The 72,089-nt window shown below is 37.1% G+C and overlaps 1 protein-coding gene across 1 annotated transcript; it reads right to left on the reverse strand.

Annotated features, from left to right (window-relative positions):
- Positions 1 to 10,234: 10,234 nt before the first annotated feature.
- PI15 (peptidase inhibitor 15) lies at positions 10,235 to 37,138 on the reverse strand. The gene is made up of 6 exons (XM_007433064.3): positions 36,971 to 37,138; positions 36,195 to 36,518; positions 17,757 to 17,875; positions 17,414 to 17,546; positions 17,187 to 17,302; positions 10,235 to 16,256 (listed from the first exon to the last, which is right to left on the reverse strand). The coding sequence occupies exons 2-6, from the start codon at positions 36,465 to 36,467 to the stop codon at positions 16,121 to 16,123; spliced, it is 777 nt and encodes a 258-aa protein (XP_007433126.1). The 5' UTR covers positions 36,468 to 36,518; positions 36,971 to 37,138; the 3' UTR covers positions 10,235 to 16,120.
- Positions 37,139 to 72,089: the final 34,951 nt, after the last annotated feature.

The raw sequence follows: 72,089 nt of genomic DNA on the forward strand, positions 1-72,089 counted from the left end.
GAGCAGTAATAGTGAGGTTGACTGATCCAGTCAACTGAGCTGGGAGCTGTACCGAATGCTACAGATCTGAATCAGGCACTATGCACTAAAAGAATACATTGGATTTGTCTGAAAGCCTTTAGGATTAGATTGACAGAAAGCTGATTTGGATCATTGAACCTGATGATGGGTTGGATGTTGAACAGCCTTCCTTTAGCCTTGTTTGCATCTTTCTAATATTATGCATTGATAAACAGATCATTAGAAAATCCACTGTAAGGTTCAGACCTATCTACTGCAAAAGAAACACAATATTTAATTAGGCTGTCATTGGTTCATTTTCAAGGAAGAAAGTATGCAAAGGTATCCATGAGAAGGGCCAAAGCATGAAAACAATGTTGTGTTGAAGTGACACAAGCTCTGCCCCTTTTGTGCCTGCATCGTGATGTTGCATGCACATGCGAAAGGGGCTGCGTGTGCATCATGAGGGTGTAACACTGCTTTCAACAGAAAAATTATACTGTTTATGTAAATAAAACAGCAAAAATAAAATACACACACACACACAAGGTGGGCATGAAGGAGCTTTGGAGAATATCAAGGTTCACAGAAACTAAAAAGCCAAATGAAGCTATAAAAAGAAAACCCCTAAGTGAAGAACATAGACCAGAACATGCCACTGAGAACTAAGAATGTTCAGGGATCATGGAATTCTTACTGTTGGGAAGAAGACTGGAATCAAAGTGGAAAACCAAGGATTAACCACCATCACCACCACACTCCCCCACACCTTTGACACAAAGGATCTAAACCTGATTGGTTTCCTTTTATATACCTCTACAGCTTTCAGAAGACTGGTGATATCAACCCCATTTTACCTTCACTGAGCAATGGATAAATTTCAGTTGGATAAGCAAATAAATAAACTTCAATTAAGTTTTAGTGGCTATGTTCCAACTACTTTTGTATAGCTGATTTATGGGATGGATTGTTAATGTGTCAAGACTGGGATAGATGATTCAGATGTACGTATTTATATCTCAAATTATTTTCACTTTATTTATTTATTTATATTTGAAAGACTTACATAGCCGCCCATCTTAAAAAACACAATTCTGGGCAGCTAACAATGGCAATAAAAACAAGCAAACAAACAAAAAGCAATAAAAGCAAAAATCTAGCGCCCCAGGCATTCTCCTCCAATGCAGCCAACACCACCATCTTATGGCCTTCCAGAAGCTAAGAGGGTGGGGGCGTGCTATGGCAAAGGCACAGTCCCTAGGTCCCACTAGATGGGGACATTGAAGGGAAGAGACCTGGGGCATGCTTACTGTATCTGATCTGGTAGAACAGGCAGATATCTACTATATGCCATTACCTATTATTCCATTTTATTATTATCAAAGATGGGCTACTGAGAAAGTAGGAAAAAATACTAAAGACATATTAGTTGAGGAGGATAAGTAAAGAGACATGAAGAATGGCTACTAAATATAACCTTCAGAAAAGCAAAGTGTAACTGTTGGACGTAGGGTGGTGACATGTCCTACTATACAGAGGACAATCCTATATGTTTGCTGTTTTTAGAACATCCTGTTTGAAAGGCTAGCCAGGAAAAAAATATAGGGCAGAGTTTAATTATAGATTTCCATCACTGAATAGACCATTTCTTCTTGCCTGTTGTTCTTCTTCTCTCTGCACTATGAAAATATGCTCTAGCATTCCACAACTTTTCCCTCCAGGATTTTGAGAATGCAGGTGGCGAAGGTGAAGAAGGAAATCCCATGAAACAAATGAATTTCCACTCTCAAAACTTTGGATTTCCTTGAAATACCACAAACAAGAACAGAAATATTGCAACATTTCTAGACATTTAGCACCTGGACAGCAGATCATGGAGGCATGCAAAAGATCAGCTGGTAAAATTTTTGTTACCGTGACAAAGTTTATTGTAGGTTTTCTGTGTGTAGATTTTACGGAAATTTTATTAAAATTTGTTTCTTCTTTTCTCATTGTTTTGAGTGATGTGTAAGTAGTACTCATCTCAGTCAAGGAATTGTGCCAGGACAGGGCATTTTTCTCCTTTTTCTCCTCATTTTTGCTTCAGGACTTATCTTTGTGTGTATTTCTTTTCCTTTTAAATCCAACAGAGGGCAGTGAAACACCGTCAGTCCTCTTGCTGTTGTTATTATTTGGTTATTATATTTTGCAACAGAAAAGTTACTATTACCATTTTATAGGGCAAAATAACTTCAAAAGTATCAAAGAACCTTATCTATGTTTTATCACCATTTGCGTTATTTAAATATTATAAAGTTTGTTCCAGAACTAGTTTCTTTGGCCACAAAAACACATTGATAATACAGAATTAAGCAATAGAGACATAGACATATAGACATTAGTGGGCTTAAGGTCACTTTATGCTATGCTAGGCTACAATATGTCTATACTGCATATTCCTTAAAATCAGTTTCTTAAAAGTCAAAGCATGAAGCTGCTCGCATTGCTTCAAGCCCTGTTTGTGTGCACACTTATTTAAGATGACCCATCATGGAACAGAGAGATTCTCATTTTCAAATGACATGCAAAAATTACAGCTGAATTTAAAAGGAACATTTGTTCAGTTTTATTGCAGAATTCCATGCTCATATACGGCAAAAGCGAGGGTGGGGAATCCACTGAAATTCTTAACAGAACATGAGTAAAGAGAAGTTTCACGAGAAAAAGAATTTTTCAGTTCTATCTTTCAGGTAGGAAGGAAAAAAGTAGTTCTACAAACTTTAACTATTATACAGGGAAAATTTAAGCAATTAGAGTGGAGTTTAAAATGCCTTTATTGTCAAAATGCTTCATGCTATCAGAATAGAAAGTGGCAGGATGCTCTTTAAAAAAAAAAAAAATCCTATTCTTCCCCACTGTTGGTTATAATAGCTTTGTTGTGCCAGTCTCACACTAGCCTCAGTGAGAGCTCCATCCTTGTGATATCCTGTTCCAAAGCTTTATACTTCCCACTGGCAATAAAAAATTAAAATAACTGCTGACTCTATTGCCTCCAACAACTTCTAGTAACATCTGATGGGCTACTAGTTCTCCACCTCTGACTTGCTGATTGCATGAAAAAAAAAATGGATTTCTTACATGGCTCTTTTTGCAATTGCTTTGCTTGTATGTTGTTTAAAATGATACATTGTTTTGGAGTATAAGAACATAAGTAGTGGTCTGAAGAGATTGTTAGGGTCAAGTACATTCTGAAATGCAAGCATATATATATATAATTAGCTGTATTAAACAATGTGATTATGGTTGATCATGTCAGCTCTTGCCTTTGAAACATAATTCTGTTTTCAATAATTGCATTATAAAGAACACAATTCAATAAGATGAAATGTAAAAGCCTGCACTTTCCACTGACCCACAGAAAAACTTAAGTTGCCTGGTATAATAATCTTATTTGTAACCACAAATGCCAGGGAATTTAGCATTAAGGCTAAAAATACAACTCTAACTCATTCTGTTGTGTTTAGGTATTCAGCAGATGAGTGCACCTAGGCAGAATGGGGTTAATTAAGGACCCACCATGCAATTTGAATATACCCACAGACACAGCATTATATGTCGCCAGGCCCATTTGTGGATAGTGCTATATTAATGACACAATATTTGCTTTAGTGGCCACCACATCTCTCTGCCAGATTAAACATTTGTAATCTGGATCCAGCCTTAATATATCCTTTCAAATGGGCAAGCCACAAAGAGCCATACAGCTACATCAACAGAGCGTCCCTCAATCTGTTAGCCTGTCAGAATTGCAGCTATGTCAGAACCAGTAATAGCAAGCACCTTCCATGAAGGTATTAATTAAAGTGCAAAAATTAAAGGACCCCTGACTCTGTACAAATCTTTGTCTACTACTTCATAGGGTTTGGGGTTTTTGTTTGTTTATTTATTTGCTTAATCAAAATTATTCACCCCAGAGTTGGCTGCAATGCAGGATCAGAAAATGAATCAGAGCATATTTCTTCTCCAACAGAAATGTTCACTAAAAGGCCTATTCTTTGCCACCATGTCTTCATACAGATGCAGCTAAACAAAATGCTTAAAAAGCCCTTTCCACGCAAAAGAGTTACGTCAACATAGTGTCAGCGATGCATCCCTGGGTCTCCGCAGGGCCCTCAAATTTTGATAGTGTTTCTGTAGTTCAGCTTATTACCTACTACTCAGAGCAAGTTTTATGAAAATAACATTTTGCACCTTTTTTGCTACAGCTGCAGAAAGAGCTCTTTCCTGTTAGTGAGAACCCTTACCTAGTCCCTCCTTCCATCCCTTTGGATCTTCTCTCTCCCTGCAGGAATCAAGGGAGCCTCGCACTTTGCAGTCATTTGTGTGGGAATATTATGTCAAGCAGAAGGTCGGCTCCTGCCCTCCCTCCTGCCCTCCCTCCCCTCCCTGTTCCCCCCCAGAAAATAAAGGCAGAGTGATAAGAAAGATGATGGTAGCAAGCCACTGACTGTGCCAATGTTTGTGTCCAAAGCTGATTGGCTGGAAGATGTGCTGATCAGCTTATAGGCAGGTCTATGCATTGCAACAATGACAGCAGTGACAATATTTGTATGTGGTGTGAGACTACCACAGAAGGTTGCAGGGGGCAGTGGAGTGAAAGTCATATTTCATAAATATGACAGGATTAATATTTTTGGGCAGTAAAAATCTAGACGATTACTAGATGGCAGCCAAGGGTATTCTCTTTGCTCCCATCTAGTGGTCACCTGTGTATTTGCAGTTTTAAGTATGGCAGCCAAAGTTTATAGGAATCAGCTGCTATTTGTTTAACATCACTGCAAACAAAAGTAGGTTGATTTGGTTTGGCTTTAACCCTAAGTTCCTGTTCTCAAATTGGAAACATGGCTTCAGCACTTCACAGTCTATCATGTCTAGCATGATAATTAACCCCTCCTGTCATGAATTGATAATAATTAATAGAAATATATTTAATTCATACTAAAGCTGTGATGCTCCCTGGTGGTGGAAATAACTTCTTATATGTGGTTAAAGTTAATTGTCCTTTCTTGGAGTGGAAAAATATTTCCCATATTGTGTGTGTACTGGCTTGTAACCAAATGTGTGCATGTGTAGACATCCAGCCGTCCAGTAGTGCTTTCCCATCTGTTTCTCCTCACAACAGTCTCCTGCATCTCCCAAGAAAGTTTCTCTAGAGGATGGGAATTCTTGGAGAAAGCCTGGTATGATGTAGTACCCTATAATTGCCTGCTGTGTTAGGAATGTTTAAAATATTGGCTATTTGAACATTCTAATGCAATTGATTTGATTGGAATGGATTGAAATCTATTTGATTTACTACAAATCAAATACTGCAATGCAGTTTTGCGCTATCATTCATTTGATGGTATAGAATTTGAAATAAACATATTCACAAGTGCATGTGTATTTAAAATACACATTGGGGAAATAGATTTTCAAGCTGATTTTCAAAACTTGCAGATGAATATAGAACAGGATGGAATTATGAATGAAGGCTTATAAGAATGACATAGACTAAAATGTCTGATTCAGCACATTTCAGTGCTGGGCAAAAGAATTAGCAAGACTTGTCTGAAGCCACTTTCCTGAACAGAAGCTTCATTCTCACACTTGACTTCTGTTCAGTTTTTACTAACTTTTCCTGTTACATTTTCCCACGCCACATTACTTGGGTCTTTTACAACCTTCACAAAAGTGATTGCTGGCACTTCATTGAAAAGCAAGAACAGGAAAGTTCTGTTGCATAGTCCATTGTCAAAATGATGATCTATCTGGGTTTAGCCTTGGTCATCTTGTAGGCTGTGCTGCATCTTTTCTAACTAACAAAGTTTGTTAATTTAAATCCTACATTTTTGGCTTCATGGATCTTCACTTAATGGTCCCGCAGTGTTAAGTCTTATTCCATAGACTGTAAAAAATGTTTATGATAATACTAGATAGTTATTCAAAAGCGTACTGTATTTTCATATGTACATTATATTTCTCATCTCCCTTGGGGCCAGACATGTCTAGGCTGGTGCTTGATCATAGTTAAGCTTGATGAAGGCTAACGCTCATTTCAGATAAGACTCTACAGGAGGGCAGCAGTGTTAGTCTATGGTGGCAAAAAGTGAGGAATCTAGTAGCACCTTTTCTGACTAACAAAGTTTGTTAATTTAAATCCTACATCTATCTAGCCAATCTATGCATCTGATTAAATGAGTTGTAGCTCATGAAAACCTATGTCTTTTAATAAAATGTGCTTGTCAGAAAAGATGTTACCAGACTCCTGATTTCAAGCTAAGGCAGAATCAGTAGATTTAGAGTCTGGATTAATGGAATTCAACCTGTTTTATATGTCCAAGGCTTCCTCTGAATGATTAGATTCACAGCTTGCTGGTGTTCCAGAATAATTCCATCTGCACCAATGTATTTGGTTGTACATGGGCTCCCTTTGGAGACAATCAAAAATGCAGTTGGCACAAAATATGCTAATAGAAGTTTCAGTTGAGAAATTATGCTAGTTCTCTTTCAGCTGCACCAGCTCCAAGTTAATTTCCAAGTCTATTCGAAGCATTGATCTTGAGTAATTTGTACCAATGGAACACCTTTATCCATAAGTGCCCACAAGTTCCCTAAGACAGGTATGCTAGTCATCTGCTGAGTGTTGCTTCACTCTGAATCTCAAGTGAACACAATCTATTATGTAGAAGCTCTTCTCTTTTGTGCTCTCATGAAACACTTTCCCAAGTGTTATTAATCTGATGCAGAGTTCCGGGTACTCCAACAAATGTATTATTTGGTCCCTTTGATCTTGCCTAATAAATGTATTGCCCTAATGTAGATTCTAAAAATGTTTAAAGTTGCTTAGATGATACAACCTGTGTGTCCTTGCTTGCTTGGATTTTTGCTACAAGTACACACCCTAAGACTCTAGATACTAGCTGTGTTAACTAAGATAGTACTTTTTGTTTGGATATAGTTAGATTTACCTTTTTTCTCAAAGTATCATCTGTCATGAATGTACTACACAGTAAAGAATTGACTTAATTTCAGCTTGTTAATTCATATGAAGACTATTCAAGTACATGGAGTACTTTCCTAATAACAACTGTTTCTATTTAACTAATGAATAGAAGCAACCATTTATAGTTGGATTGTGAAATCTTAAAAGAGGGGACTGGTCTGTATGATCAGAAAACTGTCTTCCCTCAGCTGTTTTTCACAGTGAGAGCATTACCATCAGTAATGAATATTTGATCATTATTGTGTTGGCTTCTTTCAAAATTATGTCATCTATATGAAAACAAATAATAATATACTGGAGTTCTTCAGTATGATTATATGCAGTCAAGCAAATGATAACAATTCTAAAACAAGCAGAATTTTTTTTTCAACTTAGATTTATTACTTTGGGAGGAAAGGTCAAATTCCCAGCAAGTCAGTACTATGCTGGCTTTCGTCAGTGGGTCCTAATGCACTTGTAGCTTGAGCTGCTGAGAAGTATCAAGGAAAAAACTGACGAAAAAACTGAGGATTATTCAGTTTCTTATTAGCATTAGTATTGCTAGAACTTGCCAGAATTACTTACTTATGAAGAAAAATATTACTCTATATATTTATTTCTAAGACTAATTTCTCCTTTTACCAAATAGCTTTTAAGATGTCATACAACAGTGGAATCAAGAAAATCAATAAAAATCAAATAAATATCACACAAAATAGTCAATTAAAAATAATTTAAAGTAGTATTGAAATAAAAGTAGCAGAAGTGAACACAAACTTCAAGAGAAAATCAAAATCATGTCATAGAAATAAAATTACTTTGAAACATAACATAGGAACCATAATTATCAACGGACAAAGAGACATGGAAAAATAAAAAGTCTTTGCCAGGCTCCCAAAAGATAACAAAGTAGACATCAGCCCAATCTTTCTAGAGAAGGGATAATGGGAGATGGAGCTTCTATTAAAAAGATGACTCTCAAGTAAACTCTATTCATGATAAGTGAAGGGACCCAAGACATCAGGCTTATTCAGAAAGATTAGGGAGAAAACTGAGCAGAAGCAAAATATTTCAACATGGACTGAATTTCAGTGTGATCCTCCAAAAACTTTCTTTTACTAATGCACGTGCTACAAGATACAACAGGACCAGGAAAGTTGAAGGGGAGGGAAAGAAGGAATAGAGAATTGTTTTATGATAGAAAGCTTTAGTTTCACGTCACAATAATTTTTATCTCTCAATCACTCCAGGATGAATGTTGGAATAATACATTGCAATACTTTTCTAAAATGCAATGTTTTTTGTTAGCTTTTGGCCCCAAATGTTGAAACATTAAAATAATTTTATGGCACCTGTGGTATTGGGGAGGATGTAAGATTAGGCATTTGCTTGGGAAATGCTGGGTGTTCCTATCCATCTCCTCACCTGGATTTCCCAACACAGTAGCCATGGTTACTTCCCTCACAACTCTTTTGAGAATTAGAAAGCAGTGTGCTAGGCCAACTGTAATATACAACTTCCTCTCAGTGTTCCACCAACTAAAAAAAGTTTGAGATCCCTTCTATAGGGCTTATATATAGGGATATCAAAGTATATCTTATAAGTTTATTGCAATTGAGCAGAAAACAAAACAAAATAAAATCCTAGTCCTTCTCATTCTGCCAAAGAGGGGAAAATATATCACTGGTTGATCACTAATTATAGGTAATTAAAAGTATAAAGAGTTTCTGAATCCAAATCCTATTTAGGCATAGTGTCAAAAGTGAGCCTTTGAATAATGTGAGATGAATTAATTGTTTTTTGAAATAATGCATATCATAAAACTCTAATACATTCTTTTGGCAAAGATTTTGCTGCTTGAAACATGAGAGGACCAGTGCTGTGAGTATACCCTGGGGCATTGTGTAGTCTGTCTTAGGTCACTTATCTCCTATGCTTCTAGCACATATTTCCACTATGTTTCTACATGGCAGGATGACTGTGGACTTTAGTAGTACCATCTAGACAATAGCATCAGTATTCAAAGACCTAGCCCCATTCTCCATGCTTTAACAGTGCAAGCTTCTATTCTCTGGTTGTTGCTCTGCAACTTTATTCCTTTTTTTTTTAACTAGATAACTACTGCTTCTTAATTTTCTTATCCTGTTTACTGTTCTACAGTCTTAGTTACATACATGTCTCTGTATTCTGATTTTTTGCCCCTCCTCTGTATCATAACATCCTTCTCTTGGGAACCACATCCCTTTGACCTTTTTGGTGACAGCAGATCCCTTTTTAGGTCCTAGATATTGATGACCCTAAAGAAGCTGCATAGTATTATTTGGAAAATTCACCTCAGCCTAGGTCACCAATAGACTTCTGTAACTGCAAATTAAATGGAAGATATAGGAAAGGGTTACTGGAAACTATTTTATATTTTACTCTGTAATTTTGTTTAAAAAAATACATAGTTGCAGTCACAAAGTGATATTATGATGCAAAATTTGGGGGCATTGTTTCATGGTCCCATGAAATCAAAGCCATATTGCACTTGAATAAAAATGAAGGCCCTTAACTCCAGAGTCAAACAGCTACCAAACTGAATTATTGCTGGCATGCCATTAGAGAAGTGTGAACATGCAGAAGTATCCCATACAGATAGAATAGCCAAACTTCTTAGGAATCTAATGGCATATGACAAAGTTCATTTTGGGGGTATATTGGTTTTGAAATATTTTGAGAAGAATTATGGCTGGTTCATCCTGCTCCATAGTAGTTTTTTCACAAGACAACATGGGCAACATTTAGTGTCTTTTGGTTTTTTACACATAAAAAGTTGGAATTCTTTTTCCTGATTGTGGCTGCTAAAAAGATGCAGGAATAACCACCAGCCAATAAAATTGCAGACTGGCCTTTTCATAAAATCAGATTTTTTTATCCAGAAACTACTCATACCAAAATTGTCTGTGGAGTGATTAACTGATCACTCCTATTCGTTCATTTATTTACAAATCAGTTTATAAAAGCTGGTATAAAAATATGGTTTCAAAAGGACATTGATTATATCAAACACATCTGATTCACATCATGTACATTCCAAAAAAGTTTTTTTAAAGGAGTCAAGATCATGCACGCATACTAATTTTTGCATATAGAATTATATAATATTGGCCCACTGGGAATCAAACCCAAGTTTTGATAAAGAGAGAGGGGGAAAAAAAAAAACACTTTCAGAAATATGATAATTTTGGGTTTTTTATTTAAATGTATGTTCTCACACAAAATTATCTTTATTTTTGTATTTCCACAGGAATAGTGTAATACTTATCACAATCCATAATATAGCTATAATGATATGAAAAAGTAAATTTACTTGTTATGACATATATGTCAGACAATGAACTGTAATTTCAGGCAAACATACCACAAAGGTGAGTAAAATATAGAAGAAAAAATTGTTGTTTTATTTTACAAATACATTAATTGCTGATTCCAGATAATAACAATATCATGTTACAAGTTAGAAAGTCGACCTTCCAATTTTTTAGATATTAGCTATTTTCAGATGGAATGTGAAGCTATGATTTAACAATGGGTAAATGAGTCTAGGTCTTGCGCAGTCATCAAATTATGTCTCTCATTATTGGGCATAAGATGACTCCTCATTGCTTTCTTACAAATGAACAAGAGTAAGAGATGAAGAAGCATTTACTTCCATTTTAATCATAATACATAAATTATTAATTTTAACGTGGTTTGTAAAAAAAGGCAATTTAAAGTAATAAACATTTCCAGCTTGTTCAGATAAATCAGACTAATTTCAGTTACCAATTCAGAGTGATCAACTGTAGCTAGCTGAAAGTGGAAGAAAATGCATCTCCTGTCCTCCTTGTAGCTATGCTAGATCTGGAGACCACAGGGAGAAGCAGGACCAGGTATGGAATACTAAACTATGATTTAATCAAGCTTTCCCTAAGTGATTCTCTTCAGATTTGCAGACCTATCTCTTCTATAGTCCCCAAGTTGCATGGGTAATGGGAACCACCATGCAACACATATGAAGCCAACCAGATTAGAAAGGATGATTTAGGGTTACCTCTCTAATATTATAAATAGCGGAGTACAATATCTCACTAGTAAATTTCCACTAGCATAACATAGCTTTCCCCTCTTTCCCTTCCTGCACTTCCTGGCATGCTCTCTAAATCTTCTCCAATAGGATAGGAGAGCATGGAGGGAGGGTTTAGAGGAAGGATTAGTCCACCACTTCTTCAACTAAAAACTCATCCTACAAAGGGAACCATAGCATTTCATTCCATCCAGAAAGAAAAAACAGTGAGATCGACCTTTTTGCAGCAGCAACAGCAACAATTATGTAATGTATTTGAATGCTAACATTTACGTTGTATTAGTGTGCTATTCAAGCTTGCTTATACAGCAGCAAACTATTGTTTTTCCAAAGTGTGCACATATGGAACCAAGTCATTCAGAGCTTCCAGATGCCTGGACTTCTGTGATATACGTTATTTACAAATCTGTATCTATTAGATTCACGAGTTACTTTTTAAAGTGAAAATTCATATATTTTGATACACTACTTTAAAAACAGTTCAGACTTCATGAGTAAGATAGTTTAGATTCCTGTGTGTCAAAGAACATGCTGGAAAGCTATTTGCGTAGGTTCCTTGGTGCAGTATTTATACAGCATTTTCTATCTGTGGTGAGATATATGGTGGTTTGATTTCTTGGCAACTTGCTTAATGAATTTTTGTTTCTATTTTTGACTTTTAATCATGTTCTGAATTCAGTGCACATTCATTCTTTTTAAATGATTATTTTAAATTATCATTGTAGAGGGGTATTTAAGGTCATTGCAACCAAGATTCTTATCGTTTTTGTATAATACGTGTTGAAATGACCATCAGTAATGTCCACTGTCCTCAAACCATTGGTTTATAACCATATCAATCAGTGTTTTAAACAACAGACTAATGTCAGAATTTTAGCCCACTATGGTAGATCAGCTCTGCTTTGTTGTTAAACTATCTAAATTTCATTAAACTGATTTGGATTAACTGGAATTTACAAGATAATTGATTGATAAAGTAATGTAGCACCTTAGATATATAGTATAGCACCGGCAATATTTTGGTTAGCTTCATAGTTAAATAGGTTTGACAGTATACATTATTACAAGATAGAAGAAGCTAAACTGAGAGACTACACTATAGTGAATTACATGGGATCCAAATCTTCTGGCAAAGAATAACACTTCAGCTATTAAAACTAACTTGCTTGAACTCTGTATCACCAACTTCAAGAAATCTGAATTAATTGTATAAGATTAATGACTAACTGGTTACTTCTCAGTCTAACTGGCATAAGTCTGAGTATGAATCAGAAGCAAAAGGTATATTTTATTTGCTCATAGGTAATAACTTTATTAATGCAGTCATCTTCAGAAAAGAAAGCAGTATTAAGATAGCTTACTTTCTGTAATATACTGATACTAAAAACAGACTGAATATAAGGGAAATCCACTGAATCTATCGATCTACTTTAAATAAAACTGTCTAGATCCAACCCAATAAGTTATTAAAGTCCACTGACAAGTTGGAAAATAAATGAGTCAATGACAAGATTGATTCATCTAATTAACACAATTAGAAAAAAGAGAATAAGATTAAGAATAAGCTTGAGAATATTGGTAACAATTTTATTCCTTTTTTAATCTAAATCAGTATTTATTTATATTTCATTTAAAATCTCTTTGGCAGCCTTCAGAATTTCCCAGTGTTTATGTGATTGGCTGCAGGTTGTTTTGGGAAAGGATCTGGAGTGTTTTGTTTTAGATATGGTTTCTACCAATTCATGTCCAAACATTTTATATCTAACAATATTTGCTTTAAAATGATAGAATCTTAAGAGATGTTAAGCTTTTCCCTGTCACAAAAATAGACTTTATGGAGCATATCTGTTAATCATGAAAATAAAGCATTTAAAGAAAGAAAATATGTCTATCACTCCCTTATATAGTCAGCACTGAATACCTGAAAAATTAGCACCAAAAATGTGCAAAGTAAATGATTCAGTTAATATTGCATTAAAAATCTGCAGGAGTCTGATAATTTATACTTTAGACATTTCCATAGGTGTTTTTTTTTTGCATTTCTCTATTATTTGAAAAATCAACAGAATGTTACATTGTTTGAAATCTTGTAAATATTTGAAAAAGAAAGTTAAATCCTAAAAAACAGGGTTTTTTTCTTAAATTACAAAAAGTAAGACATGTCTATATTAGTCAAGAAGCTGGGAAAATTGCTGACCTGAATTCAATGAAATAAAAATATTGAGAAAATAGCAGTTCCACTAGAATCAGAGAATGGGCCATGGAGCCAGTCACAAATTTCTCCTCTTTTTTGAAATAACAGTAATTTTCCTGTAAAAATATGGCCAAATTTATGCTTTCCAATTTAGGACTCTGTATATTTGCTGACAAAATAGTGACTGGGTGGTTGGTGGTTCAGATATCTGCTATATGATTGTCCAAGCCCACAGTATTTATTATTTATTTTTTGTTAGCACAGATACATAGACTCATGCTGAGCTAGTCAATCAAGCACCCGTTGATACTACTGGCTATGTAGGAAAATGAGCATTTCTCAGCATACCTTTTATATAAACCAGTGGTTTTCAAACTTTCTACACTCAAGGAATATTTTCCACATCAATTTGTTTAGCAAGGAACTCATATGTGTCTGCCAGGCAACATACACATCTGTCAAAAGGTGATAAACATGGGTCATCATCCAGACATGCTAGATTTTGCCACTGCCACACACTAGATCTGTGTACCTTAGAATATAACTAATGTCTTTTTTACAGCACAGATGAAGACCAGTAATAGTTGACAGTAGTCAAATTCCTTCCTGAAATGCTTGTCTGTCATTACTGATTTTTTTTTCACTGAGAAATCCTAGACTTCCTGGAAATACAGTTTAACCATCATTGGCAGAAATCAATATAGCTGATAAGTATTACATGAGTTATGGTTAACGGAACAATTTAATAACACACGTTATATAATTAAGATAGGAAAGTCAGTTCCTCAACCTGAAAGTCTTCCAGGTCTATGAAGAAAGTTCCTACTGCCTGTTTTAAGAAGCTGCTCTTCTGAAATAGCTTACGTTGCATTTGTTTCAATTAACAGTGTATTTATAACGGATCGGTAGGTCAATCATAGTTTCTCTGAAAACAATGGGAAAAATGGCCATTGTTTTCAACAGAGCCAGGGTTTTGCCCCAGATTAGCACCATTTTTGCATATTGTAAAAAGTCCTGTGCACCAAGTTTGATAGAAAAGTTTCATGCTCTGAGTCATTAAAAGATAATATTCCATGGAATCAGGTTATCTATATAAATGTAGAAGAATAATTAGCAATAATATATATGCATGTATATTCTTTGTAATAGTTTCAGCTGCAATACAGAATCATGTATTTACAATTGCTTGTTCTGTTCAGAAAGCATACTATACTGCTTCTGAAAGTGATTACACTTTTAATGTAACACCTTTTTTAAAAAAAAAATTTAACATATAGCATTTTCATTTGCTCACCACTCCTTCTAGTGCCTATAAAGGGCTATAACATATTCCACAAACTAAAATCATACTGGATTCAGAAGACGTTTTTCTCTGTGGCAGAATGAGTCTCTTGATACATTGACAGTGATGGGAGATCATCGGGTTATAAGGTTTGCTTGTAACTTTACAGAGCTATTTCTTGACTATCTTCTTGCCACTGAGTTATGGAATATAGTCAGTAGAATACCAGGTACCCCACACAAGTTCAATTCTATAATTGCCATCCAGTAACAATTTTAGCCTTGGGGAAGTTCTTGGTGGCTGTAAACCAAACTATTGTAATATTTTTTCTCCATTGAGAAGCAAGGTCTCAGCCTCCAAATGGATTTTAGCTTATATATGGATAGAAGAGTACATTATTACTACAGTCCGGCCTGTTTTGAATATCCAGGTAATGATAAATCTAATGTTGTTTAAAATATGTCTAACTTTATCAAGACTAAACAATTCATTTTCTGATAATATTGCACATCTTGTAATGACCCTGGAATCCACATTAGCATGGCAGCACCCATCTGCTCCACTGCATCTGCAAAGAATATCATTGATAGGAGTCAAGTAGTCCACAATGGAAAACTCCAGAAAAAGCAGTGGCCTCAAGTATTTCAAACAGAAAAAGGAGTGTATGTGACCATCAGATGATAGCCAAATTGCTCTGACTTTCTCGTCATGGTTAGGACCTTTGTTTAGCTACAACTACATAGCTAAGTATATTTGTGAGAGCACAAAACTAAAGTTAGTCACAGAATTTTGCCACAATTGCACATATATTTTTAAGTAAAAGAAAAAGCTTGGACTTTTCTTACTCACTAGATACCAGAAGAAAGCTATACAAATATACACCATTATAATTTCAGTAATTTTTTCTCCTGCTAAATTTTCTGAAGAACTTTGCGTTCTTTTATAAAATTACACTTGGTTGGAAACTTTTTTCTTCTTTTTATCTTTATTTTTATTTCACCTTCTGATTCGAAATAATGTCACAAAGAAATATCCCATATTGATATTGTTCTACTGGGCCAATTTGGGTTAAACTTTTCATTTTGTATCCAGGATATCTTTTGTTTTCCCATTTTTGTAAAACACACACACAAGTAATGCTCAAAGGATTAGATATAATAAGCTAGTGTTCATTTTGTGCCCAGGCTTATAAATATAAAGTATTTGAAAATACATTCCTAGGTCTCTAAGGGACTAAACTGTAATCACTTTAATTCCCAGTATCAACTGGTTTGATTGCTTGTTTATATTTTCCTTTTCTTTATTTTTTAAGGCACATTGTTAATCTCTACCTATCAGTGGTCATAAAAAGTAATTTTGTCACTTAAACAGAAATAATTGGATATACATTATATCCTTAAAAACTAGTTTTCATATTACTACATAACATTCATAACAATATTAATGAAATCAATACATTATGTATACAATATATGCAAACTTCAATATACAAGATTTTGTTACACATGCATTTCACTGGAACAGCTGTACCATTTATTTAAACCAATATAAGTAGTTTGATGTCACTCCAGGAAAGCAAAGATTATTAGTGCATGATCCTCCATAACTGGGTGGGCAAGCAGAACACGGCACCCCAACTTTATATGGTGCTTCTCCTATCCAGTTTCCCCTAAGGGAAAAAAAAAAAGCAAAGATACAATTAATATGTTGAATATTTCATAGTATTTCTTCATGAAAAACATAAAATGTACTTTTTCCATTTGTTATCTGCATAGCAGACTCTATCATACAATTGCCCTTAGTGCAGAATCTTTATCCCAAGATGTTGAATTCATTTAGATTTTTAGCCCCAGTGCCTGTGGGGACATGATTGGATATTTATTTATTTATTTATTTATTTACTTACTTATTTATTTATTTATTAAATTTGTATGCCACCCATCTCCCCCAATGGGTGACTCTGGGCGGCTCACAATTAAAAATCAAAAGCCTATAAACAATTAAAATACTCCATAAATAATTAAATACTCAATCCATTAAAATCCACTATAAAACAAACCCTATACATAAGTCCTAAAGACATTCAAGATGACAGGGTGGGGGGAGGGGATAAAACCAAAAAAAATCTCATGAGAGACCAAGTTACATCATTGATAGACTGGGGTCTTCATATACTTTGGAAATATTGCCCTTTTCTATGATTAGCTGATTTAAGATAAATAAAATGCAGAGGTAGTAGATTGTTTATTACCAAATCACATGTTCTTAAAATTCAGTGTTTTTTGCTACCAGCTCTCAAATACATGCCAAACAATTGCTGCTGACAATTCTTTGCCCCTTTCGCTACTGTCATTTAAAAATAAACAATACGAGATTTACCAATAGGGAATTCTTATATTTCTTTGATAGATGGAATGATAACTGCCCTGATTTACATTTATGGAATACCAACATATCCAATGGATAACCTATACCCTTAGAGAAGATAACCTGAATAAGTTAGAAAACTAGATACCACGATGATCTGGTGGCCCAAACAAATGGTTTATATGCTGATGTAATATGCAACAGTAAATGAAATGAAAACAGAGGAACTTACTTTGGGGCATAGTTGCATACCAAATAAATAGCTCGGCTCCAAACTGCCCCCCAGACATTCATATTAGGGCACGTGTGGATTGCACAGCCTATTCTGTTGGAAGTGGCCCAAACCATCTGAAGAAATAGTATGATTTGTTAAAAGTCCAGCTTGAAAAGTAACATACTTATCACACAGACTTAAGCTTTGAACTGAAGCATGGTACAGGAAAACCGAACTCATATCACCTGGGTATAATGTGTGCACATGGGCCCATAGCATCTCATCGGACACCTTGGATTGCAGTCCTGAGGATATGGAAAGGCATAATTTTTCACTTCATCATACCAGGGCTGCACCAGCTGGAGAATGGATCGATATCTGAGCAAAATTAAAGTAAGAAAAATGGATATTTTTGAATGTTCAGTATTACTAATGTGCCTAAGACTTCCATTCCATTCCATTCCATTATTATATATAGACATACATGTTATTTCTTTTTTGCAAATTCCTTCATTCTCATACACTTACAGGATAAAAGATGCTTGAAAATTAGTGGCTTGAAAACAAATATATATGAAATTTAATTACCTTCCAGTCCGTACAGATAAATTTTGTCCCAGAAATCTCAACAAGTAAGAAGGGCCATGGTCCCAAATGCAGGTAGCAGCCCAAGCTTCTGCAGACTTAGCTAGATTATCATCCCACACCTGGCAAAAGACAGATTTTTTATTTATCCTGAACACGGAAAAGGAGGTCAGAAATATCAACTGTATCAAATAAGATAATTATCCAATTATATTATTGAAGACCTGGTGGCAGACCACCCCAAAATTTGGTTAGTCGTTTCTTCTATGTTTCTTTGTCCAGCCTGATGAATTGATCAAACATTATGGAGATGAGTTGGCTGAGCTTCAATCCTAGGCAATTTACTAGAAAGTTACACTTTTGAAAAGATTGTTTATTCAGTTTTATTCCACCCATCCTTCAGGCACACAAGCTGCATACCCCTCTGTATGAAGGCAACTGACTAGTCCAATTCATACCAGAAACATGGATATTGAGTGTTCTGTGCCTCTTCAAGTTTCTCCACATCAGCAACATTAACATCAAATAAACTTAATTCCCAAGAACTAAGAACTCTTTACACTGAGCACAAACTCACAACTTCTGTCTAGTTAACAAGTAGTCCTTCTTCCAGGCATTAGCATAGTATCCCAATGATCCTTGAGTGACTTAAGAAATCCCTAATCAAACATGGATTTTGAAGATTCCGTATTTCTATCAGCCTTGTGAGGTCAGTAATAGCAAAAGGGGACTGGCTACTTGAAGCAACAAGAAGCTTAGAGAAAAACCTATGAGAGCATGGAGGTATTAAGCAGGACAGCAGTGTATCTGTCCTTACTGTTCACCTGAAGATTCCTCAGAGGAAGCAACAGCATGTCTAGTGTAGTTCTTGAAATGAACACTGTCCCTCCTTATGCTTCCCTCTAAAAAGTAGGTATCAGCAGCTGACTGCTCCAGAAAATAGTTTAGTGGGTCAGGATCAGCTGCCTTTGAATTATCATTCTTCCTGATTCAGAGTCCCACCTATGGCAAGCATGTTATAAGAAAGAATTTGTATGGAAACTATTTGGGTTTAAGTTGGTTGGGAAACCCTGCCCCGTCTTCTTTTACTACTGTTCCTATTTTGCATAGGGATAACCAAAATTCAGAAATGGATGTTCACAGCCACGCAATAAATTTTTGTTCATGATGCCACATGTAATTGGATCTCCATCCCCTTTGTTCTATTTGCCAGATTGTAATGGGTCTCATCTGTTCTACTCAGTTTATTGTTTTCTTCATATACAGTAGGTCACTACATTTAATGAACTGAACTCAGCAAAATGTATATTAAGTACTTCCCCAGTAAACATTTTGTAAAAACGTTTAATTTGATTTTAGCCATTGCATGAATTTGCAAATTGCTAGGAAAAATCTATTTTTGGAAATGATTACTAAAGAAAGCTTTAAAGCAAGGCAAGTCAAACTGCAACACTTTAGATAAAATTTAATTTGAGAGCAACAGCCTGGACTTCAGTTATACTTAAACCTATTAATGTGATGTTTAAGTGCATTTAAACTTAATTTAAATGTGGTCAAAGTGTTTCCTCAGGCAGTTTAGACAGGTTTGCAGGAAGAAAAATGAATTAATAATAAATAATGACGAAGAACCATAGCCTGCCTATTAGTTATTTGTGTACCAGATCCCTGGTTTTACTAGCTGAAGTATCACATTAATCAAATTAAGAAATGCGCAGATTATCATACCACTGAAAGGGTCTGCTTATGTCATTGAGTTTAATCCCCTGCCCAGAGCAAGAATCCTAGTTAAAACATCCCAGATAGACAGCTAGAGTCTGCTTCAACCTATCCAGGGAAGAGAGCCAATCTCTTCTTTGGGTAATTGTTTCCATTGTCAGGATTTTTTTTTTCTAATTTGCAGTCAGATTCTACCTTTATGCAATCTGAATTCATTTTTCTATATTCGGCACTGTGAAACAGGACAGGACAGATTGTGACCTTCTGACCGATATCTCTTTAGGTATTTCAAGAGTGCTGTCATATCCTTCCTTAATCTCTGATTGTCAAGGTGAAACATACCCTACTCCTTTGATATCTCTTCATAAAAAACAGAGTTTCTAATCCCCTGATCATCCCTGTTTCCCAACTCTAAATCTATTCCAGTTTCTCAGAATCCTTCTTAAATTGTGATATATACAAGTGGGCACATTTTCACCAATGCATAATAAAAAGGAAAGATTACTTCTTGTGATAGAATCACTATACAGTGGAACCTCGGGTTACGAACGCCTCTGTTAACAAACTTTTCAGGTTACGACCAGCTCCGGCCACAAAAATTTACCTCGGTTTGCGAACTCTGCCTCGGGGTACGAACAGGATATGCGGCCATTTTCCCTCTCGTGACACGGTCTGCGGCCATTTTTCCGCCCCTGACACATGGTCCGTGGCCATTTTCCGCCCCTGACACATGGTCCGCAGCCATTTTTCCGCCCCTGACACGTGGTCCACGGCCATCTTTCCGCCCCTGACACGTGGTCCGTGGCCATTTTCCGCCCCTGACACATGGTCCGCGGCCATTTTTCCGCCCCTGACACGTGGTCGTAGGGAGGGGGACTCTCCCTCCAATCAATAGCCGCCTCCCAGTCCTCCACGCCAGAACGGATTAACGGTAATTACATTGAACCTTATGGGGAAATTTCCTTCAGGTTGCGACCAATTCAGGGTGCGACCAGAGTCACGGAACGAATTAAGCTCGTAAACCGAGGTTCCACTGTACTTGCATTTCATATTACATGCTGATTTCTGCTTGAGACTACAAAGAACATAGACACAAATTAATATGTCCTATTTTGATATATTTAATTCATGAACATTGGCATTCAGTTTTTTTCCTGCTATACCTGAAGGTCCTCAAGATTAAATCTTTATCTTTGACAGGATGTGACAAAATGAGACATAAATTTTGTGGAATCAAAATTCAGGACTCAAATGCTCAATAATCAAGGCTTCACTGCAGTGTTTATTAGACAGTACATACTGGAGGGGGACCCTACCAAGGGATAGTGAGTGACACCCCCTGCAAACAAAAGTGATGCTCTATACATTTCAGGAAAGGGAAAGAGAAAAGGATGCATACATATATATTCATATGATGATGCAGGCATACATACATACAGTAAGTAATAGATCTCAAGTTTCTTTCTGCCCATCTGTTATCTACTATCTACAAGGAAAACAATAGCCTTACAGAGAAGAAGAAACAAATCAGTTCAAGGTGCCAAATGCCAGGAAGAACACATCCTCCTTCAAGACAGATGCCTTGGTAGTTCACACCAGCTCCAAGGATGCTGCACATTTTTTTATGCTTCAATTTTATTAAGGCTCTCCCATTCATCTGAAGCCTCTAGAAATTTTCTTTCTTCACCCCAAAAATGTATTTCCCCCACAATTTGATTTAGAGTGCTAAGCAGCACCTTACACCATTGCAGAACATCTAAAAGGAATTCTCTGTGTTTGCTAAGATATGTGATTTAGGATATAAAAGGCCCACATGATACCCTGAATGGAGGAATGTTTGAGAATCCTTGGGCAACTGAGGGCAGTTCTGAGAAATGCTGGGTTGGAACTCTCAGAAGGAGCAGAAGAACTGAGTGAGTTGGGAGCGGGTGGCAAAAGGTAGCTTGGGACTTACTAGTAGACCTTTCAGTGATCTGCAGTAGATGAGCAAGAAATTCTGACTCCAATAGCAATAATGAAAGATTTAATAAAAACAGATTAGGCTGATATAATAAGGCAGATTAGGTGAAGGTCAAGAACGAATTTTTGCGCTCAGCTCTAATACAATAAAAAAGTAATCTTGTTGAGCATATCTTCACAGTTAGTTTCTCTATTTTTTTAATGCTAAAGAAGTATCTATCCCATGAACCACTGTTTTGCACTTAGCCTTGTTAATATATTCTGTGGTTGTAAGGAAAAATAAAATAGATTCCACAGGCCTGGAGTCCATTGTTACTGATGAACCCTTTCTGATATATCCAGAATAAAGACAAAAAGAAAGTTAAGGGCATTCTTTCTCAGTAAACCCACAAACGTGGGTTTTAAAAATACAAAAGTTGTTGACATGTATGTTCTTAAAAATCTTCAGTCTGTCTCAGTTTCTACAGACTATATTCTTTAGATAAAATGTTATCATGCAAAGTCACTGAGTGTCAGTTAGTTAGCCTAAAATACCATATTCTTTCGTATCAAATGTGCAGGTAAATTAACAGTGACAGCAGAAATACTGATTACTTTATCCACTTTTATATAAAGTTTGAATTCCTTACTTTAATAAATACATCATCACATAAAGCAGAAATTTTCTCCATTTAACACTTGGAGATTAGTGGAAAACTGGCTGTATTAAAGTAATAACATATGCCTAGTTCTGATGCATGTATTTCACAAGAGACCTAGCAGAATTTGTTTTGGAATTACCAATTTCTTTAAAACAATTTCCACTAACAAATGTGCATGTGGTACATATTCATCAAATCAAACCATTTTTAGAAGAATTGGGGAAAAAGCAGTGATTCCAAGGCCATTCAAAAATAGGCCATTTCTTCTTTTTTTTAATAGTACAGGAAGCGCTTTGTACTAAAAAGATCATTTCCAATGTCTATTTCTCAAACTGGCCTGTGATCTTTCATTATTAACACATTTCTTGGCTTGATTGTCTTTAACGTTTTCAGTAAAATTTTAGCTCTGCCTCAGGTCAGTTTTTGCATAGAAAGCCACTATGTGGATTTTATTATTTGGTTTATGCATGTCAAGGGAGTGGGTGAAGAAATAATTTTTAAAAACTGGAATTGTCTACACATTTACAGATGTTGATAAATTATTAAAACTTCACAGGGACTTGTCTGATTTTCAGAAATATAGCTAAACATCTACATGGATTCTAGCCTTGTATATTAAAGAAGCTACCTGTTCTTGATGCATACTGATACTGCAGATTCCCATGCTTATTTTGGAAACTGTTTTTCTAAAGGTCTGGCTCAAAATAAAGATAGAATAAAGATAAAATTCTCACCATGATCTTATTTTGTTTCTTGGCTGTAATTGTTAACTGAGATCTATTCTGAGATCCTATTTCCAGACCTGCTTGAGCAAATCAAAGTCTGTCTAATCTAGCATTTGGTTCAATTTTTTCTTCTGTGCAGAATGTATGCTCTTTTATTATATTTTTTACTTTCTCTTGGGTGGTTTTTGCTTTTCTGTGGTTTTTTTTAGTAATAGTAAATTTACCTATTACCAAGTGGGATATAAGAAACATAATTTGCACTCCAAACAGAGTGGGTGAAACATGCCTGAAAAACCAGTGGAAGGCTTTTCAAGCTAAGTCCATTAAAGAAAAAACCTGTTCAGCTTTTTTAAAATAATGTTTTGCTTGAAAACTTCCTATAAGTAGCACCTATGCAAAACTTTCAAACAAGTAGGTTGATGGATTTTTGTTCAAAGTAAGGCGTATTTGTAAGAAATAATGACGCCTTTTTCTGAACGCAGTGAAGCTGATTGTCAGAGGTTTGGCTGGAGAATAAGCAATTAACTTGCTAGTCTGTTCCATTTACTCTTATTGAATATGGTGCTATAAAAATGATGGATGAAGTACTCAATGTTTTTGAATTACACTAGGACTCAGAGAATGGAGTAGGCTAGATGTGTGAATAAATCAAATCATCAACAACAGCTGCTGGCAACATTTAGCACTATGGGGACCAAATGGTAAAACTAAGGATCTTTTTACCCACATCATCTATCTACTGTCCAAAATGCTGTAATTGGACTGACCAGTGGTGGCCTAATTTGATTTGAAGGCAGCCCTTTAGCTCACTGAAATGCAGTGCTTCTTCTTGTCTCAACTCCCTTCCCTATCATGCAGTTGAATATATAAGAGAGACCAGAGTAAAAATCAGATTCTCTCTTTTTGGGGCCCTGGTGCTAACTTTGTTCCATTCCAAGCTCATTTAGGCTGAAAATTAGAACAAAGTAGGATCATTCCTTCCCCAGCAAATGAAAGCAAATTAATTTGTTCTGTCTCATCTTGTAATATATATCTAAAACACACAGCCATCATAATTAAAAACCATAATAGCTTTATACTCCATGATTTCAAAACACATTCAGGCTAGTGGCCAACCTTATCCAAATTAATAATTTAATTATGCACTGAAATGCTTCCTTTTAGCTATCCTCAGCTTCCAAATGTGCATATGTCCAAATGCATAAATTATTATACACCTCTATTATGTCCTTTATACTTGCCTTTTCGAAAACTAAAAGTATATGTAGTGCTGTTAATAATGAGGACTGCCCAACAGGAACATCTTCACGGGAAAAAGTCAAGATGGGGACCATGACCGCATAATTAAAGCACATTTAAAAAGGGAGGGGCTTCAGTTGTGCACTCACAGTTGCTGTCTCAACTTTTCTGAACCTTCCAGTGGATGCCCTTGCTATTCATGTAAGAACTGTATCTCATTACCTCACAGATGGACTGTTACAATGTGCTCTATCTGGGGCTGCCCCTGAAATCCATTGGGAAGCTACAGTTGGTCCAGAATGAAGCAGCACAAGCAGTGATGGGAAGTCACACCATTCCCATGAAACACCCATGGTCCAAGTGCTGCCCTGATTACCAGTTGGCTTCCAGGTACAATTCAAGGCACTGGTTGCCACCTTGAAAGCCCTCATGAAATAGGGCTTAGTTATTTGAAGGACTGTCTTTGTCCTATGGTTTCTGCCCAACCTGTAAGATTTGACAGAGTTGGCATCTAGCAGGATCCAGGAACAGCATTCCTCCAGAGATTTCTATGACCTCTCCCACTTTATTGGCCTTTAAAAGGGTACTAAAAACATGGCTCTTCCCTCAGTCTTGGGTTAGTGTGGTTGGACCGGGCTTTTTTTTTTTTTTTTGGTCTCTTCTATTCTGGGAGAGAGTTTGGTTGCTGTATCCTCCCAGTGACACTACACATTGGACTATTGTTGCTTTTATTGTTTTTGTATATGTCAAGCCGTCCCAGAGATGTTTGGAGTCAGGCAGCCTAAAAATATGAGAAACAAATACATTTATTTTTTGGAAGGTTCATTCCAGTTTTGGCTGCTTTCTTGCATGTGTTTTCAAAACAAAGGTAGCAAAATGAACTAATGAACCGATCCTGATTTCATTCAGTACATACTGATATTGAGATACAGAAATAGAAAGTAATTACAGCAGAATTATGTTGTGTCTGCCACTGTATCCTCTGCTGAAGAATAAAGTCACTTTAAAAAAATTAAACTGAACGTGTTTGTTTAATAAAGGCTACTGTTGCAATGAAAACATGCAAGATGCTTTGACAGTACAACTCTCTTTCTACTTCACTCATATATATTTTACTTTGATCTACCTCATGATTTTTATTAGAACAACAGATACTCAACAGACTTCTTCAAATAAGTCAGGATGTCTAATGACATCTTCTTTACTCACCTCTTTATAGAAAAGAGATGGGAAGAGTCCCTGAAGATTAAGCTAAATATACATGGCACTTATAAGGCTAATCTTCACTGAGATTTCATGGCTCAAATAATGCATATCTACAACTCCTTTGAGTCAAACTTGATTCCTGGGGGCTACATGAACACAGCCCTGCAGTTTTCTTTGCAAAAATGCAGATACTGTTTACCAGTGCTGCCTTCTGGGATGTTTTTTCACCTTCCTAATCTAGTCCATAATTATTCCCTCAGTGGTCTCCCATCCAAGTACTAATCAGGCCCCACTTCATAGCTCAGACAAGATTGGTCAGGTGCTGCCATCTGCTGAGGCAATGCATGCTCTTACTTAACAAGATCAGGAAAGACACAATCCAAGCAAACTGCACAGATTTCAACCAGGATATTGTCCCTATAAATTATCTTATTGAGGGACAGCATTCTGATGGTTGTCAGGCCCTAGTTGGAAATAGTTTTGGATGCTGGTAGATTAATAGCTGCCTTCACAGAACAGACACCAGATTTTTCCCAAGTCCTGAAAAGCATAAGAGTATTGCAGTTAACTGTAGTTAGATGTTTACTGAGATTTCTCTAGGTACCCGCTACATAGCCTCTTTGGATATGATATTTCTGTGCAATTATTACCCTTTGTAGTCATCTCTTTAGTTCCAAAGAGAAACCTACACAAGGAAGCTGAATTCGTTTGAACATGTGAAAAGCTTGAAATGATAAGAAAATTGGGGCATGTTCCCTATTGTGGCCCTACCACTGTGTCCAGGTGGAAAATTTGAAGTAGAGATCTAATTTGCATTCCCTTGAATGAGATTAGAGCTACCAACACAACCCAGACTCCTGCTTTACCAAGGGCCCAGATCTGCAGTACTCAAGTGCATATGAATACAACTGGCTCTCAGATCTCCTTCCAGATTCAGTTCAGATCCAACTTGGTGCTTTGGAGAATTGTTTGATTGGACTCTGGCACTATAAGACTGTCAGCTTTGACCCTGATCTGACTCAGAAATAAGATTGGGAAACTGAAGCTTCCTGTCTTTCAGTAATTGTCATGGGAAAACCACAAATGGCTTTTAACTTTTTTATTCTTGTTTACTTTTTAACAGAATAGGGTGAAATCTGCAGACACAATACTCTTCAAAGAAAATGAAGCCAACTCTGTCTCAGAAACATGTAGTGCAGAAAGTCTGGAGGTAGGCTCCATTACAAACATTTTTAAGACTATGTACCTATCCTTTTTCAGTTTTGGACAAAATTAGACATTTTGGGGAATACTTGCCAGATCAATCTTGTCCAGTTTCAGACTGATCATTGCCTAAGGATTACAAAAACTGAATCTTTTTAGATATAGGTATGTTTAAAAACTATTTTCCCTGTGGTTTGTGGGCAATTCTCTGGAAATTGGAGCCATTTACCTGTGTTCCTTTATTAGAAGTCTGACAGATCATACGTAAAGAGGTTAGAGGATTTGTAGTTAGGCTGTAAACTCTGATTTGGAAAAAAAATGGTGAATGTTATTGATTTCAGACAGAATTAACTAACATTTTCAACAAAGAACATGATATCCTCTCTTAAAGCACTGTGACTGGATAGGTGTAATGACCCATTTCTTGTAACAGTAGTGTCAATAGGGAGGTAAGGGGTCAAAACACACAAGATGGTGGATATGGTGATCTAATACAAATGATCTTTCCAATCAGAGTAAAAATATACAATATAGGGCTAGATGGTAAACAGTCCACCCTGATGTAAGGCAACTTCCTATGTTCCTGAAACCAACTCTATATTCCTAAATCTAATCTGACTTCAAATGCAGCTATGGTCCACTGAACAGCTATTTCTTTTCAAGAAAACTTAGGATACATTTTATGGCCTTTGCAGACATCATAACTGTAAGCAAGGCAATTCCTACCTACCATATCCAACATTTGGTATTAAAGAAATAATTTGGTAACACTCTGGTGTCATTTGCAAGGGATAGTTTAAAATGAAACAAAGAACCTTAAGGGGGCTCTTTTCCTACTAAAGTCTGCTGGGTTCAGCTTCTTCTTATTGTTAAGAAAACTTCTTAAAAACTTTTTCATTCTTCCAAAAAACTTGAATTGATCACTTTGGCTGTTTATCTTCTGATCTACATAAAGTTAAGTTATTATTTGATTGATGACCAGCTGAAATCAATCTACTGCAGGACAAAGAACTCTTCTGGAAGGTTATGGACTGCAATCTACCACACTGGTCCAGTGCAGGTTAAATGTTTTTCAACTCCCCAGTCTAGTCCTGAAAGAGAGCAGCTAGTGACCCAGTCAACTTCCATTCTGAGGGTGGACTAGAACCTGTCTTCCCACTCCTAGTCTAGCACCTTAACCACTACACCACAGTGGCTGTCTATGTTATTGCTTATTAATATTGTAATTATCTATTTTAAATGTTTGATTTTTGAGTTTGATCATTTTAGCTTTTCAAAGATGTGAGCTAACATAAATAGTCCAGAAGTGCAAACTCCATTTTTTAAAACTAAAAAGATCTGTCAGTGCTTCAGAAAAAGTATAATTTACATCTTGTTTACATATAAAATGAAAACAGACTTAAGTTGTTGAGAAGTTCATCTTCAGTTCCAGACAGCATCTTGGTTTTTATCCAGCCAATTCAGTTACAAGTTTCAGTGCTAGATTATGTAGCTTTAAAATGATGGGCATTTTGGAACTTAGGCTTCTGATGTCAGTGAATATTACTGCAAACTAAGTCTAATATTTTTATTGATTTAAGTCTTAAAAGTGGACAGTTGATTCAGCTGTGATCTCAAGAGTAAGATCATTCAAGACTGAATGCCATCTCTTAGAATTACATTAGAAACATGTGAACTGCATATTGTGCTATTCCCCAGATTGTTATACAGTAACTATACCTGAAGTAGAGAAAGACTTATCCTTTTCCTAACTTCTTTGCAAAAATGCACACATATACATATGCAGAGCCACACATTTTCTTTCTCAGATGGCATGCAGAATTGCTTTCATTTTGGGGAGTTAAATTGGCATATTAGTATCTTGAGATGTATTATCAGATTCAGAGTATGTTGGATCTTAATATGCTGGGTCATAATAAATTTTCCAAATGCACTTTTCCAGATTTTTTTCCATTTCTATGCTAATAGTTTCACTTCCTTTTTAAGAACTTGAAAGTGAATAGTTTCACTGACTATGCAATCCTTTTATAGGGGCTAATACAGGAGTGTGCAATCTCTGGTTCAAGGAATGTATACAGCCCTCTGTTTAATTTCCTGCAACTATTGGTCTAATTTCAAAAGCCTGTGCAATCTCTGGACAGAAGCAGTCTGTCCCTTTTCTGGCAGCTTTCTGGGGGAGATATAGATGAAGGAACAGTCAAGGGAAGCTGATCCTTCCTTCCCATATTTAATTTTGGCCCTCACTACACAGGCTTTGGCCTGACCAGCTGCCTCATGTTCCTGACAGTTTTTTTCCTTGCAATCAGAAGCAGCCTTGCTTGCCTTGCCAGTACAAATAAATTAATTAAAAACTAATTCATTAAACACCAGTCTTTATCCTTGGGCTGAACACATTACAGGCAGTCCTCACATAACCACCATTCATTTAGTGACTGTTTGAGTTTACAACAGTACTGAACAAAGGGACTTACAATTGGTCCTTGCACTTACAACTGTCACAGCACCCCCACAGTCATGTGATCACAATCCGGGTGCTTGGCAACCAGCTTGCACTTACAATGGTTGCAGCATCCCGGGTTCATGTGTTCACCATTTGCGACCTTCCCCGCCAGCTTCCAGCAAGCAAAATCAATGGGGAACTGCATGATTTGCTTAATGGCCACATGATTTGCTTAACGACCACAGTGATTTGCTTAATGACTGCTGCAAAAAAGGTCATAACAACCTTAACAACCGCCCCGCTTAACAATGAATTTTCCAGTCCCTATTGTGGTCATTAAGCGGGGACTACCTGTACAACAGAAAAGGCATCTACAACAGGCAATAGCCAATTAGTTGACATTTTTACTGTATCCAGCCTCTTTTTCTCCCTGCAGGAAGAAATACATGCTGTCAAAAAACGTGTTGGGGTGCCTGCTCTATGGAACAGCCTCCCCCCAAGATCCAGAGGGCCCCAAGGCTTTTCTGGAAAGCTGTGAAGACCTGGCTCTTCCCCCAGATTCTGGGCTGGGATGATAGATGAGTCCAATACAGGTGTAGTTGTGTGGCGAGTTTGTTATGGTGCTTGGCTATTGCATTATGGTTACTTTTCACTTAGTTTGTATTCATATTTTGTATTGTACATGTAGTTTTATTGTGTGTGTGTGTGTATGTGTATGTGTGCATGTGCATGCTTGTTATTGTTATTTAAGGGTTATGCATTTAAGATGGCTGGCTGGCTGGCTGGCTGGCTGGCTGGCTGGCTGGCTGGCTGGCTGGCTGAATGAATGAATGAATGAATGAATGAATGAATGAATGAATGAATGAATGAATGAATGAAAATTCACAATTGCATGTAACATCTCCATATGGAGCTAAGAAAAAGCTCCTGAATAGTTGAAAGATGTTGACTTGGTATGTCAATTTCTCTGAAGGATTGTTGTAGAAGCCTTGTGGAAATTATCCTGATTTTCATCACATCCACTCTAGTTTCTCCCTGTTCTAGAGTTCATGTGCCATATAGAAGGCAGGGTAAGGAAACTGAGCAAGCAGATGGGATGGTAAAAAGAAAAAGAAATGCAATAGTAGATATTCTATCACTTCATAATGTTCAACTGGATTCCTTTATTAATTTGTTCTTGCATCACAGAAACCCAAAATATTAATTATTGGAAGTAGGCACACGCTCACCAAAAGTGTGAGATATATTTTTTACTGTACAGAGAGTGCCATGGTTCTTATCATTTTGTACATGGATTAGCTGAGAGTAAACAATCAGTTTACTGCCTGTAAGGATATTATCAGTTCACAGTGCATATATAAATCCACAGTGAGCATTGCGCTGCCTGTTCTATTTTTCCAGATTTTGATTGAAATGTTTCTAAGGAAAATCCATTTGTATTTTTAACGTCATTCATCCTCATCTGCTCTATTATTTTCCCAAAGTTTTCATTTGTTTACTTCATTTGAAAGGACCAAATTTTCACCAGTGCTTCTTTACTTAGAGGTTTTACTTATGTGATTTATTATTATTATTATTATTATTATTATTATTATTATCATCATCATCATCATCATCATCATCTTATTATTAGAATTTTACTGTTGAAAGAAAAGATGTAGTTTGAAAGAGTGTTAAAAATAGTATGCAGAACCACCTGATCCAATTTAGGGAGCCAGTCTGGAGCTCTGGAAATGGGTCATTCTGGCCAGGCCATTCCAAAAGTAGACCAACCTGATTCACATCTTGCATCTAAAGCAAGATTTAAACAAACCACGTTTTTGGTTTAAACAGAATGCTATGGAATTTGCAGAGAAAATAACTCTCAAAATTGAGAACAAACATGTCAAATTTCAGACACACTAAAGGTAAACCATCACAAAATTTGCAACAAAGACTGATAAATCTTAGTATTCTTTGCACATAAGTTGTTAAGGTAGCTCTTGTTAAGGTAGAACTTTCTACTAGTTCAAAATGTGTAACATCTGATAAAAGAGACCATTTACTCACATCTCATGTTTTTAATCTTGTAGGGTCCTATATTTTTTTAGTTTGAAGTGGTCAAGCAGATTCACATTTATGCATTTATTGCATTTGTATACTACCACTATCAAGGCTGACTTTCACAGTTTACAAGATGAATAAAACACAAACATACAATAAAATCCTAAGTACAAAAACAATGAAACAATTTAACCATATGCAACCATGGCACCAATTCCAACTTAATAATAACAATTCAGCCTTGAATACCAGTGAAAGTTTCTGTTTTTACAGCATACCTGAACAATGCCAAGTAGATGCTGCTCAGCCCTTGGGGAGGGGGCATAAGTGGGGATTATCAAAGAAAAGCCTACTTCTGAGTCCTCACTTCTTTACCTCACATATGTGGGGAACCCTAAGCATCCCCACCTGGGATAAGCATATAGGATGGACTGGTTCCACATAAGGGAGATGCTCTTGAATATACCAGGAAGTCAAACCATGTAAGTGTGAAAGGCTGAAACCAGCACTTTACCTGGAAACCTAATGAAAGATAATGTAGTGCTCATAATAAAGATTTTATGTGACTGAGGGAGCTCTTATCCACTATGTTGGGCAATCAGAGTTGCAGCCTCTGATTAATCTTCAAAGGCAGCTCCGTGTAAAGTGCATTACCACTAGATGAGTTACTATTGCCAGGACCTATCATTCCAGGTAGGGCCACATCTGGTACACCCACTGTGGGAGGCAAAGGGTTCCCTGGTCATGGAATCCACCTGTGAATCCAGCAGTAGCTCTGAGCCTAGAAGAACTTTAAAGTCATGGATCTGCTCTTTCAGGAGGAGTGACATCCCATCCAGAATTAAAACTGGAGCAGACAGAGCAGCAGATAGTTTCTGGACCAGCAACAATGTGCTGATGTTCAGCCTGATTCATTCCATCCAGGCTCCTTCAGAGACCAAACAAGACCCCCATGGCATCTCCAGCCCCGCCCAATATGCATCCAAGTATCATCAGCATACTGATGATATCTCATCCCAAACCATGGATAATCTCTCCTGGCATTTCATGTAAATATTGAAAAAATAGTGGTTAATGGACCAAGCCCTGTGGCACCCCACAAGAGAGTGCCTACCAAGTTGACCTCTCTTTCCCTACCAATACCAGCTGGAACTACTTGCTTCAGAAGAAGCAGAACCACTACTAAACAGTGTCTCTTATCCCTAACCCTTGCAGATAAACAAAAAGAAAAGTGTGACATTTCCCTGAAATCTTCTTGTCCCTTGCAGTTCAGAATAACTGGCTATATTCCATAACAAAGAGGTTTATTGACCCCTGGCAGGGTTGATTTCAATATGGTTCACTTAGTATCAAACATTACAAAGTGAAGGTAATCCAAAACTGGGTAGTGGAAATGATAGCTCTAGCCTCCAAGAAGCAGGCTGCTTTATACAAGATGACAAACTTCACAAACGCAGGGAAAAATCTGGAATTTGTTCTTAAAATGAATTGACTAAAACACACAGACCACTAGTAAGATAAAGTTGCCCATTTCAGTTTCACTTACTTGTTTTCATCTTTAAGTTTGTTTTGCATGGACATCATGGACACATATCTTACTGTGAATGCAGCTTTCTCCCAATCTGAAGTAATATTTTTAACTTTATTTTATTAATACTGTCTATTATTTTTTCATTCTTTGTTGGAGAACTGTACCACAATATTCATAAAGGTATGATTGATTTAAGAAGTATGAATATCCCTAGCCTGTTCTTGTATTTGCTAAGCCAAAGATATAACCTCCAGCTTTTTCTATTTCTCCTTCATTTGTAAGACAAACACTATGTTACACTGTGTGCATCTCTCTCTCTCTCTCTCTCTCTCTCTCTCTCTCTCTCTCTCTCTCTCTCTATATATATATATATATATATATATATATATATGTGCATCACCTCAGGGCTAACTGAAGGATAATAACCTGTAAGTATACTATAATCCTACAGGAAATGGAATGCTTCTTTTTGTAACAGAGCAGGGTCGCAGAACAGTTACCAAAAGAATATCCTTCTTATATGCATCTATAAGCATATAATCTATATAAGCAAGATCACCTATCAATATCAAATTTTAAAATAAGAGATAAACAGATCTAATGAGAGCAGGGTACAGTGAATGGTGGGCCTGTGGGGTAAGATGCATTGAGGATTATGGTCATGTTTTAGCTGGTGAGTAAAAGTGTAGAAAGTTGATGAACAGAAATAAGATTCCAGACTTTTTGTTGCTGGTGTGAATATATGTTTTGATCACTGCTGCTCCATTCAGAACTTTGTGAAGGGGTGGTCTGGAGCCTCAAAGTCTGCATATGTAAGGGAGCATATCTCCACAGGAGTGGGCAATGGGAAACTTGCCATTTCAGAAGAAGAACCTGTAATTTCAAGTTGCTCCCCACTTCTCACCCTTTGGCTTCTCCTCTAGGTTCTGATTCCATCATTTGTTAGTCCGAGGTCTGTGTGGAATGTGTGTTCATGATTTGGTGGTGGACATGTACATGGACCTGGCTTGCTTCATGGAAATATAGTTCAGTAAGACAGGGATATGGCCGGTCCAAGATCTGCCCATCAAGTTTCCATCTTTTGCAAACAGTTGTGACTCTGAGGTCATGGGCAGGGAGACATGGCACTGATTTATCATGAACCCTTGACTGTGCCAAATATACTGTTCTAAAGGTGGCCAGGTGGGACTGTTTATATTGCAATAAAGGCTGAGAGATCAGCTGGAACTTCTGCTTTTTTACCATCTCCCCTGCTGCTTGGCAGCAGCCCTTCCTAAGCTCTTAGACCTCATATCTGGGCTGGTGTTGGAGTAGTCCAGGTTTTTACTGTCAGACAACTTTTACCTCCATGCTTTGTGTATGGATTTTTGGAGAGGCTTGGTTTTCATGGCTTCTGTGGAGACCATGGGCTTGTCCCAGGTCAATTTTAACATGACATACATAAAAGAGTTATATGCTATAGCTAGTATTTATCCCAGACAGTGACAATATGGGTAAAGATCAATAACATTGTTATTGATCCTCTGCCATGGTATGATCAATTCTGATCCACATGTCTTTCCCCCCTCACTTGACCTTTGCATGGGTAATTGCTGGTGAAGATGGTATGCTATTTAATATCTATGTGAAACCACTGGGAGAGGTCATACATCAGTTTTGGGTGAGGTATCATTGGTGCAATGATGATATTCAACTATATTAGGCCAGGGATACTGTGGCACTTTGGAGATGGTGAGAGGCTGGATGGCTCAAAACAAACTCAGATTAAATCACTGAAAGGTGGATTTACTTTTTAGGTGATTGATCAGGCTCTATGAAAACCCCAAAGTTGGCTCTGCACATAGCCATACTCCCCTTGAAGGAGCAGGTTGTAACTTGGGAGTCCTCTTGCACTTGCATGTACTCTTGATCAGCAGATTGGTAAGAAGATAGGTAAATAAATAAATATCTGTTGAACATATTTGTTGGATAGTTTATGTGGGATATTGCCACATCTCCCACAATAGGGACAAAGTGCTGCTGGTTTGGGAAAAAACCATTCCAGTATGAGATCCACTCAGAAGAAAAAGGCGACTTGCCTTGTCCCAACAGAATACACTTATAACACCAAATGCCTTTTGAGAGAAAAAGTCAATAGAAGGAGGCAAGTGAAACCAATATCCATACAAAAGCTCCAAAATTAGCTGAGAGTTGCCCTTTCTTGTGTACTCCTCTCCATGTTTGGTACTGTGCCATAGCCTAACACTGTCAAATGTTTCCGGTGTAAACTGCCCAAATTGATTTTCCTTATGCATACAGTATAAGCAGCTGCACCAACCTTCTACCCTACCTACCATCCTTGGGGTTCAATTGCACCATTAATCTCCTTCCTACGTTATACCCAGACTGTATAATTCAACCTAAAGTCATATTTGCAACTCTTGGGGAAAATGCCTGGTCATGTCATCATCAGTGGGAATATAAATTCAGGAAGAATGACATTTTGTTGCTTTATTCCAGGAGCCCATATCTTGGAATTAGGGCACATACCGAATACTGTAATAGTTTTTATCCTGTCCTGTTGGTTGGGTGGAGAAAGCAGTGATTGGCTCCTGGTCTTCCTTGCCTATTTTTAGTGTTTGGAGCTTGGTGAAACTCAGATGACCACATGGCCGGCTTCAAAATACTTTGGAGGGATTGTGGAGTCAAAATAGTGCCATGTGGAAGTATCAGAGGTTTTTAAAAAATGGATGTGAGAATGTGAAAATGCATCCTCAGAGACAAACTGTGGAATAGAAAATTTAGCCTTAATTTTGTTATACTGTACATTCATTTGAGCAGGTCATTATAATTATATTATGCTGTCAAATTTGATAATGACACTATCATGGTTCAGTAATTCTATCTTTTGATATTATTATTATTATTATTATTATTATTATTATTATTATTGAGAATTTTATTCTTTTGTTTTTGATTATATACCAACATTTGATAAATTTGATAATTAAGTAAAATAAACATCAATGTTTATAATACATATATTAAGTGACATAAATAATATCACAGGTTTATTGTCCAAAAAAGCTAACAATCAAAATTGTAGAAAAGCAAGAGAGACAAAGGATGGCTTTAGCAATGGCAATAAGTGAAAAACATGCACATTTGATTAGACCTTACCTAAACCAGATTTTAGACAGAGTGGTCAAAAGAGGGAATTCCAAGCAACAAAAGTATTTGATGCCTGCTTTCACATTTTAAAAGATTTATCATTCATTCCTGTGCATGTTTACTCAGAGATGTCATTATATGCAATGAGATTATCTGGGAGCTGTGTGTAGGACTGTAGCCTTAAATAAACTTTTTTACATCGTGTTTTTCTGTGTAACCAGAATAGTTATCACAATCAACTCCTGCTTTCAAATAATACAGGATTAATCAAGTACAGAATTAATCCAGCACATTACCCACATTCAGAATATATGATCCAATGAAGCCTGTTATAGTGGTATGTTAGTTCATGCCATGTCTGCAGCATAGACAGAGGAAGGAAAAATTGATGGTCTGAATTACTCAGCACATGCAAACTATTGCAGTAATTTCAAAAGCCCTTGGCCTAGCTGATTATTTTTTTTTTGGTTAAAAAAAAAAAAAGCATCATTTGGCAATGTGAAACTTAAGTAGTTTATGCATTCATTTCTAATGCAAAATCCTTCCAAGTTCAGACATGAGGAAAGGAATAAAGACGTGCCTGCTTACCATATATTCCATGTTGGAAGCAGGTGGGAAGACTTTGCCTCTGACTTGATTGTGATAATCCAAAATGGCAATCATATCATTCTGTGAGATATATCGCTTTTTCCTGGCTTTGGGGAGGCTTGCAGAATCCAGATGAGTTTTCAAAGCTGCTTCAATATCAGTGTAATTATTAGCTGACAAGAATAGGTCAGTGGAATTGGGTAACACGACTGCACTTGTTTCACAGAGAATGAAAATTAAGAGAGCCCCACTAATGGCAGAAATGCCTGTCATTTTAGGGTCTGTGGGTAAAGTCTGCTTTAATGCAGGAGACAAAGAGAGGATCTGTGGAAGAGAAAGGGTTAAAGAATATGATTGGGATCAGACTAAATCTTTTCTTCTAGTTTCCCAGCTGCTCTCCCAAACCGATTAATGTATGCAGCAAAGCACAAAATATGATGTTTGCAAATAGTCAATTGAAATGCTCCAATGTCTCACGTTGCCTAGCAACCATACACACAAATTGTCCTGTAACATATGTGTCCGTCTTAGTACAGCTCGAGAAGCTACAAAAAGCACCAATACAGTATTTTGAAGCTGAAAAAGTTTCTGATAGCTGGAAATAGGTTCTGCACTCATACCAAAGAGGCATAATCAAAGTTAAAATCAAGACAGGAGAAAGAGAGAGAGAACATGGAAACCAATTATCTTCTTTGTGCTATTAAATTGATTCAAGGAGCATCGGATGTGTAATAATAATATAATACATGCAAAGTAAGCTGAGTTCAATGGCTTACCTCTTTGCAGAACCAAAAAGCCTAGTGTATTATTCTTCCAAGTTAAACAGTTCTCTTCTGTGCTCTAGTGTGAACCTTGGAAAAAAGAGTGTATCTTATTACCAACTTTCAAGGAGAGAGAAAGAGGGTGGGGGAAACTGCAAGCTTTCTAGCTGCTGGCTACACGAATCGCTAACAGCTTTTATATGTTATAGTAAACTACAAAGGGCAACTCTTTTTCCAAGTCTTATGCACCAAAGGGGTGGAGTTTTGTACAGAAAACACAGCGATTGGGTTTTTTACTGTGGGATATAAGGATATTGTTTCACACCCCCTTTTCCCTGACTACAAAAAGACAAAATTCAAGTTTTTTTTCTCCTTCAGTTTTATTTCCTTTGGCTTTCTTTTTTCATAGTTTAATTTCCTGATGTTAATACTTATGCACATATGATAAATAATGCACATATTTTATTTTTCAGCAATCTGGATGGAAAAATACAGGAGGCTTAAAGGAACAGAGAAACAATTTGTTTCATGTTGACACTTGGAACACTGCTGTCAATTGTTTGCTTTTATTCAGGCAGCTCTGAAGCAAAAATGAAGAAACTGATACTCTGGGAAAGACGTTTGTCACCTGAATTCATTCCTCTGAATAGCAACAGAAGCAAATTCACTTGAAAGCAAAAAGGGTCAGGGAAACATCTGGTCTGCATTTGCTAGAGGTGGGGTGGAATCATTTAAGCAGGGAATGGTTCGGCCACTGATACACAATGCAAATAGCTGAGGGCATAACTAAGCAGCACCATGACAAATGTGCCAGCAGCTATAAGGGGTGCCAGTGACCCAGAGCCAGCAATTCCATATCATTGGTTTACAGTTTGGAGCTCCTTTGGTATTAGACAGAAGCAGCGCCAGGTCTGGAAGCCTGAGTAAATCTTTAAAATCAGCCCCATCAAACATTCCAAAAGGGAATATTTTGTGAAGTCAGTGGAATGGGACTTCTCAAGGGAAAAAGTAACAGTTGGAGGCAGCAGTTGGAGGGAGGCATGGGTCAAAGGGCACTGGTGGATTACAGAGGACACAGAGAGATGCTCACCCACTTTGCTCGCTCATCCGCCCAACCATGCTTTCCACCAGGGAGTATTTTCAAAATGCTTACTGTGTGTAAGAGTGGTAGCACAGGCAGTTTACAGACTGAAAACATTGGCACTTGGTCTTTGAGATATATAAGCAGCCAACACTAGGTCATGCATCTCCCTCTTCGCTCCGTAATGTTGAAATGCTAATTAAAAGTGAGAACTTCTTTGCGGGGGAGGGGGAATGAAAGAAATATCTGTCTAGTTTCTTCTCTGTGGAAATAGTTTTGTGAATCAGCCCAGTCACTAGACAAGTGGGAGAAGGCTTAATTATTGCTTATGGCAGAAATCTACTTTGCTCACTTCACCAGTGTTACCTCCAAAATTGCTTCCCACCTTTTAGACCATCATTATAGAAAGTTACCATAGCATTTAGTAGAGTGATGGTCTATCCTATCTTCTACTACATTTACTTGCAAGGAAGATAAGCCTGAATTTAAGATGACCCCATACCAGAGGAAAAATAAATAGAAAATGATCATCTTCATAGCCAAAAATCCTGTGGAGTGCAGCTTCCCCCTTTTGTCAGTTTAGGATTGCCAACTCCAACTGAAACCAGCCGTGGAGATTTTCCCACCCCAGCAAATATGAACATGAGATATACTTACATATGCATGTATGTGTGTATACATATCTGTCTGAAAGTCTTACATTCTAAAAGAGAGAAACAGAATATATAGCTATATTGATTTAAATGAACAGATGACTCATGGGCATATTCTAATCATTCTGTCTACATACAAACTCTTTCACAGAAAAAAAAATTACATACACCCATCCCCCTCCATCTTTCCAGGGGAAACACCAATATAAAGGGATGAAAATGGGCTAAGATAGCTGCACTAGAAATAGAAGAAAAGAGAAAAGGGGAACAAAACTGGATGAAGATGAGGCAATGGAAGATATAACTTAACAAGGAAGGAAGGAAGGAAGGAGAGAGAGAGAGAGAGAGAAGCCTTGTTTACTATCACAAAAAGGGTTGATTCCAGTAAGCAAGTAGTCTGTCCCAAGCAACGGCTAATATTTGGGGCTACCAAATCTGGACTGCAAAAATCTGGATGACCACTAAACAATGAGTTATTTCTCTTTCCTGCCATCTACTGATTATCCTCGTGGAGAAAATTTATCTGCGCGGTCACTAAGAGTCAACAACAACTCAATGGCATATAATCAATGCTGATTAGCCAGATTTTGTAGTCCAGTTATGGTAGCCATCTTAATCTTCAAAGACATTGATAGACACTGGGTTTATTTTAAAAAGCAACCCTATCAGATAGTAACACACAGCCATTGAGACATGAGGTTAGCAGCTCTTCGGGTAGAATTGTTCCTCATCATACTATAGGTCCCATTGTATATGACCTAAGCTTTTCAGCTAGTTTATTTGGGATCTACTACAAGAAAGAGAAGTGCTCTGCCACTGAGCTATGGTCTCATCCTTTATATCAATAAATATAGTTCATGAGTGCTCCAAAAATTTTACAAAGCATTATTTGGGAAGGGAGGACTAACGGCAAAGGAATTGAGGAAAGCTTTAATCCTTTCACTCACTTGCTTATTACCATATCCTCATATCTTAGTCCAAGTTGGTTTTACCTCTTATCCATACATCCTCCCCAAAAAGATTGCAGACATTAATTTGTAAAGATAAAAGCACCTCTCATACCTATATTGTGACTCTAGAATTTTCTGCACATACTGTAGCTCACTGAGATAATTTACCCTATTTACACATTGTCCACATATAAAAATTTATATAAGATTGTGTGAAGATGCAACATAAACTGGCAGCCTCACTGCTACTTGAAATAGCCCGTCAGATTAGCACCAAATAGTACAATCCTCTATTCATGTATAAGTCCCAGGAGGATTTCTGACACCTTAGAAAATATAGGATTATAGACTCAGTGGGAGGCTTTGTCCAAATGGCTGTTTTCCATATGAACAGGTGGCAATTTTTGCCACTGACTAAAATATAATGCATGTTATTATAATATGTTATAATATGTGAAGTAATTATGGGGATTGAGCTTCCAGATTCAAAAAAATATTTGTTTTATCGCCAAGGAACACAGTTCTCAAATTCTTTGTATCATAAGAAGTTTCCACAAACTATTCAAGGGAGTAATGAAGTTTCTTGTGTTTTGAAAGAGTACCTGTACCATAGGACCATTGGATCTGATACAGTGTATATTGGCTTTTCTCAGCCCGATACCTCCAAATTGTGTAGCTCTACAGCTACCACAGTCTAACATACCTGATAGATACCAGAAAAACAGCAGTAGAGTATTCACAGAACATTGGCTAGATTAGCTCATCATGCAATGTACGTAACTCTCTAGACTTCCTTCCAAATTTTACATGTGCCAAGTAAGATTCACTTCAGCAGATCATAACTTACCCTGGCAAGTGGACAATCTAAAGTGGCGTGACGCATATAGCAGCCGAGAAAAAAATAACCAGTTTTTTACTTACTTTGACTGGAAATGCTGTTTGTCATGTTACACTGAAATGTTTCTAAACAAGTCATTTAAAATAACAATGGAACTGAGAAAGCTGAGAGATAAATGTCATCGATGTCATGTGAACTCCAGCAGTGGAAATGTTGACTTTAGCTCTTCTACATTTCTCATAATCTATGTATTTGGAGTGGCTGCCTTCTCTACTTCAGAAGAGAAATTCCAGTGACAGCCATAGAATTCTGATTGTTTTACATCTATTTATGTGGAAAAATTCTACAACCAATTCAAAAGTAATGTACACAACTGTCCTAATACAGAAGTGGTGGTTTTTAAGGCATCCTCTCCAAATTTTCTACAGTTATTATGTCTATGAAATCAACTGTTGAGATATCCTGCCAAGGAGAAATGTATTAGAATGTTATTTATTCACCATAAATATGAGAATGAAATCTGAAATCATTTTTCTGCAAATTGTTCAAATATTATACTTTTTTTTTTACTTTTCTACTCTTCTTCTTTTTTTTTTTTTTTTGACAGTGCTATGTCAAATATAAGTTAACCCTACCTAAGGTGGTTGAAAAGATGGTAAAATCAGTTATGCAGGATCTTAGATGAAACAGATTATCTGGATCCTTTCAGTCAGGATTCAGGCCTGGTTATGGGGCAGAAATGGTACTGATCACATGGTTGATTACATTCCTTGGGAGGTAGATGGGGGGACTATGCCCATCTGGATCCTCTTAGACCTCTTAGCAGTGTTTGATACCTTTAATCATGGTATCCTTCTCAACCACCTGTAGGGGTTATTTTTTTACTGTTGTTCTACACCTATTTAAATCAACAGTTCCATGGAGTCATGGGAAGTAATCTCCTTGGGAATCCCAGCATGGAGTTTTTCAGAGTGTGGTGCTTTTCCTGTATTATTTAACATCTACATTAAACTTCATTTGGAAATAGGTATCATCAGTATGCTAATATCCAGATATATATTGCCAACCCGGGCCAAGACATACAGTATGCTGTAGAAATTCTGAAATGATGCCTAGAAGCTGTGAGGATTTGCATGGGGCAAAACAAGCTACTATTAAATCTGACCATGATGGACTTGCTAGTAATCAATAGGCATCAGGGCAATCTAATAAGATCAGCTCTGATCATTACTCAGTACAGACTCACGCTCCCATTGAAGGAGTTGTTTTGTGACTGGGGACCATCCTGAATAAACATCTCCTGCTTAAAGGGCAAGTAGAAGCATCACCAGGGGAGCTTTCACCCAGCTTTGGCTGAGGCACCAACTATGACCTTGCTGGATCTGGAAGACCTGGAGACAGTAATTCATGCCCTAATCACCCCTTGGTTTGATTATTGCAATGCGCTGCCTTTCTAGATGAAACAGAAGCTACAGCTGGTAAAAAATGAAGCAGTCAGATTCCTGACCCAGGCTAGAAAAACACCAGCCAGGCTAGAATAGCACCAATGTTGAAGTTGCTGCATTGGTTGCCAGTAGATTTCCAATCCAACTCAAAGTGCTGGTTATCTTTAAAACTGAAAGGGCTAGGATACATCAGGCCACACCCTAACATAATTGAATCTGCCTGTCCAATATAGTCACTGAGAGAAGGCCTCTTGTAGGTCCTCCTTTTGACAAGGTACATGGAGTGTGGACTAAGTGACAGGTCTCAGTAGTGGCCTCCACTTTATGGAGTACTCTACCCTCAGAGGTACAAATAGATCCAACTCTGTTGGCATTTCATATACAAGCTAAAACAGTTCTGTTCCAGCATGTAGTTGGCTCTTAGTTTATTTTATAGGGGTGGAGCCTATCATCATCCAGTCACTGAGTAAGTGGTTATATTATTTCTAATTGTATTGGGTTTTATATCTTTGTTTTCGGCCTTGTCATATGCCAGCCTGATGGAAAGCACGGTGGGAAGTACTTTTAATTATTCTGATCTCTCCAATCTTATATTTGAACATAGAGTGAGGCTGGACCTGTTTTCAGAACAGTTGACTTTGATTTTAGGATTTGGCCTTAACTCTTCCAGTTAATGAATCATACTGAGGTGACATTGAAATATTGCAAGCTATAATGTGCAACTTAAGAAATGTTAAGAGGCACCACTGTCAGTCTGGCATACATCCAAATGAATTCTTAATTGTCATCATTCTAGATCAGTATCGTTTTTCTACAAAAATATGCTTAAAATAACTTAGTTATGTATGATGCAATAGGGATAACCTGAATTGTTTTAGATTTCCAAGAAGATGGATATGTATGTGATATCTTTCTAATGCAAGAAGCCATTTTAGTACCTTTACTACTTCAGTAGTTTTTATTAGGCAGTCTTTCAGTGCTACATTGCAATGAGAAACACTTTGGACATTCTACTTAATTTCTTACAATTTGGCCATTTGCCAGAGACCAACTTAGGTGTAAATCACAAAGGAACTTGTTCCAACTTAAGTATTATTTTTGAGCTGGATCTTAGACTATTCTATAATATACCAGCTGTTCCCATGCAGAGCATCATAAAAGCTTCTGTTTAAAAACAATGTGTTTATTTTATTGGATGTCTCAAACTGGCACTTAGAAAGTATACAGAAATATTAGGACTAAGATTAACTTTGTCTTTTCTATTCATATACTGTACCTGTACATGGCTTCTTATTTGGATGGGACACTAAGAAGCTAAAGCAGAATGCTTTTCCTAATATTTTATCTCATTAGACCAAATAAAGCACCATATTTGCTTCACAATTCATCAAGAAATAAGCAAATTATAATGTTATTTAGAGCTCTTTTTAATAATTATAACAAGTAATAGGATGTATAATGAATCAAGAAAGGTCTTGAAATAAATATTATTACTTCTATCTTATTCCACATTTGATTATAATGCTACTACTGGTAATTGTTATAGTTATAGTCCATTACAATGCTAGTAATTATATTCTGAGAGCAACAGAATAAGGTAGGTAGGTAAGTGCCCTTTTCCTATTTTCATAAGAGAAAACTAAAACTGAAAAACAGGGGGGGGGGGGAGTTGATATCCAAGGCAGTTGCTTTAAATTTAAAATGCTATACCAAGCACTATGTACTATGAACAGAAGTTCAGAAGTTTTTAAAATTGTTTTAAGTTCTATCCATATATGTTCTAAAAATATATGTTACATGAATATTCATCTAAGCAGAGAGGAAAGATATAAATTGAAATAACAGTACGATGACTGTGATGATGATGACGACGATGATGACTGGGCTAAAATTAAGACTATGCACAAAAGAAAGTGTTTTGTTTCAATCAGAATCAAACCAACAAACCATCACACTCTAGAGTCAAACTGTTTCAGGTCAGCCACAGTTCAGCAGAACCAAAGACTTTGATTGTTCTGGGTTTCGGACAAAGCAAAATCCAGGCACAGCAAGTAGGTCAATAGCGGTGTCCATCATCTCATCGTCCCTTGTCCCCTCAGCAGCACCCAGGGCAGCATATCCCCTGCCTCCTCCATCCCACAGCGCTTCCTCCCCTCTCTTCCCACAGTAGCCACGGTTGTTGATGCCCCAGCATAGCATAGCCCACTGGCCCCCCATTTCAGATCTCGCTAGAGCTCTCCCTCCCTCCAAAGCTAATATCCTTGACTTTTTACCAACTCTCCCCTAAATCACTTCTGCATAGAGCAAACAGCCTAATTTTGTTCCACCCATGAGTCAACATACCCAAAAATTTGTTTCAGTTCAGGTACAGATCACCTGCAAATAGCTGTTCCATACATAGAATAGTTCATGCACAGAATGTTTTGCATATCCCTAGTTAAAAAAGAGAGCCAGTTTGGTGGAGAGGTTAAGGCATAAGTCTAGAAACTGGGAGACTATGAGATCTAGTCCTGTCTTAGGCATGAAATCAGCTGGGTGATCTTGGGCCAGTCACTCTCTCTCAGCCTAGGAAGAAGGCAATGGCAAATCACTTCCAGAATCTTTCCAAGAAAACTGCAGCGACTAGTCCAGGCAGTCGCCAGGATTCACCACTGACTCGAAGGCACAAAAAAAAAGGGAAAAAAATTAAAAATATAATTTATCCAATTATAAAGTATAACATTATTGCAACTGCAGAATTAGATTCCACTGGGTCCAGATATATTTATTTTGCCAAATAGGCAACAGTAAAACATATTAAAGATTATGGTTCTGTACTAGACTGTTTCAGGTCTGGTGGATCCTTGGCAAAGTGCCCATAGATGGACTAATGTTATATCTCTGGTTCTTCATCTGATAAGCATAAATATTGGTAATCAAAACTCTCCATTGTGGGTTGCCATTTAGCCTTCCTGCAATTCCTGGTTTGATATAACATTGAGAGTGTTAATTGGAATTGTTACTTAATAGTTGGAATGATAAGCGGCTGGAGTACAGCATGTACTTTCAAGAGTCTAGGTGGTGATGTGATTGCTGATGGAGCACTATCACCTCTTTTTGTCATATTATAGGTGAGGGCTCCAGGAACTGCCATTATCACCTAAACTCTATTGCCTGCAGAGGTCAGAGGCAACATGTGGCCACATGTTAACCTAAATGTGTCCTGCAAATTCACCCAACCCACATTATTATCTAAATTCATAAATGTTCTTGAAAATCATCTATCTAAAGATTAGCAATTTAAAGTACTGAAAATCTGTATAAATGAATGAGTGAATGATAATTCAAAACTCTAAAGACACAAACTTTCATAAAAGGTAGAAACCCCTACAAAGTTCCTAGTCATGCAGATGGTTGGATCCCTTTCTCCTACTCCTACCCTTATTCTTATGTATTTCAGGTGGTTTTGTGATATATGGGTGCTTCTCACTAGAGGAGAAGACATCACGGGCTGCAACATGAACTAGGACCTATGCATAACGCATCTAAAAAACAATGCCCTGAAACCATACTTCTGAACTAGACTTTTTTCCCATTATTGGTCCTATATAATATTGACAAAAAATTCCCAAATCATGTGGCATAGCTTTTCTGAATAGCACATGACATTTCATGACAGGCCAGTTCAGAAAAAGAAACCTCTACCATTATCATAAAGCCTCAGTTGCTACTTTGAACATGACTGCTTCAACAACATTCATTGTAGTCTGGCTGTCTTAGAGATATTTCCTCTTTGCTTACCATTGGGACTTCTGGGAACTTAGTACAAACTTATAAATCAGAAAAAATCATTTTCCTTGGAAAAGTAGCCATTAACAAAAGTGAAATGATGAATGAGAGGCACACCCAGCCAGATGGGAGAGAAGGTAATTTGTGTATTCTGAAAGAAGCAGTTAGACGCTCTCAAAGCTAATAATATAATGAGTTATGAATGACTGCAAAAAATATAAAGATCTGAAGAGAACTCACATGACTCGTAAGTTACCACCAGTTTTAACACCGTTCATCTGATCATTGTCTTCGACATGTCCTGATCTGAAAGCACTATTCCCTGCTCCAAAGTAAATGGTCACTGGCTGCAGAAGATACTGTGAGAGGGGAAGGTTGGTTGGCATTTTCCTGCACCAGTTTACACTAAAACAAACCTTCTGAAATTATCTATGATTACCTCTTTCCACTGAAGGAATGCACTGGTGAAAATCAAAGATCCAGGCTACCTATTGCTGACCCCTTTACTTGTACCTTCTGAACAATATTTTCCTTGGAGATGCAATATATGTATTTCCTTTCACTCTGTTCTATAGCTTTCCTTCTTTTGTTGTCCTAGTGACTTTGAAAAATGAACATGCTTTTAAGAAATTTTCCTTACCTAAACAATTTTTCTCACACACGATCCATTTTCAAATATCCAAAAATACAAGAGTTGAGAGGGAAGATACAGTGAGGAAGTTCCACTGGCACATGAGATAGAATTCCTAAAGTTTCTATTACAGGTAGTCCTCACTGATGAAAAAGTAACTTTACACCAATCCTTGCATTTATGACTTTTGCAATTCTGTAAAGTAAAGGAAAGCTGAAGTACGATCATGAGCACAATTGCTGTTTCACTTAGCAACCTCTTCACTTAACGACCGAGTTGCCAGTCCCAGTTTTGGTCACTAAATGAGGACTACCTGTATTATAGTAGAAGGTATATTATTGCTGAGTTTGTCAGCTATGAGTATAGAGCATGCTTTCTTACACATTTTTAAATATAATGATCATAGAGTGAATTAATAGTTTAACTAACTCCAAACATGTCTAAAAAGGCAACTCTAAGCAGTTGTGCAAAAGACTAAAGTAGATAAAAAGACTGAGGGAGTGAGCAAGCACCCAAGTGTATTTCTAGGCAGATTTTCCCCCTTTGCATTTTGTATTATTTAATTTACATTGAAGCAATCCATGAACAGAAATGCTCAGTTCAATGTTTCTACTTCTCTGAATTTTGAAATGTATTCTTATTTAAAGAACTGGCATACAAAAATATGTATAAGAGATAAAGTATGTGCAAAAACCACACATATTAATCAAAATATAAAATGCATATAATATACAAAATTGCTTACAAAAAAACAAAACGAAAAACAATAACCAAGCAAATATTCAGCAAGATTGTGTACCAAAATGTGCTTATTAGAAGAAATGGGCATACAACTTCTCCTGAAGATTTTTTTTTGACAAAATGCAGATTCATGCTGAAATAGGATGAAATAAGAACCCTAAAAAAGAAGATGAAATTGACAGGTTTGCCCATTTGTATTTAGCTTTTGCTATAGTGAAAAATGGTAAACACGAACTGAGTGTCTGCAGAAACATGATGATGAGCATATGAATACCTACATGTCACTTTGAAAGTAGGGTCACAATTATTTATCACATGTATAACCCACCAAGTCTCTAAGAAGCATATGACAGCATGCAGTATTCACATGTCTATCAGAGCAATTCTCTCAAAAAGCCAGCTCTACCATTAGGCAGAGGGATGCACTCACTGAGGCAAAGGTGCCTTAAAGCAACAGCAAAGAACTGGAGGAGAGAAGTATGAGATTTGTGCTCTGCTTCCTAAATTAGATTGTGGTCTGCAGATTAGAACCACAAGAAAAGATTCAATAGTACGTCTAATTGGTATCATATGGAATAGAAGCAGGTGCCATTTTGTTCTTTTCCACAAGCAGGTCTGCCTAAGCCAGTGTTGTCCAAACTTGGCCACTTTAAGATGAGTGGACTTCAACTCCCAGAATGCATGGCTGGCTGGGGAATTCTGGGAGTTGAAGTCCACTCATCTTAAAGTGGCCAAGTTTGACAACACTGGCCTAAGCTGACAGTGAATATTCAAAGTTCATCCAACAACCTTCAAAGTTTAGGGGTGATTTGACGTCAGTATTCAATAATCCCAACAGGAAGGAAGGAGGGAAGGCAGGCAGGCAGGCAGGGAGGCACAAAAGTGTAATGCAATTGATATGTAAATTAGGAAGATCAGCAAGTAATTGCATTGAATTAATCGCTCCCTGATTAGTGAGCCCATTTCCCCTCTGCTCTTTTTTAAATATTATATTTACCCAGAAGAAAGACTAGTTTTTTTCCCTCCAGACAATTTACCTTTACAATGGGTAAATTACATCCACAAAGAGTACAGTGAAAGAGGGAGGCATGTTTTTTTCCTGCACAATACTCGATTTTCAACAAGTCCATGTCATCCCCAGGGTCAGATTCCTTTGGAGTAAATGCAATAAAGGGCAAAGATGACAATTTGAAACATGTTTGATTATATTCAAGATGTTTAGCTTGCTTGCCTCCTTGTTTTAACAAATGGCCCCTTGCAGGGATGAAGACTGGCATTCCTAGGCAAGGGTTTACTTTTTCTTCACATGCTGCATGCCTTGTCAGAAAGTTCACTGGGGTCCAGACGGCAGAACCTAAAGAGTGCTTTTTGTTAACAAAATGGTTTGCTTAGGCCAAATCTGCTATATAAATGTGGTGCAAGCATAACCAGCAAGTCTGACCCCAAATATTTAATGTGTATATTCAAAGCAAACAAACAAAAAAAAACCCTCTTCAAATATTCATTTTTTTTGCAAGGTTTTTTTTTTTTGGTCTTAATTTGCTGCATTGTGTTGAGTTTCCACACAATTTATTTCTTTTTGCCGTCCTCAGTATTCAGCAACTATTATTAGGTTGCTCAGGAATTCTTCACATAACTTTCTATTCTAGGCTAGTCTAAATATTTTTTTTTCTCATTTACTATACAAAGCCTCTTGCCAAGATATTTATAGTTATGCATTTATTGCACAGACCTACCATTAACTTCTTTAGTTCAGAAACCAAGGACAGAAAGAAAATAACAATAGCACCGTTTCCACAAGCTTATTCGGGGACATAAGTTAAAAATGAATTCATGAAATGCTGTAACAACTATTCTTTATATCGGGCCTCTTGCTTTTGATTATTCAAGACGTCATATATGGTCTTTTAGAAAGACTGAACATATATTTTCCCAGGTTTCTAATAAAACTAAAAAAGAAATGTGAGAAGTGGTGTGCCAGTGCCTGCTTCCCAGGGCTGAGAGAAAGTGACCGGCCCAAGGTCACCCAGTTGGCGTCATGCCTAAAATGGGACTAGAACTCCCAATCTCCTGGTTTCCACTTTGGTGCCTTAACCAGTACACCAACTGGCTCTACAGAAGAGATAAAGGCTTGTCCTCCCCCCCCGCCATTTTCCTGTATCCTTTTTTCCCACATTTTTTCCTGTTTATTACTTTGTTATAAATCTTAGTACATTGTCTTGTTTCTATACACTGATATTTATCCAATATGTTTAAAATGATTAACATTCTATTATTTAAATAGCTTAGGATATTGAGAATAGAAAAGAGGAAGAAAGAATATTCTATCAATGTCAATTCCAATTTAGGATGGCAAAATTACAAGCATGAGGACGGCAGAGGATGAGATGGTTAGATAGCATCACTGAAGCAATGACCATGAAACTGAGCAAACTCAGGGAGGCAGTGAAGGACAGGAAGGCCTGGCGCAATATGGTTCATGGGGTCACGAAGAGTCGGACACAACTTAACGACTGAACAACAACAACAACAACAACTGCAAAGTTGAGTATAACATTAAAAAAAATTACTGCAACTCACATCAAAATAATCATTATATACTAGAGGTTTTGATCTTAAGCTGACTGCTTATTAAAGTCTCTCTTGTATTATTACTTTGTGTGTATGTGTGTATGTGTATATGTGTGTGTGTGTGTGTGTGTGTATGTATGCATTAATATATACCTATTAATAAAAGGAAAAAATAGATAAACAGCAAATTTAACAAGAATTAATTACCTAAAAAAATAAAAACAGGAGAAAGAAAAGGAAAATAATAATAAAGAAAATAACTACTGGGTCTCTGATTCCCCCTTTTTATACATCTGCTGATGTGCAATATTTGTAGACATTTAGGCCTCCTTAGAAGTCAGCTGTGATTATATTTGCCATGCCAGTATTGTATCTATGAGAACTATTCTTGCTTAAATTTAGTTAAACTTCTATTGTGTGTATATACTGCTAGTTTTGTCATCTCCGCACATTCTCCACATTTAAGTTCCCAGTCAGATATTGTCAGAATTGTATCTTTCCTCCAGTGTTAAGCAAAATTTGTTCTCACTGCTGTAAGCATGTATCTCATTAAAATTATATTTCTTATCTTTTTCTGAAATTTTACCTAGTATGAAAAATCATGGATTCATTTATATTTAAACTGCAAGATTTTCTACATTGTGCTATGTATGTCTTCCCAGTACTTTTGGGTTTTTTCACATGTCCACCGCATGTGATAAAATGTTCCTTCCGTTTCATGATATTTCCAACATTTGTTACTGTATGATTTCTCTATCTTAGATATTATTGATGGAGTTGTGTACCATCTGTAAAATATTTTGTACCAATTTTCCTTTAAGTTATAACTTGGTGTAAATTTTATAGATTTAGTTCATAATTCTTTCCATTGTTGTGTTGTGACTGTTTCTATGAAATGTTACATCCATTTTATCATACGCTTTTTTGTTTGTTCTGTCTCTGAGTTATATCTAAGAAAAATTTATATATGTGCCCTAATAGTTGATGTTGGTTTTGTATTAGCATTTCAAATTCTGTTTTTTTTTTCCCCCTTAATATTCCTCCTTTCTTCTTGAGATCTGATTTTATCCTTCTGACAATTTGTAACTTCATCAGCTGTAGTATATTCCAGCCTTCACTAAGCAATTCTTGCTGTGTTTTTAGTCTATTCGTAGAATGTGAGCAAACCATATCTACATATATAACAACTTCTTCTTCTTCTTCTTCTTCTTCTTCTTCTTCTTCTTCTTCTTCTTCTTCTTCTTCTTCTTCTTCTTCTTCTTCTTCGCTATAATTATCTACAACATGAAAAGCATTTGAAGGAGAAGCTAGAGGTGAAATTGTTGGACTTATTACTCCCTTTGTGAGATAAAGGCTTCTTTGAAGGTGTTCAAGCAACAAAATTCCTTCAGTGCTATCACTTCTGATCTAGGCCCCTGATTTGGTGTCACTTCATTCCAGATTGTCCTCTTTGTTTCTGCTTTGTCCTGATTTCCCTTTGATCCTAGGTTTCCAATTCCCTGCTCTTGGCCATGTTCAGTGCTTAATCCTTATGCTTTTGAAGACTACCAAGTGACCCATTCTGTCAAACATCCTATCACAATGATGGGAAACAATAATCCCATAGTAGCCAGCTTGCCATCTCTTATTAGGTTCCAGACACCCATGAAATATGACAATAGACATGAGATAATCGTGTCTGCACACTGGTCAAGTCTTAGTAAATTCCAGATTTCTTTGAAGTCTCACTTTTATATGTGGCTACCTTTATCTCACACTATATTTCTTCTCTAAGTTACTGAAAGGAAGAATAGTTCTAGATTTTTTAAAAATTAGGATTTTACAGATCGCAGAAAATCCAGCTAACTCATAAAGCTATGAATTATAAATCATAAGCCATGCTTTATGGATTTCTGTTTCACATATTCTCTAAACCAGAACCCAACAAATCACATTATAATTGAGAGTGTTGTGTGAATCTGGTCAATATCTATGAAAAGATAATAGTAAGAGTTCTTTATTTGGGATCATTAATAATCCCATTAATCTTATATACTTCCCAATCATCTGAAAGCATAGCATATCGGAGTACACCAAGATACAATTCTGCTGACATAATTATTAGACTTAAGAGTTTTTCAGAGATATGAACTACAGTACTTCCATTTAAGAAAGAGTATAACTCTGTTGCCATTAACAATAATTCTACTAAATAAAACTACATCTTCGTCTCTTCTTCCTGTTCTGGCCTCATTGTTTTTATTAAGAATCACTCATCTTGGCTGACATAAGAAAGGTTTTGTAATTTCTGTAACCCTTTTTGTTTGTTTGTTTTTCCTTCTTACAGTTCCTGTAAATTTGATAGGGAATTTGGATTCAGATGCAATGCAGACTGTAACAGTGGCATCATGAGTCTGCATTTTGTCAGAAACTTAATTTGTTCATTTTCTGGACTTTTTGCAGGAAACAGAAAAAAATGAAATTATGCTGTATGGATTTTATAATTAGAAATAATATGGGTTAATAGAAATAATGGAAGTTATGTAATTTATGTAATTTAGAGTAAGAGTTTGATGTATATTGTTACTTATATCTGTTGCAAGGAAGGTCAGAAGTCAATTCTTTTTTTCTCTCCCTTTCTTTTCTGCACTTTTGATCTTTACTATTTTCTCTTTTTTCAATTTTCTTTTCCTTGTTATTCTTTCTCTAAATATTAGTTTTGTTCCTTTTTAAAAAAATTAATAAACTTATTATTAAAAAAAGAAACTTAATTTGTTCAGATCTCTGGGTATGGGTGTGGGAAATTATGATGATGATAAATATTTCTTTTCCCATGTTTCTGCCTAATGATAGAATTCCAAGGCAACTGACAATGACTACATATGCAGTAATGTACTTATTCATGGTTTATGGAATTAACACAATATCCTGGGTTGATATGATGCCTCAACTAACTTTCTTTCTTTCTTTCTTTCTTTCTTTCTTTCTTTCTTTCTTTCTTTCTTTCTTTCTTTCTTCCTTATAGCTGCCCACTTTAGGGGTCTCTGGGCAGCTTACAAAAAATAATACTAAATTAGAACAATTAAAAACATAAACAAAATAAAACAAGAAAGCCCAGACTAAAAATAACCATTAAAACAAAGCACGACAGCTCCCCACTCAAAAAAACACATTACCCTTAGGCTTGGGACCAAAGCCAGGTTTTAAGGGCTTTTTGGAGCCCCAGGAGAGAGGGTAACATCTGCATCTCTGGGAGGATGCTGTTCTAGAGGGTGCGGGCTATAACACAGAAGTCATGCTTCCTATATCCTGTAAGATAACAATGTTTAATACAAATAGTCCTTGGTTAATGACAGTACAGAGATTGAAAACTAAGTCAGTTCCGACAGTTCCGGCTGCAGTCGTTAAGCAAATGCCATGAAGTCGTTAAGTGCGACATCACATAATCACCATTTGCAACCTCCTGCCAGCTTCTCCATTTACTTTGCTTGTCAGAAGCCGGCAGTGAAGATTACAAATGGCAATCAATGACCGCAAGATACTGTGACTATCATAATTGTGAGCTGGTTGCCAAGCCTCCAAATTGCAATCCCATGACCGTGGGAATGTTGTGATGGCCACAACTTTGAGGACTGGCCATACATCTCCTTGCTCAGTGTTGTCATAACTTTGAACAGTTGCTGAACAAATGTTCATTAACTGAGGACTACCTATAGAAGGGATCTGGAGTATATCCACTCTGCCTGAAAGTACCAGGTGGGCAGAAACAATGGGAGAAAGGCAGTCCCTCAGATAACCAGGTCCTATGCCATGAAGGGCTGTAAAGGTAACAACCAGTACCTTGAATTGCACCCAGAAGCCAATAGGCAGCCAATGCAGCTCATGTAGCAGTGGTGACACATGGGCACAAGAGAAGTGCCCATTATTGCTTGTGCTTCTGCATTCTGAACTAGCTGTAGCTTTCAGATTGTATTCAAGGGCAACCTAGTTTTGAGCACATTGCAGTAGTCCAATTTTGAGGTGACCAGGGTGTGAGTGAGCACCTGCAGGGCCTCCTGATCAAGAAAGGGCTGTCACCCCAACCAGGTAGACCAAACTAATGGCATATAGGTCAGGACTACTTTTATTGTAACAGCTACAATAGCAGAATCTTACAAGTCTGAATATGCTTCCCCCTCCCTTCTTTTAACTTTGTGTGAACTAGGAAGAGGCTTGCTGAGACTTTTCTCAAGTTATTTTCAATAGGGCTCAAGCCTCACTTATTTGACCATTGTCTTAGTAGTGGCTTGTTAGGGTTTTTCTTAATATGGTACAGAACACAGACACAAAGACTGCATTTGTTTTTCCCACAAAACTGTTTTATTGTGCAAAATTAAACTCCTATTCCTTACTTCTAAACTTAATGCTAATCCTATGTTTCTATTTTCCTACCTATCTTGTTCTACTGTCTTCCTATTACTGTAAGTTTACAACTATTTCTATCTTATTCAATCTATAACTTTCTATCTCTATGTTTTGTAGCATTATGTTTTCTTATCTTAACTATTTCTTAGCTCTTTAAATCTTTCCTTTTCCCCCAGGTCTTCAGCTCTTGTGGCCAATCTCAATATATTTGCATGTGAAAACCCTTTTCACTCCTTTATAGACTCACAAATGAGCTTTTCTCACCCTCCCCAGCACTTTGTTTCTGGAGCTGGTTTGCTGAGCTCTGCACTTGGGCTGCTGCACACAGTGGGCTTGTTTTGGTTTGCAAGCTTGCTTGGGTTTTCAGACTCTGGTTGGGCTCTTTTCTTCCTATCTCTCAGCTCTGTCTCTCAGCTGGTCTTACAGCTCCAGGAATTGCAGTTCTTCTCTCACTATCCAAAGACTGCTTCTGAGAAGCTTGTCTTTGGGTTGGAAGTTTTCCCTTTCCTGCATATCTACTGTCTTCCTAGCTTGACTCCTTTCTTGACACACCCACATGTGTGCTTGCTTTCAGTTCCCTTTTGTGGGACAAATCTCTGAATCCCAGGAGGCAAAAAAATGCCTACTCACTCTGATGGTGAGTCACTCTTCCACATACCTCCCTTCTTTTAAGTGACAAGATATTTTCTTGGCACCTTTGTTACACCATCTTTACTTGCCATTTCCTTATTTGTTTCTATGTCTTGTGCCTGACAGGATAGAAAATCTGCAAAGAAGTTTTGTTTCCCTGCTCTGTGCTAGATAGTGTACTTGTAGGATTGCAGTGACAGATACCACCATATAATTTGTATGTTACTGTCTTTCATCCATTCTATCCATAGCAATGGTTGATGGTCTGTTACAACTGTAAATTCCTGGCCCCATAAATATACTTTGAGAGCATCTATGGCCCATTTCAATGCTAATCCTTCCTTTTCAATGTTACTACAGTTGGTTTCTAATATTCCTGGTCTAGGCTTTCTTAGTTGAGTTCTGTTGAAACCACAAAGGTAGGATTGTGTATGCTATCATACCATTTTAATAAAATGTTTACTACAGGTCCTCTTCTTTTTACTATTCTGTAGGGTCCCTGCCATTTTCTTTACATTCTGTACTTGGCCAAAGTATAAACTGGTCTCTTTCTTTTAGAATTTTTATCCTTGCTCTTTTATTATACCAAATTTTCTGGGTTGTCTGTGCTGAAGCTAGATTATTTTGAGCTAGGTTCTGCAGTTTCTACCTTTGTTCCAGAATATATTCCACTCCAACTTTCCTTAATTATATCCAATATCCCCTCTAGGTCATCTGCCATATACCAGCTCAAATGGGCTAAACCCTGTTGATTCTTGAGGTACCTCCTATAGGCAAATATCAGATAGGATAATCATGTATTCCAATGCCTTGGGTCTTGGCTAGCATACTTTTTCAACATGGTTTTAAGGCTTTTGTTCATTCTCTCTACTAATCCATTAGCTTGAGGATGATATAGGATAGTTCATACCCCCTTTACCCCAATTCTCATAAAGTTGCTTTAAGAGTATTGATTGGAAGTTTGTACCCTGATCTGCTAAAATAATCTGGGGTATTCCTATCTTACTAAAGATTTTAACTAAATCTTTAGCAATCCTTCTGGCTGTGGTACTCCTAAGCAGTATTGCTTCAGGGTTGCATAATCACATAGGACAAGAATATATTGATATCCTTGGCTGTCTTGGGAAGTGGCCCTACAATATCCATTGCCACTTTTGTAAATGGTACTAGTACTAACAGGACTCTTACTAATGGTGCTTTATCCTGTGGCCCTATTTGCCAGACTAGTTGGCACTGTGGGCATGATTTACAGTAATTGCTATCTCTGACTAAGCCTGGCCAACAGAATCTCTCTAGGATCCTATATAATGTCCAAAATGTCTTGACCAGGGGTTCTTATGAGCGAATTAGAGAATCTACTCTCTGTACTTTTGAGGCATCACTATTTGTTCAAGCTTTTCTTTAGTTAAGGGATGTGCTCTAACCTGATATAATATTAACTCCTGATACCTAGGAAAATCAATCCCAATGAAAAGATGAAAGGGGAGTTTTGGTACAATCATTACCAAAGTACCTTAGTATCTTTTTAATTCCTTTTACTTGTATTTGGACTTTCACTATGGGCACTTTTTGAGTTCTCCCATATACACTTGCTAACCTCTCTTTATCCACCATAGGGGTTCCCTGTACCAAATAAGGACACACTAAGGTCTGCCTACTGCTTATATCTATAAGACCAATCATTCTTCTAACATTTACTCTTGCTGAAACCTCTCTTTTCTTTTCTTAGAGGTTCTTTCAAAGCAGCTGAGCTGGAACTTTGTAGAGATCATGTCTTACAGTCCCTGACTAAGTGATTTACTACATTTATAGCACCCTTCTGACTTTCTATCAGCCCCACTTTGTCCTTTATTCTGGGTAGAGCCATGTGATTTCTCTCCTTGGCTACTCCAGTCTTCCCCCCCTCCCCTCCCCTCCACAGTGGAAACTTTTACAGATCCACCTTTCTTAGGGCCTTTTCCATGGTCTCCTTTACCCCTCCTAGTGTATTCTGCTTTTCTGCCTACTAAGTAATGTTCTGCTAATGACACAGCATTTGTTTCTATCTCTGAGTGATGTTCTTGTATCCAAAAACATACAGCAAGGAGTAACACCTGGAGGAATTGCTCAAGGACTCCCTCATTTAATATTTCCTCTTTGATTTTTTTCATCAGGCCTAAGCCACTTTCTTCCTTGATCAGCCAGGTGAGCCCACAGTTCCCTTACTCCTTCCTGAGAATTCATGAAACTTTTGCTGGTATGTATATTGTGTTACTTTATATCGATAAAAAAATAACTTATTTTACTCTTTTGTAGTCTGTTACTTTCTGTGCTGGTAAATTGTTATAAGCCCTGAGTGCTTTTCCAGTTAGGCGAGGTGCTAACCTGGTTACCCACTCTTCCTCTGGTCATTTACAAGCTATAGCAACTCTCTCAAACATAACATAACCCCTGCAATTCTATTTCTATTCCATCCTCCCTTCCCTGCACTTCAGTGAAAGATGAAATTTATGTTCCAGTGATTTTGCTCTGTATTTGTGGACATTTGTTTTCTCATTGGGAAGACCCACACCCTACCTCCCAACTCTTGTTTCACCGTTTTAGCTTAGAGGGAACAGTCTCAAATAGTATTTCTGGCATGAGAGCTTCCAGCCATTTAATACTCTTAGGAGTTGTGGGGAAAATGTACTTTACTTGGAAGGCTGATATGACACAATGGAAAGATGAAAGTTTTAGGCTTTTCTGTGCATTTACTAATACTTCTGACCTTGCAAATACCCCCAGAAACAAATTAGGAGAAATGTTTTGCAAACCAACAGACAGATGCACACAAATCACGTCCAAAAAAGCATAGACTGTGTGTTTTGGGGGTAGGGGCACTTACAAACATACTTGTTCTTTTTGTGAAGGAAGAAGGAAGTTCTTTAGTTTTTAACTCATGGAGTTAGTTAGTTAGTTCTTTAGTTTTTAACTCATGGAGCTCTGGAAACTGATGGCAGGGGACAGGTTCTAAATTCAGTGATTGGCAAGGTTTTATTTTTTTCCCCAAAGAGAATAAGTGCTGATTGTCTGGCATTCTCTGCACTCAGCTTGGCTAACAGGCTGAACAATGTTTGGCTGAAGGTGTCCTTTGCAAGCTCCAAGGTTGCAAGAATATGAACATTATGCTCAACCATTTTTTTTAATCTGCAGATGGTGGGGGGAAAAGGAAGAAAATGCCACATTTATTTATTTATTTACTTACTTACTTACTTATTTATATGTTTGTTAGAAATTATATCCCAACATTTATTCAGGAACTCACAGCTATATACATGATGTTCCTTCTTCCCATTTTTCCTAGTCTGGAATGGGACCACTGTATGTGAAACAACATGATTTAAACCTGTCACTTTTGCCAATTAATTCCTGTTTTTTTTTCCCCAGATACATGCTCCACATATTAAAAAGAAGAGGAGGAGGGGGAGGCCCTTATATGCTGCCTTTTCTCTCTTTTTCATTCTCCTGCAGAGTAGTGGAATTTTTGTGACTGATGGAGCTCAGAAGAGAAAGTTTAAACCTCCCCTCCCTTCCTCAACACAGAGTGATCCCAATCCAGATGGAGAATCTGTTTTCTAATCTAAAACTTAGAAATGGAGATGATCAGTTGAACGCTGCCTAAAAGAATATAACATGTAGATTAATATTAAATCTTTGTGAATAGTTTTACTCTGTGCTAAACATTTTCACAGTACATATAACTTCTGCCTTTTAAGTGCACTTCTGATTTGCATGTGTTTTACTGCTGTATTACATTTCAGTTTTTAAAGAAGGTAGCTATAAAAATGAAGTAAAGAAACAAAAGTTCCCATGGCACCAATCATGTTATTTTCACTTTTTAAAAAATGTTATTTTACATACAGCAAATTAGTTCATTATATGCTTAGTTGGTCCATGTGCCCTACTTTATCAGTGATAGTCCTCTGTTGGAAGGAGTGTCTGGCCAAGTACTGCTTAGAGCTCAAAAATCATAAGAAAAGAGACCAGAAATGTGAACCAACTTCATCCAAGGTTTCAGTGGAGCCAAGGTTAGCTGGCAAGAACTATAGTTTTCTATTTAAATTGTAGGAATTCTTTTTAAATGACATATTACATATAAATCCATAGTGTCTTGATGTTTTTCATGTGTAATTGGCAGTGAATAAGCACCCACTCCATATATGGCTTCTAATAGTTTTTGAAGGAATTATATATTTTGAGGATCCTAATCTAGTTCCTAATTCACCACTAAATTCTCTTCCTGACAAATAAGAAAACCCTTTTTTATTTGTACCAAGCACTCAGAAATGCAAAAATTCATTTTTCTTTAGTCATAAAGATACATTTTTCTGCCAGTAACCCAGGAGAGGCTTCAACTTATTGTGGTTACAGAGGAAATTAAAAACCATAGATCAAATGATGCAATTCTGGAGTAATCTTTGAATACCTGAGAGAGGTCTGGTAGTGTTATGATTTCTTGCTAAGTCAGATGTGCAAGATTTCTAGTCTTCAGTGTTCTTTTTTATTAGGGGGCTGGGAAAGTAGAATTTTCCAGCCCCAGATAGAACATTTCCATTTCAAACCTTTCAAGATAATCTCATGAAGTGAGTACCATGTGATATGTGTTTGTGTGTATTCAGTCTCTGTGATTACAAATGTTGAGTATTTGAAGAGAGCTGCTGGCTATATTTGCATGACATGCTTAGCTATGGTTAACTTAATATAGTTTACGGAATTGACCCAGTTTCTTGGATTTACTCAATATATTCAACCATAAAGTAGCTACCATGGATCAATTAGCTTAATACACTAGGCTAAAAGATGGTTGGCTAGTTTGTGGTTCAGCTGAACCCAGCTTCTTTTGAGAACTTCCTACAAACATCTGGCCACAGTATGACAGAGAATGTTGGACTAGATGGATGTTAGCCTGATCCAGCTGGATTCTTCTAATGCGCCCCATCTGTGAGAACAGAAGTGCCAATGTTTTTGTAGGGCAGGGGGATGAGTTATGTGTGTAGGGGAGACTGACTGCTTCCCTTTCTCTTAGTATGTTTTCACTGCTTGGCAATCATAATACTCCTGAAAAAAATGACTCTTTTTAACCATTCTGACTGCAAGTATAACATGACCATTTAAAAGAGTAATGGGTAACAGGATAAATATTTCTCAAGATCACATTAAGTTTGCCTCTATTTTAAGAATCTTGCTCCATTTTCTATCACAGTAAGTAATTGGTGTTATTTTTCACAATCTCTTAAGCATTAGTATAACTTAAATCCATCACGAACTGGAAAAATCTTAGAGACATAGATTCATAGAGTTGGAAGGGAACATTAAGATCCTCTAGTGTAATCCCTAACTATCCACTAGAGCAGTGTTTCTCAACCTTGGCAACTTTAAGATGTATGAACTTCAACTCCCAGAATTCCCCAGACAGAAAGGCTGGCTAGGGAATTCTGGGAGTTGAAGTCCACACATCAAAGTTGCCAAGGTTGAGAAACACTACACTAGAGCATCCAGCATCTCTGAAGACCTCTAGTGAAAGAAAACTCATGTCATTTGAAAGCCTGTTCTTCTTGCAGACAGCTTGTCCAGTCAGGATGTTCCTCCTGATGTCTATCCTGAACCTCCTTCCTTGTAGTTTTAATCCATTGGTACTGGCTCTGCCCTCTGGGACAATAGAGACTAAGTGCACACAGTCTTCTGTGTGACAACCTTTTATATATCATAGACTGCTATCATATCTCCCCTCAATTGCCTTTCTGTAAATTAAAGATACCCAGACTCTTTAACCTTAAACATACTCATATACTCATAGAGCTTCATTTCTGGACTCTTCACCATCTTTGTTAGCCTTCCTCTGAACTTGTTCCAGTTTGTCACTGTCCCTTTTGAACTGTGGTGCTCAGAACTGGACACAATACTCCAAATGCGGTCTGGCCAGGGCAGACTAGAGCAGATCAGTTTCTGTGATCTGTACCTTATACCCCTGCTAATGCCCTCCAAGATAACATTTGCCTTTTTAGCAACTGCATATTGAATGTGTATGGCTGTAGTTATGATTAGACAATTGGGCCATTTAGGGGAAGTACTGTCCCTTAGATAAATTTTAAAAACAGAGTTTTCTCTGCCTTTAAAGCAAGCTTTTAGTCTTGAAACGCATGATGCCATGCCACAAATTCAAAACAAATTTTAAAAACAAAAGGGCCTGCCCCCTTCCACAAACTTGTGAGACAAAAGAACGGTCTATGCGAGAGTTCAGCCATTGGTTTCATGTATTGCATGCCAAGATTTTCAAGTCAATCCCTGGCATCTCCATTGGTGCCAGTCAAAACGATACTAGATCAATAGCCTCACCTAGTAGGAGACAGCTTCTTATGGTCTATGAAGTTCTGACCTAGACAACTGGTGGGCAAGAATGAAATGTTGCTGAGAAAGTCATTTCATTCCTAAGCACTACACTGATATTTTTGCATACATGTGGGTTCCTTTTTGGTTAGTAAAAATAGTTAACATTTTTAAATACAGCAAATGAAAGTCAAGTAATAAAGAACCCATGGTTTGAAAGTCTGCCCCTGAGGGAATTTGCTGTTATGCTTTTAAATAAACTTGGTGAAGAAAACAATACTAATACTGAGTGTTCATATATTAAATCCTTAGTGCACAAAGAGTTTTTTGTCTCTCTATAAGTTTTCATGTTTTCATGTTTCTTCATATTACCATTCTATAAGCAGCAGCTGTACCAACACTTCAGTTTTTATACATGTTGCATTTATAAAAAGGGTGCATTGTGTTTTCATAAGAATTCCTTTGGTCCACAGGTTTTGTTATCACCTACTGATAAGATATGGTCTTATACTTAATATATAACTTTCATGAAATGCAGGTGGTTCTCGTAATAGTCACAAGATTTATGGGTTCTTATTTGCTCTAAGAGGAATACTGGGTAGCCACTAGGCAAGTACATCATTTTTTTTTTCTGAAATGAATTTCTAGGAACTGTCAAGCAGCAAGTGAAGTGATGTCAAGCAAGTTGTGTGGGCTTCATAGAGGAAGTATTGAGACCTGACCATTTGTGCTGGGCAGAGCCAAGCTTATAATTCAAAACACACTTCAGTATTGTGATCTTATTTCAAAAAGCAAATCTGAATCCAGATGAACAGCTGAGAAAATGAGACGATGGAAGAAAAAAGGCCGATTTAAAGGAACAATTGCCAGAGTCAGTCCAGCATGGGTATTTTCAGGTCATAAGTGCCTCTGTAGACAAGTTAAGCATTACAAATATGGTTTCTCTTTACTGTTATATAACTCTCCAATTATTTAGATTACTCTGCAATTATTTAGATTTTCGTTTTACTGTATTCTAAGGGTGTACATTAGATTTCACTGAACCACAAATCAGGAGCTGGTAGAAGGTGATCTGGAACAGATTTTTTATTTATCCTGGGTGGAATCTAAAAAGCTGAACCTGCTTCATTTCAGTTTTTGGCCTCCATAAAATATTGTTCTATTTCAGTTTCTCTGGAGGGGTGATGTCCTATAAAGGACAGTGTTATGGCAGCTGTGCCCCAAAGAAATATAAATAGGTAAATTGCCTTACTGGGAAGAGGAACATTGTATTCTGAGTCTGTCTTCATATCAGAAAGATCATTGATCAGCCATCATGGGGAGATCTTGTAGGTTGAGAGAAAATTTAATTCCTCCATGTGTTCTACCTTCTTTTCCAGTCTCTTGGGCAACTTTTTTTTTAATGGAAAACATCAGTGAGTTAATCTGCAACCTTACTTTTACACTGCAAGGCAGACTCCTCCTTTTCACTGATGCCAAGACAGGGAATTAATCATAGGTACAGTTTACTAATTGTTGAAAGGTGCAATGAAGATGACAATGATAAAGTGTTTTTCAATCACTCTTATGCTACCTGACGATATATGAAATGCTGACCATTTGCTTAGGCAACACCTAGAAGTTCCCTATCTTTGGCAGTGTTCTCTGGAAGACAGAAACTACTCTTATGCTGCCTAGGCAATCAGTAGCTTCAAGCTGTTTTCCAGTCCTAGGAGACAGGTGCAAAAACAAAATGGCAAATATCAAGTTTAGGATTTTGCAACAAACTGAAGGTAGGTTTGTTTGAGCTTGGGAGAATACCCATCTTCAAACTCAAGTTTTGAACCCCAAAAATGTTAATTGAAGATGCTCCAGTTCTACTATAAATGAAACTTTGCTTTAGTGATTTGTGGGCTGTGGGCTTTATTTCAAGAGCTGCACCAGATGGTGGCAGATTTGCTTTGCATGTTGTAATTTAGTTCAGATATATGAGGTCCATTTCGGGCAATTATCCAGGGCTCTGTCAGTGGAGTGTGTGTGCAATATTCCACAAATCCCTGGAGTCCAGCAGGTAGAATAGAGGGCTGTAACCTAAATTCAACTTTGAAATAAAAATGTAGGGTACTTTTTTAAAAGCAAATAATTATTAGCTATTTCCCTTCTGGTTATGCTATTATATTGGATATGGGGAGAAAATTTAAGCCTTCTCATCCTAATTACAAAGAAAATTCATCCTTTGAATGTTCCATTCTTGTGGGAGATGAAATGCTGTGCAGACAGCAAATCAAATGCCAGCTGCAGAGGAGGTATTTTTCTCAGCACAAGAGCCGAGAGAGAAAGGGTTAAATTCCATCTCCATCTTTTGTGATCTTGATCATTAATATACTTCCCAACAGATACTATAGCCATCTTTCAATAAATCATTTTAATTACAAAATATTTATTTGGCTATATATGGTCCTATAATGAGGACCAGTTTTCCAAGAAATTTGTAACAGTGAAATTGCTTATTGTAATATAATATCCTGATAATCCTTAATAAACTTTTTCATTTGTACAGTTTTTCCCTTCCAAAGCCCCAGTGATTTTTGGCTTTTGCAACTGTTTTTTCTCTCCTCTCTCTACACGTTAAAAAGATAAGCCCTCCATCCTGAAATTAATCCAGGCAGTTGAACATCTGGGTTCAAAGACTTGCTGAATTCAAACAGTCTGGAAGCAAAACAATGAAAAGGTAAAACAAAGGGAAACAGAGCAAACAGCACAGAACTAGAGGTAAGTAGAGCTATAGTAATAATAATGGGAGAATTATGCAGTCAAGTATATAATAGCTATATGGATCATCTGAACTATGCCAAGTCATTTAGAAGGGTTTTGTTTAACTAATGGATTAAATGAAAATAAGTTTTGCCTGACCTTGCCTCAACCTGTGGCACAGGCTCAAAATTTGACTTTTCTAGAGCCAACATTAATTGCAACTGCTAATAAGCTCAGCAACATGTAATTCTTCTACACTGAATCAGTATGTTTGTGGTTAATCTTTGTAGGAGACTTTTTGGCATCTGATCTAACCAGACTTGCCAACAAATAGAAAAGAGATCATTGCTCTCTTATATGTTCCAACTGTAAATGTGACCAGTGAAATCTGCCATTCAAAAGAAAGGCAGCAGTACCAGAGCAAACAAGTGCACACCAATTGTGTCTCAAAGCTCAGAACAAGTGCTTTCTTCTGCAGTGTTAACTCTCTCCCAATCATAGTAGTATGACTGTATATTAAAAGTGGAGATGGAACGGTGAGCCCTTGATATCTGTGCTAATAGCTTTCTTCAACAGCATTGTTGCCAGAAATACATGCCTTTAGATGAGGGTCAAAAGTCACCCTGCACCCACAGAAGCTTTCCTTTATATGGAATTTCCCCAGCTCCTTTGATCATGTTGGGTCCAAAGGAGATGTCTCTTTAGTCTATATAAATTTTAGACGCACTTCAGAGGCCTTTTAATGTCTACTGAATATTGACTATTAAATATAGGGTCCACATAGACATCAGTAAATGATCGGGTCCATTGACATTTACAATATCCTGGAAAGTTTTTAAACTAAACCTGCAATAGGATATTTCCTAGTCATGAGAAGAAGGGGAAAAGGGAAAGATGGCCAGGTTGCCCTTACTTCTGCACACTTGGGCTCAACATATCCTGCAGAATAAATCCTCAGCTGAGAAGGGTGAAACTGTTGGGGAAGGTTATCTATTGGTTTGAAGTAAGACATACTGGTGATATTCAGTTATACATCTCCATTCCAGGTAACTATTGATTGTGCAAAATGTGTTCTCAGTGCTGCTAATTGGCCATTGCAGGTAACTGAGGACTGTTTCTTGCTGAGTAAGCAGGGGCTGCAGAAGAATATATGATAGTCAGGTTTCAGGAAGAGAACTCAATTGAGAGGAGTTTGACACCGAATTTAAAGGAGAAATCTTTAACTCAGGAGTATGTACTTGGCCAGCTTGAGAGCCTAAGAAAGCTACAAGAAATAAAAGCCTTCTACCTGTATCTTGCTAGATTCCATTTGAGCTGATTTTGTCCCATCTAGTCCCTCACAAACTCCAGGTGAAAAACTCCACAAAATATCTGGCTCAGCCTGGAATGGAGATGTATAACTGAATATCACCAATATGTCTTACTTCAAACCAATAGATAACCTTCCCCAACAGTTTCACATAAATGTTAAATAGCCTAGGAGTGATCTGAGCCCTCTCCCCCACATAGGCTGAACTACTACTCCCCCTCAACTGTTAAGTGGAGCTTAGGAAGGAGCAGTGCCCCACCACAAGCCTCTGTAGGCAGTTTAAAATGATGCTTAATTGTTTAAAAGGACTTGCTCCATCTAGGTCCCAATGGTCATCCATAAGACTGACCAAAGCAGTACTATGCCAGTTCTAATGGAAGAGGTCTAGATAATATATTTCATTTAGGATCCTTTGTAGCTGACCACCACCACCTCCAAAATCTTTCCACAAAAGAGAAGATTGGAAACTAGGTAGAAGTTAACTAACTTGCCTGGACTGAGAGATTCAGGAAAGAGCACATCACTGCCTTGTTCAATCTCCCTCTCTCTCAAAGAGGCAATAATGCTGCTGAATCCAGCGGCCCATATCCCCAACACAGCTTCCTGAAGGAGCAAGGAAAAGACGGAGCTGCAGCTTAAAGAAGTGGAAGGCAGGTGCTACATTTACAACTCCGAGTGCTCCTAAAATGTTGCTTTCTAATCTGAACTGCTGCACCCCTAAAAACGATACTTCTGTTCAACACTGCACTGGTCAGGTTGCACCTGGAATACTGTGTCCAGTTGTGGTCACCACACAATACCAAAAGGATGCTGATGAATTGGAAAGAGTTCAGAGCAGAGCAACAAAGATGGTGAAAGACTTGGAAGTTAAATCCTGTGATGATTTAGAACTGGATATATTTAGCCTTTAAAAAAAGAACTAAAAAGAACTGGGTATGTTTACCTAAAAAAAGAGAAGGTTAAGGGGAGTCTTCCAATATTTGAAGGAGTGTTATAGAGAAGAGGATGTGAGACTTCTTCGTAGTACCCAAAGGTAGAACAAGAAAAAGTGGGTGGAAGCTTTATAGGGAGAGATCCAAATTTGAAGTAAGGAGTAATATCTTGACCCTGGGAACTATTAAGTAGCAGAATAGACTGCCTCCTGGAGTCCTGCATGCTCCTTCACTGGAGATTTCCAACAAAGGTCAGATTGCTTCCTTCCGTGTCATAGCGAGGAGAAGGAATTCCCATTTTAACAAGCATTGAAGTTTCTTTTGACCAACTTATTACCTTAGTTCCAGCATCATTTGTATGCAAATGAAATCATTTTGTAAAGAGATAAAAGGGAAGCTTTTTATTATTAGCCCTCAAAATATTTATCTAAACATATTAGATTTTAGAGGGATAGAATGTTAAAATAATGAGATACAGTACTTTCCTTTGTAGGTATATAGAAGAAAAAGACATAAAATTAGAAAATAAACTTATTATACTACTGGCATGGTGAAACAAATTAGTGAATTTTCACTCACAGTACAAATCAGTCTTAAATCTTTGGTAAACCATTATTACTAATTTTTTTCAGCTTGAAAGCAGGTTTATGCACATGGTTATCTTCTTCTAAATGAAGGCTTCCACAAAGTGCAAATGTGTTCTGTTTAGACATTGTTGGACTACAACTCCTATCTTCTCTGGCTTTAGCTATATTGACTGACACTAATAGAGCCAAACAGTATATAGAAGGCTACAAATTTTCCTTCCCTTGATACAAACCAGGCTGTAGTCCAGGACTTTTTTTAGCACAGAGACCAGTAGACGTGTATATACCTACAAGTATGGCATAGTAGAGACAGCCCTATGTTGTTCCCAGCATCCTTTACTCAGAAGTATTGTGTAGTACCTCCCAAAATGGAGGTCAAGATATCATGCTTAACAATTCTTGATATATATCTCAAATATAAATATCCATAATCACATTATAAAACCATCCAATCTAATAGCAAAGAATGCATAAAGGTTTCGTAAAGCCTAATGAATGTTTGCAGCTGTCAAAAGTGAATTTACCAGTCATGTTGTGGGAAATCAGTGTACTGAATTAATGTATTACAGTACATTAAGCCCCATATCATCCTTCCATTCCTAGTAGGAGAAAAGATCTATTATAGTAAATAAATGCATTTAACAAGCGTGCATATGTATGAATGTATTACATTTGTACCCCATATGATATAAGGAGTTAACAAATGCTATTTAATTCCTTTTTTTTTTTTTTTTTTTTTGGCAACACATTTCATGACACACATGCTCTGTATGGTAGCATTCCCAGTATATTTAAATAAAACTATAAATGCAGACAGATTTATCTGCTGAATATTTCAGTAACAGAAATAAAATATAATTTTATATTAATTCTTCACTGTGGTTAGGGCTGCTTATCAGTTTTTCTAAATTGTTTTTCTAGACATATGTAACATCTTTCACTTTCAGCTAGTTATACATCAGCACTCTTTGCTGGAGGTTTATACTTCAAAACAGAAAGTCTGTATTATCTCCTTATGTTTCTGGAGGAACATGTCATCCTGCCCCTGGATCGTAGGCTCTTATAGTCCTTGGCTTCACAGCCTATGCAATAAAAATCAACAAGATGTCATCTTCTAATTGCCTATCACTTAAAACATCCTTAAAGATAGTATCTGTAGTGACATGATTCAAGGAGGACAAAGGTCTTTCTAAAAAGCAATATTTTAAGGCCTTGGAATCTACAGCAAGATAGATACTCCATATATCATCAAAAATAATGTCTAACGTGAATTATAGATGTTGATCCCATTAATCCAACCTTTTTCCAAATATACTGAACACATCGTCCTGTTCCTCACTATAGGGCAGCTATCTACTCATAATAAGTACATTTGTAGGGCTAGTATTTGTCTTCTTTGACCAATTTAAAGAAATGCTAAATTCACATTTTTGTAAGTTTGCTCTCCCTCTCCCCCCCCCCCGCATTAACACAACATTCTTCATGAATGGACCTTAAAGCTATGCCTTACACCATAACTCTTTAACATCAGGTTTAATGTTGAATATGCACTTACTTATTTACTTGACTTATATAGCCACCAGTATGAACCACAACCTCCCAAAACAATAAAAACAAATATTATAGATGAAGTAGCACAACTCTGCTAACTAAAGCATTCAGTCCTGAGACTGGACTACAAACATCTTGGCTGAAGCAACTGTCTTAATTTTTAGATGTCTTTGCTACTTCCCCTTCCCTGTTTCTGTAACATTCTTCCTAATGAACAATTATCAAACATGCACACTCTTTTCTGTCTTTTTGCTTTACCCTAATACCAGTTGTGGATTTTGGATCTCTATAGCAGAGTTTCCCAACCTTAGCCATTTTAAGATGTGTGCTTTCAACTCCCAGGATTCCCCAAACAACATGGCTGGCTGGGGAATTCTGGGAGTTGAAGTCCACACATCTTAGAGTTGCTAAGGTTGGGAAACATTGCTCTATACTATATCCATGATGTGTACTCTAGCTCACTTGGATTTCAGTCAATATATTCCCCACTTGCCCCATTTTTCATTTTGAGGGGTTCAGTAGTTCATTTCTGCAAAATTAATATTGTTCTACTTTTGCTTTTAATCCTACAATTGTTTCTATAAACAGTTTATTTTTCTCAGTCCAGATATGATGCTCTAGTATTACATTTCACAATGGACTGGAATCAATAAACAGAATAATTTGCATTGCTGCAGTTGGCTCTGTGAAGTACAAAACACTTGGAAGTCTTAATAGACAAAAAATATTAGAATAAACTGTTCTCTTGCAAGAAACCAAATAATGGTTTTCAATATAGTATAATATACTAACAGAACTGCATGATTTTGCCAGGAAAGTTAACCAGCCACTTTTCTTAGGAGCCCTTTTAAAAAAAATTTTTTTAAAAAAACCTCACAAATTGCAAACATTTCCATAAAACAGACTATTTAAAAATAAATTGCATGTACAGAATATCAGTAGCATCAAGATTACTTGAATGTGAACATTTACTTACTTATTTGCTTTATTACTATGCATCCATTCCTGAGGCTCTGAGTGGCTAACAATCAGAAGCATCATAAAAACCAAAACATACACATGCCAAAAATGAATAAACCCAAAAGGGGGAAAGAACCCCAACAGTATGGCATTCTCAGATACATGGGATCTGGAAGGTGCTGACCAGATAGGCAGATGAATATGGGAGAAGATGGTCCTATAGATAACTGAGTGCAGAACCATGTAGGGCTTTAAAGGGACAACCAGCATCTTGAATTGCACCCAGAAACTGGCTGACAGCCAGTGCATCTCCCAAAGCAGTGGGGTTGCCCTACTACATTAGGATACAGCCATCACTGCCTGGGATACCATCTGCAGCTTCTGAATTATTTTCATGAGCAGCTCCATGTACAACATATTATAATAACCCAAACAAGAGGTGCCTAGGGCATGAGCAACTCTGAGCAGGGTCTCCTAATCCAGGAATAGTCACAATTGGTGCCCAAGATGTAACTGCCCAGAAACCTTTCAGCCACATTTGCCACCTGCTCTTCAAGCAGGAGCTGTGAGTCCAGAAGGATCCCCAGAGAGCAGATCACCTCAGAACAGGGGAATACAATTCCACTCAGAGCCAAATTTGGTGCCGTCCTGGAATCATTTGGCCCATAAAACCAAAGCCACTCCATTTTGGAGGAATTCGACCAGATGTAGGTAGTTTTATCTGCAAGAAGTCTTAACAAAAGCCCTTCAGATATTCTTGACAATCCTCCTTCCAAATCACCTTGAAGAGGGCATCTGAGCAGCATTCAGCAAGCATGATAAATAAGAGCAGCAAAATATTTTTGCTCCCTATATTGCCGGTGTGTAGGTTTAAACATGAGCCAGTGACCAATCAGATTTGACATGGGTTTTCCTCCAATGGTTTTCTAGACATCTCCTCTGCCACTTAATCTCCCTGAGTTTCTCAGCAAACCTAGGAACGGCATTGGATATGTGAGGTAGAGAGGCCACTCTGGCACAATCCAGTCAAGCACCGTAGTTGCCCTTCTGTTCTAGCAAGTGACCAGGTCTTGGCCAAACTGCCCAGTGTATCCTTGGGAAAATTCCCAAGTGCCCTCTTGAAATTATCAGTTCCATTAGGTGCCTGGGCAGGCCAATGTAATGTCATCTCCCCACTGTGGAGGCAGTTGAACTGTGAAACTCCATAACAATTGAAGAGTCATCTATCCACAAGAAGGGGCAAAGTTCAGTTTCTCCACTTTCAGATCACATTGTGTCTGCCCTAAGACAACAACCAAATCCAACTTGCAACAACCTATGTCTGTCAGGATAATAGTTATCCAACCAAGATACCTGGTCTAAGAGAAATAAGAACAGACCTCTTCTGTTCTGCTTTGCTCTTCATTCCTTCTATGATCCATCTCAGTTAATTTATCCATCCTAGCCTATTCCAGTTATTCTTACCAACAATATTTTAGGATTGCTGTTTAACATCCTGCCAAATCTATCTTTGTGGAGATAAAAACATTGGCAATCCAATATGCCTAATTCAATTTGAAATGCAGCATATAATTAAAATAATATACCCTTCATTACTAATTTTAAAAAATCTAAATCCAACCTGATTTACACTGATATCCGTATAAATTTGTGACTATTAGTGTAGGCTATCTTTTGCAAGTGTCTTCAAATTCTCTCATTGGTCAAATTTGCTAGACAGCTGTAGTGTGGTGTAGACTGGGAGGTCTCTTCCCACCTCTTGTGAAGGAAAAAGGTTGTTTGTCTTCAAAAGAGGCAAGGTAACTTGTGCAATTTCCCCCCCCCCTTTTTTTCCTTTTCTTCTCTAGTCTTCTATCTTTACCCTTCATGTGATATGTGCTAAGTGGCTACCACTGCTGATGGACCAACACCAGCTGAAAATCAAACTCAAATTCCATTTAACACAAAATTCAATAAGTCTTTAATTACTTCAGTCCAAAGAGCCAGAACTCTCTTTAACATTTGTACCCTGGTATTCTCAGTGGAGTGGGTGGGGAGGTGCAAAATAATGTGCTTCATGTACTACCCTACTTTTTTTTTTTCCTTGAAGAACCTGTAAAGGTCAGTAAATTTCAAATTTCCTATATGAATTTAATTCAATAGAATTATTGGGAGCTTGCTGGTTTCTTACAAAGCTAACATAACGTGCTTATAAATAAGTTTTGATTACATTATTTATATAGGTAGCAAAAGTCGAAGTACAAAAGCCTGTGTAAATTTGAAAAACAGATTCTACTTTCTTATGTCATGGTAAACATTTCTCCTCCATACAGCAATCCTTACAGGTCACAAATCCAAGAAGTGTTTTGATACAGTAGGATGAAATCTCTTATACCGCTGAATCTCAACAACTGTATATTTTCAAACTGTTTGAGGGTATTAAAAATACAGATTATTTTCATCTGTGTACATTGACATTATCAAAATACATGACCAAATTCTAGAAATATGTTCTTCGTTATTATTTATGACATCAGCAATCTTTTGCTGGTTATAGTAGATTATGCTTTGGATAAAGACAGTTTGCTTGGACGTACAGGTTACAGAATGAATTTGGGTACGTTCCCTTCTTTGAAGTTTAATTAAGAAGCCTAACCTGAAGCATCTGTGATCCTTCAGAGGAGCTTTCACCTTAAAGGTGATCTAAACATATCTTTTTAAAATAAATGCTAATAACTATCTTGTCAATAAATACAAGTGACTCTCTTAAACCAGGACAACAGAAAAGAGAGTTCCTTTTAAACTGACAAATGGTAAATCAAACTGAGTGTAAGAATACTGCTAAATTTATTTGCAGTCCACAACTGAAATCTGTTTATTTATTTTTTAAAAAAATCAGCAATTAGAGTTAGACTACAAAAATGCAAGTATAAGCTCAAGCTTGTTTACACAGAATAAGTTGCATGGGTACAATACATTTGTGTAAAATTGTACCCCCAAATATGTAAGACATTATACATGCAGTACTTTTCTGATCTGAGATATAA

Source organism: Python bivittatus, unplaced genomic scaffold (assembly GCF_059951505.1).
Source record: "Python bivittatus isolate LINGU-HERP-01145 unplaced genomic scaffold, Pbiv_v1 ctg000590_np1212, whole genome shotgun sequence".
NCBI classification, from domain to species: domain Eukaryota; kingdom Metazoa; phylum Chordata; class Lepidosauria; order Squamata; family Pythonidae; genus Python; species Python bivittatus.

Coding starts and splice junctions, on each gene's coding strand:
- PI15 (XM_007433064.3), bottom strand. CDS start 36,467: ATGACAGGCATTTCTGCCATTAGTGGGGCTCTCTTAATTTTCATTCTC. Junction 17,876..36,194: donor CTTCCAACATGGAATATATG/GTAAGCAGGCAC, acceptor GTCTTTTGCCAG/GTGTGGGATGATAATCTAGC. Junction 17,547..17,756: donor TTATCTGTACGGACTGGAAG/GTAATTAAATTT, acceptor AATTTTGCTCAG/ATATCGATCCATTCTCCAGC.